Source organism: Oncorhynchus clarkii, chromosome 18 (genome assembly GCF_045791955.1).
Source record: "Oncorhynchus clarkii lewisi isolate Uvic-CL-2024 chromosome 18, UVic_Ocla_1.0, whole genome shotgun sequence".
Classification (NCBI taxonomy): domain Eukaryota; kingdom Metazoa; phylum Chordata; class Actinopteri; order Salmoniformes; family Salmonidae; genus Oncorhynchus; species Oncorhynchus clarkii.
The window spans coordinates 46,264,639-46,336,727 of NC_092164.1; the positions used below are offsets into that span (position 1 = coordinate 46,264,639).

Below are 72,089 nucleotides of genomic sequence, written 5' to 3' on the forward strand. Positions count from 1 at the left end.
AGAGAGGTGAGAGGTGTATCACTGATTCAACAGAAAATATACAATGTTACATTACAACGGGCAGAAGAGAAGAATGAGGAGGTTACGTGAGGGAGGGAGAAAAGGTACAATGTTAAGTTACAACGGCAAGGTAGAAAAGAAAGAAAGGCAGAAATGGAGGTATGACTGATTCTATTGAGCATCACTGGAGGGGAACAGGTGTGATCATACAAGCGGGGGAAAGGTGAAATAACAGCTTCTGTAGATGCTGCTGTTTTCTGCCAGTCAGCCTGAGCCTGGTGCTGTAGAACATCTTCTGATGTAAAACTGAACATGTTCTGCATTTTCACTGGACCATGCTGTGAAATGTAGAAATAATGACCTCATGAAGAAACATGTTTATTTCTAGCATCTAACCAAGAGGAAACGGAGGAAGAAAGAAATATTCAAAGACAAAAAAATAAAAGAAAGAGATAAACTTTGTTATGTTGTCAAAAGCAGCATATCTCCTGTTGTTTTCAAGCAGGGAAGATACCAAACCAAGCCAAGGGCAACCATATGGTTAGAAGAATACTTTTCTATTTTATCAAAAACCTATCTTGTTCTCCTTTAGTAGCTGTATCCAGGAGAGTGTGAGGACTCAGGGGTCTAGATAATGTGCTCCATCTGCTCTTGCCCTGTTGAAGAGGCTGTATGGTTCAAACCGTCCCATTTGGCTGCTTCAGAGGGAGATTTAATAGACTTCAAATGAGTCACTTGCCAGTCGCCTGTTACCAACTGGGCAAAGGGGGGAAGCCATTGGCATAGTCGCGTTCTACCAACTGGGCAAACGGGGAAAACGATTGGCACATCCCCGGTTACCAAATGAGCAAAGAAGAAAGCAACTGTTATGAATTGGTTGAAGGGGGTAAGCCATTGGCACAGGTGTCACACCCTGGTCATAGAGAGGTTTTTATTCTCTATTTTGGGTAGGCCAGGGTGTGACTAGGGGGCATTCTAGTTTCTTTATTTCTATGTTTTCTTTTTCTATGTTTTGGCCGGGTATGGTTCTCAATCAGAGACAGCTGTCTACCGTTGTCTCTGATTGAAAATCATACTTAGGCAGCCTGTTTTTCCACCTTAGTTGTGGGTAGTTGTCTTTGTTAGTGGCCTGTATAGCCCCTGTAAGCATCACAATCGTTTCTTTGTTTCTTGTTTTGTTGGCGACATTTACATAAATAAAGGAAAATGTACGCTCACTGCACCTTGGTCCGGTCATTTCCACGACGACGTCTGTGACAACAGGAACAATATGAACGAAAGGAACACTTATACAGTGCCTTGCGAAAGTATTCGGCCCCCTTGAACTTTGCGACCTTTTGCCACATTTCAGGCTTCAGCATCTACATCCTACCTGCACTGTTTCTAATGTATTCTGTTGTAGGTTATCCTACCTGCACTGTTTCTGATGTAAGTTATCCTACCTGCACTGTTTCTGATGTAAGTTATCCTACCTGCACTGTTTCTGATGTAGGTTATCCTACCTGCACTGTTTCTGATGTAGGTTATCCTACCTGCACTGTTTCTGATGTAGGTTATCCTACCTGCACTGTTTCTGATATAGGTTATCCTACCTTCACTGTTTCTGATGTAGGTTATCGTACCTACACTGTTTCTCCGTGCAGTTGGATAGATTACACCGCCAAGACCAGAGTTGGCACATTTGCAGTATAACGCAACATATTGTTTTGAAAATGGATGGAAACCCATTTAACTTGAATTCATTATTTGGTACATGGGAATTTAACCGCAAAAGTTATTTTTATGTGCACTACGTCTTTTTTTCTTTTTTTTTTATGTGGTTTGACTGATTTCATGGTCAATGCTAATATGGGTTAAATTCGATAGCTAGCTAACCAACAACTGAGATGACCAGCAACAGCTAGCAGCAGTAGCTAGCTAGTAGCAGGCTAGCAGCTTTAACTAGCTAGTAGCAGGCCAGCAGCTTTAACTAGCTAGTAGCAGGCTAGCAGCTTTAACTAGCTAGTAGCAGGCTAGCAGCAGTAGCTAGCTAGTAGCAGGCTAGCAACTGTAACTAGCTAGTAGCAGGCTAGCAGCAGTAGCTAGCTAGTAGCAGGCTAGCAACTGTACTAGCTAGTAGCAGGCTAGCAGCTTTAACTAGCTAGTAGCAGGCTAGCAGCTTTAACTAGCTAGTAGCAGGCTAGCAACTGTAACTAGCTAGTAGCAGGCTAGCAGCTTTAACTAGCTAGTAGCAGGCTAGCAGCTTTAACTAGCTAATAGTAGGCTAACAGCTGTAACTAGCTAATAGCAGGCTAGCAGATTTAACTAGCTAGCTAACACAAGTTGAATGAGAAGCAAGCAACAAGCAAATTAAGCTAGATAAGCTTTATTTAGCTATGGAATGTTTTTCATATGACTGAAGTCGTCTGTGCAAAACTACATTGAACAAAAATATAAATGCAAACATGCAAAAATTTCAAAGAGTTTACTGAGTTACAGTTCATATAATGAAAATAGTCAATTGAAATCAATTCATTAGGCACTAATCTATAGATTTCACATTACTTGGAATACAGATATAAAACTGTTGGTCACCAATACTTAAAAAAAAAAAAAAAGTAGGGGCATGAATCAGAAAACCAGTCAGTATCTGCTGTGATCATGGTGGCAGGGTAGCCTAGTGTTTAAAGTGTTGGACTAGTAACCAAAAGGTTGTAAGATTGAATACCTGAGCCGACAGGGTAAAAACCTGAACAAGGCAGTTAACCCACTGTTCCTAGGCTGTTATCGAAAATAAGAATTTGTTCTTAACTGACTTGCCTAGTTAAATCAAATAAATAAAAATCATGGCCTACATACTCACCAGACTGTAACATCTGCATCCAACTCACACTCTCAAACACATAGATCCCCAGAATGCAGCTCACTCTCCAGATCCCAATCACCTGAATTCTGATCACCTGTCCACACACCTGCATGTCATCATCCCACACTATTTAGTTCAGTTATTGCACCCCATCACTGTGAGGTATTGTTTTGAGACACTTTTTCGGAGTTCTGTTTTTCCCCATCCTTCTCGCCTCCCGTGTATGATCGTTTTTGCCTACCTGCGTGTACTGTTTCTGCCTGCCACTGGACCCAGCTACCTGCCTCCTCCTATGGTCCTTTACATTAAACCCCTGCTGCGCTCTGTGCTTGAAACCAGCTCTCTGTCTCCTACCGTGTTTCTTACACAGACATGTCACCCATTGAGCATGTTTGGCATGTTCTGGATCAATGTGTACGACGGCTTGTTCGCATTTTGCACAGCCCCCCATGGACAAGGAGTGGGACAATATTCCACAGGCCACAATCAACAGCCCAGTCAACTCTATGTGAAGAAGATATGTCGCGATGCATGAGGCAAATGGTGGTCACACCAAAATACGGACTGGATTTCTGATCCACACCACTACTTTCAAAAAAAAATTGTTGTAGCATGAGTGGAAGTAGGGAAAACGTGCATTTTACGGCTTATAAAAGTGTTGACAGTTCTGAATAACAACTTCAACATGAACATACTTGGGGCGGCAGAGTAGGCTAGTCAAGATTAGAAAAATAATTGAAAGGTTTGCTAGCTAGCTAGCTAATGTTAGCTAGCTAGCCAACACAAGGCTAGCTAGCTGGAAAACGCTGGCTAGTTAACTAACTATCTATGCTAAATTGTCTAGCAGAATTCATGTATCCAAAAAAGCTAAACAAATTGCATGTAAAACTTACTTTCTCTCTCCTGTGTTGACGTTTTTGTCAAGTTCACAACAGTGTTTTTTAATTTTGCAATCTCAATTTTGCATACCGACCTTCTTCTCGACACCGTTCTTTGCTCACTGTCACATGAAGTCAGTGTCAACACATGTGGGCACGTTCAAGGTCGTCGTGTGGCACACAGATGGGCAGATCTTGACATGATGTCTTAATTCCTGGGATAAAGAAATAATTGCACCAATGCATCCCTTCCAAAAGTAAGAATGTTCCTCAACAGTAAAACTCTTGCAAGGTTACATGATGAAATTAAGAGTCTGTCGTACGACCATTTAAGTACATTTATAAACCATTATTCAACCAAGCTTAATAGGCTTACAATTTGGCAAGCACGAATGACGATCTCGCAATTTGAACCATAACTGTTTATTAATGTGTCTAATATCTAAATGTTTAATTGATAGTTAAGTCATTTTTTATGTGATCCGTTTGTAAACCCATTGGGCCTGGGCAGACTCCATAGCCCTTTATTGCACAGATGTATCAATGAGATGGTCAGTAATTACATATGTAATTACACTGTAATTAGGATCCCTTAAAATGAAGAGTTATTAAAAGGATGTAAAATAAAGGGTGTGACAAAAGGGATCTACGCTGTCATGCTGTATTATGGTGAGGAGGAAGCTTACTTCTCTGATTGTGGCCTGCATCTCCAACTCTCTCTCTAATTGGTAGAAGGATGTCATTAGAACCAGTTTACAACGAGAACTGCTGCTGGGCTTACTGTGGTTTACTGTCTGTCAATACCTCACTCAACGATTGGCCTGCCTAGTTGTGGCCCCTCTACCTGTGGTGGGCCTGTCTCCCTTTCTCTTTAACAGGGAAGCCTTTCCCCTCCTCTCAGCCAGGCCCAGATGAAAGCTGCTCTGAAGTAGCCCATCCCATCAAATCAAATCAAATCAAATCAAATTTTATTTGTCACATACACATGGTTAGCAGATGTTAATGCGAGTGTAGCGAAATGCTTGTGCTTCTAGTTCCGACAATGCAGTAATAACAAGTAATCTAACTAACAATTCCAAAACTACTGTCTTGTACACAGTGTAAGGGGATAAAGAATATGTACATAAGGATATATGAATGAGTGATGGTACAGAGCAGCATAGGCAAGATACAGTAGATAGTATCGGGTACAGTATGTACAAATGAGATGAGTATGTAAACAAAGTGGCATAGTATAGTATAAAGTGGCTAGTGATACATGTATTACATAAGGATACCGTCGATGATATAGAGTACAGTATATACGTATGCGTATGAGATGAATAATGTAGGGTAAGTAACATTTATATAAGGTAGCATTGTTTAAAGTGGCTAGTGATATATTTACATCATTTCCCATCAATTCCCATTATTAAAGTGGCTGGAGTTGAGTCAGTGTCAGTGTGTTGGCAGCAGCCACTCAGTGTTAGTGGTGGCTGTTTAACAGTCTGATGGCCTTGAGATAGAAGCTGTTTTTCAGTCTCTCGGTCCCAGCTTTGATGCACCTGTACTGACCTCGCCTTCTGGATGATAGCGGGGTGAACAGGCAGTGGCTCGGGTGGTTGATGTCCTTGATGATCTTTATGGCCTTCCTGTGACATCGGGTGGTGTAGGTGTCCTGGAGGGCAGGTAGTTTGCCCCCGGTGATGCGTTGTGCAGACCTCACTACCCTCTGGAGAGCCTTACGGTTGAGGGCGGTGCAGTTGCCATACCAGGCGGTGATACAGCCCGCCAGGATGCTCTCGATTGTGCATCTGTAGAAGTTTGTGAGTGCTTTTGGTGACAAGCCGAATTTCTTCAGCCTCCTGAGGTTGAAGAGGCGCTGCTGCGCCTTCTTCACGATGCTGTCTGTGTGAGTGGACCAATTCAGTTTGTCTGTGATGTGTATGCCGAGGAACTTAAAACTTGCTACCCTCTCCACTACTGTTCCATCGATGTGGATAGGGGGGTGTTCCCTCTGCTGTTTCCTGAAGTCCACAATCATCTCCTTAGTTTTGTTGACGTTGAGTGTGAGGTTGTTTTCCTGACACCACACTCCGAGGGCCCTCACCTCCTCCCTGTAGGCCGTCTCATCGTTGTTGGTAATCAAGCCTACCACTGTTGTGTCGTCCGCAAACTTGATGATTGAGTTGGAGGCGTGCGTGGCCACGCAGTCGTGGGTGAACAGGGAGTACAGGAGAGGGCTCAGAACGCAACCTTGTGGGGCCCCAGTGTTGAGGATCAGCGGGGAGGAGATGTTGTTGCCTACCCTCACCACCTGGGGGCGGCCCGTCAGGAAGTCCAGTACCCAGTTGCACAGGGCGGGGTCGAGACCCAGGGTCTCGAGCTTGATGACGAGCTTGGAGGGTACTATGGTGTTGAATGCCGAGCTGTAGTCGATGAACAGCATTCTCACATAGGTATTCCTCTTGTCCAGATGGGTTAGGGCAGTGTGCAGTGTGGTTGAGATTGCATCGTCTGTGGACCTATTTGGGCGGTAAGCAAATTGGAGTGGGTCTAGGGTGTCAGGTAGGGTGGAGGTGATATGGTCCTTGACTAGTCTCTCAAAGCACTTCATGATGACGGATGTGAGTGCTACGGGGCGGTAGTCATTTAGCTCAGTTACCTTAGCTTTCTTGGGAACAGGAACAATGGTGGCCCTCTTGAAGCATGTGGGAACAGCAGACTGGTATAGGGATTGATTGAATATGTCCGTAAACACAACGGCCAGCTGGTCTGCGCATGCTCTGAGGGCGCGGCTGGGGATGCCATCTGGGCCTGCAGCCTTGCGAGGGTTAACACGTTTAAATGTCTTACTCACCTCGGCTGCAGTGAAGGAGAGACCGCATGTTTTCGTTGCAGGCCGTGTCAGTGGCACTGTATTGTCCTCAAAGCGGGCAAAAAAGTTATTTAGTCTGCCTGGGAGCAAGACATCCTGGTCCGTGACTGGGCTGGGTTTCTTCCTGTAGTCCGTGATTGACTGTAGACCCTGCCACATGCCTCTTGTGTCTGAGCCGTTGAATTGAGATTCTACTTGTCTCTGTACTGGCGCTTAGCTTGTTTGATAGCCTTGCGGAGGGAATAGCTGCACTGTTTGTATTCGGTCATGTTACCAGACACCTTGCCCTGATTAAAAGCAGTGGTTCGCGCTTTCAGTTTCACACGAATGCTGCCATCAATCCACGGTTTCTGGTTAGGGAATGTTTTAATCGTTGCTATGGGAACGACATCTTCAACGCACGTTCTAATGAACTCGCACACCGAATCAGCGTATTCGTCAATGTTGTTATCTGACGCAATACGAAACATCTCCCAGTCCACGTGATGGAAGCAGTCTTGGAGTGTGGAGTCAGCTTGGTCGGACCAGCGTTGGACAGACCTCAGCGTGGGAGCCTCTTGTTTTAGTTTCTGTCTGTAGGCAGGGATCAACAAAATGGAGTCGTGGTCAGCTTTTCCGAAAGGGGGGCGGGGCAGGGCCTTATATGCGTCGCGGAAGTTAGAGTAACAATGGTCCAAGGTCTTTCCTCCCCTGGTTGCGCAATCGATATGCTGATAAAATTTGGGGAGTCTTGTTTTCAGATTAGCCTTGTTAAAATCCCCAGCTATAATGAATGCAGCCTCCGGATAAATTGTTTCCAGTTTGCAGAGAGTTAAATAAAGTTCGTTCAGAGCCATCGATGTGTCTGCTTGGGGGGGGATATATACGGCTGTGATTATAATCGAAGAGAATTCTCTTGGTAGATAATGCGGTCTACATTTGATTGTGAGGAATTCTAAATCAGGTGAACAGAAGGATTTGAGTTCCTGTATGTTTCTTTCATCGCACCATGTCACGTTAGTCATAAGGCATACGCCCCCGCCCCTCTTTTTACCAGAAAGATGTTTTTTCCTGTCTGCGCGATGCGTGGAGAAACCTGTTGGCTGCACCGCTTCGGATTGCGTCTCTCCAGTAAGCCACGTTTCCGTGAAGCAAAGAACGTTACAGTCTCTGATGTCCCTCTGGAATGCTACCCTTGCTCGGATTTCATCAACCTTGTTGTCAAGAGACTGGACATTGGCAAGAAGAATGCTAGGGAGTGGTGTGCGCTGTGCCCGTCTCCGGAGTCTGACCAGAAGACCGCCTCGTTTCCCTCTCTTTCGGAGTCGTTTTTTTGGGTCGCTGCATAGGATCCACTCCGTTGTCCTGTTTGTAAGGCAGAACACAGGATCCGCGTCGCGAAAAACATATTCTTGGTCGTACTGATGGTGAGTTGATGCTGATCTTATATTCAGTAGTTCTTCTCGACTGTATGTAATGAAACCTAAGATGACCTGGGGTACTAATGTAAGAAATAACACGTAAAAAAACAAAAAACTGCATAGTTTCCTAGGAACGCGAAGCGAGGCGGCCATCTCTGTCGGCGCCGGAAGTACTTAGGCCTCCGAAGTTCAGCAAGATGTGTTTGTTTGTCTGTCTCTCTGTCACCATGAGATGTGAAGGAACAAACCTTCCTAACATAATGTGTTCTGCTCTGTGTTTTAATGAGAATACATTTCTATTTGGATATGTGGATGTGGAGGTGGTTGTCAGACAGACACAGAGAGATAGGGAAGAGATATGAGATTTAAATTGTGAATACAGGGTGTTATTTACATGTATGGGAAGCGGCAAGACAATAGAGATTATAGAGACCATAGCATTTATGACTATAAACTATTGATACTATGGATGCTGAGGGACTGTAAATGCTGAGGGACTATAGATTCTGTAGGGGCCATAGATGCTGTAACTATTGGGACTATGGATGCTATTAGGACTATCGATGCTCAGGGACTACAGATGCTCAGGGACCATGGATACTGTAGAGACTATAGAGGAACTGCAGAAGATACATATAATGTGGAAGAAGGCTAGAGCTAGTCTTAGAGAGAAGACTAGAGCGAGGGTAAGTATTGGTACCATGCCCCGCTGACAGCTGTCTGTAGGCATTTACCACAGAAATGTCTACATAGCCTGCAGCCACATTCCAAGATACAGTGGCTTCACCCCCTTGGCATTTTTCATATTTTGTTGCCTGGAATAAAAATGCATTTTTTGGGGGATTGTATCATTTGATTTACACAACATGCCTACCACTTTGAAGATGCAAAATATATATTTTTTGAGAAAGACAAGAAATAAGACATAAAGACAGAAAACTTGAGCATGCATAACTATTCATCCCACCAAAGTCAATACTTTGCAGAGCCACATTTTGCAGCAACTACAGCTGCAAGTCTCTTGGTGTATGTCTCTATAAGCTTGGAACATCTAGACACTGGGATTTTTTTCCCATTCTTCAAGGCAAAACAGCTCCAGCTCCTTCAAGTTGGATGGGTTCCGCTTGTGTACAGCAATCTTTAATTCATACCACAGATTCTCAATTGGATTGAGGTCTGGGCATTGACTAGGCCATTCCAAGACATTTAAATGTTTCCCTTAATCCACTCGAGAGTTGCTTTAGCAGTATGCTTAGGGTCATTGTCTTGCTGGAAGTTGAACCTTCATCTCAGTCTCAAATCTCTGGAAGACTGAAACAGGTTTCCCTCAAGAATTTCCCAGTATTTGGCGCCATTCATCATTCCTTCTGACCAGTTTACCAGTCCCTACCAATGAAAAACATCTCCACGGCATGATGCTGCCACCTCCATGCTTCACTGTGGGGATGGTGAGGTGTTGGGATTTGAGCCAGACATAGTGTTTCCTTGATGGCAAAATAGCTCAATTTTAGTCTCATCTGACCAGAGTACCTTCTTCCCTCTTTTTCTTTAAGCAATGGCTTTTTTCTAGCCACTCTTCCGTAAAACCCAGCTCTGTGGAGTGCACGGCTTAAAGTGGTCCTATGGACAGATACTCCAATCTCTGCTGTGGAGCTTTGCAGCTCCTTCAGGGTTATCTTTGGTCTCTTTGTTGAATCTCTGATTAATGCGCTCCTCGCCTGGTCTGTGAGTTTTGGTGGGCAGCCCTCTCTTGGCAGGTTTGTTGTGGTGCCATAATCCTTCCATTTTTTGATGATGAATTTCATGGTGCTCCGTGGGATGTTCAAAGTTTCTTTTTTTTAACCCAACCCTGATCTGTACTTCTCCACAACTTTGTCCCTGACCTGTTTGGAGAGCTCCTTGGTCTTCATGGTGCTGCTTGCTTTGTGTTGCCTCTTGCTTAGTGGTGTTGCAGACTCTGGTGCCTTTCAGAACAGATGTATATATATACTAAGATCATGTGACAGATCATGTGACACTTAGATTGCACACAGGGGGACTTCATTGAACTATGAATACTTTTTCATATGGTGTACATATGTACATATGGAGGTACGACATAGAATTGTTGAAGATGCACATGGGTAATAAGGGAGATTACTGAGTGTGTTTGGGAATAGTACTAAGTGAATGTGTATGTAAAAGTTGTGTATGGTTGTTAGAAAGGACCTGTTAAGCTGATTAAAATTTGGATAATAAGCTGATTGATAAACATGTGGGTGTTAAACTCATTGGAATTTGGATAATAAAATGATTGATTGACATTTGGATGTTAAGAGATTGAAATGTGGATATTAAGCTGACTGTACAGAGTGAATGAGAGCTGTGTGAAAGAGGATTACTGAGTGCGTGAAAGAATTGATACTCCAACCATTCTGAGCTGAGTTTTTAGATCGATAACGTTATCTAGGGGTTCTGTCCACCACCGCCCATCGATCTACAGGTAGTGAGCAGGAGGACAGCAGGACAGGAGAAGCCATTGAAAGATATGTGTACCACTCGGGCTGCTGTGCTGTGATTGTTGCTGCGTTGTGGAGGTGAAAACCTTAATATTTATAATGTTTGTAAAGGGACTCTGTATGGAGATTTGAAAGGAGAAAGTACTATTTCTGAGGATACTGTTAAATAGAACACTAGAGTGAATATTCAAACTCCTGTATGAATAGAACACTTGTGTAGAGCTATTTGTGATGTAGAACAAATGTATAATGGGTTACTAGAGCTAAAGTAACATAATATTTGTGTAATGGATTATTATGATGATCTGAAAAATAATAATAATATACAGGCTGCACATATATGTGTGAGTGTGCAGGCTGTATATTATTATTATTTTTCAGATCATCATCCAGTATTCTGAGGAATGTTCAGAGTGGTCCCTTTATGGATCACTTGAAAATGGTAAGGTTAATAACTGTGCACTCTCCTCAAACAATAGCATGGATTTCTTTCACTGTAATAGCTACTGTAAATTGGACAGTGCAGTTAGATTAACAACAATTTAAGCTTTCTGCCCATATCAGTTATGTCTATGTCCTGGGAAATGTTATTGTTACTTATAACCTCATGCTAATCACATTAGTCTATGTTAGCTCAATCGTCCCGCGGGGTGGGACACCGATCCAGTAGAGGTTTTAACAGCTGGATCTGGGCACTTTTAATTAATAATATCCTCTTAAGTCTACCCCCTCCTTTTTCGAACATTCTGTTAAAAATCGCACAACTTTTCAGCGTCCTGCTACTCATGCCAGGAATATAGTATATGCATATGATTAGTATGTGTGGATAGAAAACACTCTGAAGTTTCTAAAACTGGTTAAATCACGGCTGTGACTATAACAGATCGTGTGTTTCATCGAAAAGCGCAAGAAAAACTGCACTCTGAAAGCTAAAAATAATTTCCATGCGTCACTTTCAAGGGGTTGTTAAAAGGGCACAAAATTAATTATGGACCTGCATGCAATTCCTACAGATTCCACACGATTTTCCAGGGACTTTTTTGTTGGTAAATCCAACTAACTGGATTCAATTTCTTCCGGTCTCCGCCAGGATGTTGTGAGGTGCACATTTTCAGCCATTGATTTGAAGACGAGGAGCTATTGAATATACATCGCCCTGTAATCATTTTGATAGATTATAAACGTTTACTAATACCTAAAGTTGGATTACAAAAGTATTTCGAAGTGTTTTGTGAAAGTTTATCGTCGACTTTTTTAATTTTAAAAAATGACGCTGCGTTTTAAAACAATGTTTTTTTCTGAATTACACAGCTTCCATAGAAAGCTATTTTGTGTATATATGGACCGATTTAAACGAAAAAAAGACCCAATAGTGATGTTTATGGGGCATATAGGAGTGCCAAGAAAGAAGCTTGTCAAAGGTAATGAATGTTTTATATTTTATTTCTGCGTTTTGTGTAGTGCCGGCTACGCTAAATCTTTGTTTACGTCGCATTCAGGCATTTTGGGGTGTTGCATGCTATCAGATAATACCTTCTCATGCTTTCGCCGAAAAGCATTTTAAAAATCTGACTTGTTGGCTAGGTTCACAACGAGTGTAGCTTTAATTCAATAACCTGCATGTGCATTTTGATGAACGTTTGAGTTTTAACGAGTACATTTAGCATTTAGCGTAGCGCATTTGCATTTCCAGGTGTCTACTTGAGACATCTGCGTCTCAAGTAGGAGCAAGAAGTTTTAACTGCACTCCTAAGACACCTGCCTCAGGAAGCCTTCCAAAGGGAGAGATACAGAATCATTGATAAACATGAAAAAAAAAGACAGCAGACATAGCAGACATTCCATCAGTCCTTGAAGAAAGACAATAAACATGTACTTAGTTTTCGCTATGCTACATTTGAATCAGTCCTAAAAATTGTTAATCAAGTTTACTGCATCATGGGCAGGAAGTCTCAATAAACCAATGCGTATACAGAATTATTTATACGTCAGACACATCAGATGATATGGTGTCCCGTGAAACTGAAGTGGGCACCTTTTAAAGTAAACAACTCTCTTGTAATCATAATCTCTTTTACCTGCGGCATTGATATACAATTATGTACAAACTATCCCTCATTTCCCCACTGTGTCTCTCACAGCCTGTTTGAGCTCAGTATGTACTGGCGGTACATTCTATTGTTCCACAGGAAGGCTATCTCTAACCCAAACAAAATCAAATCAAATGTATTTATGTAGCCCTTCTTACATCAGCTGATATCTCAAAGTGCTGTACAGAAACCCAGCCTAAAACCCCAAACAGCAAGCAATGCAGATGTAGAAGCACAGTGGCTAGGAAAAACTCCCTAGAAAGGCCAAAACCTAGGAAGAAACCTAGAGAGGAACCAGGCTATGAGGGGTGGCCAGTCCTCTTCTGGCTGTGCCGGGTGGAGATTATAACAGAACATGGCCAAGATGTTCAAATGTTCATAAATGACCAGCATGGTCAAATAATAATAATCACAGTAGTTGTCGAGGGTGCAGCAAGTCTGCACCTCAGGAGTAAATGTCAGTTGGCTTTTCATAGCCGATCATTAAGAGTAACTCTACCGCTCCTGCTGTCTCTAGAGAGTTGAAAACAGCAGGTCTGGGACAGGTAGCACGTCCGGTGAACAGGTCAGGGTTCCATAGCCGCAGGCAGAACAGTTGAAACTAGAGCAGCAGCACAACAACAGATGACTTAATCACGAGAGCAGTGGAACAGGCCTTGAAAAGTGAGCAGCCTCTAATTTAATATCAGCCCCAATGCTCAATCCCTCTGTTTTATTCCTTCAAATTACTAAAATATTGCATTATTGGATTGCCATCTGAAAGCCAATTACCATTCACTTTGTTACTTTCACTAATTTCCATAATCTGTTTCCTTCCACTAGTAAGTACTCCTTTCTTCCCAACAGGAAGACCTTCTCAATCTATTACTTATACAAACGGATCACTCTCAAACAACATTCCGCTTTTCCCCCCACTGCAAATTTTTTAAACAAAACAAAACAAACATGATAAATTTACGTTGCCATTGTTTTCATTTTAGTATACCTTCAAAAAGTTACTCTATATTTTTATTGCCAATCACTGTTGGATATTCATTTCTTCTTCAATATTTAATAAATTTATATTATTTTAAGATTCATATGTAATGCTTTGAAGGGATCAATATGTATTAACTTGAAAATGTATCACTAAACCAGTTAGGCACATTTGGGCAGACTTTATACATTTTGAACAGAAGTGCACTGATTCATTGGATCAGTCTAAAACTTTGCACATACACTGCTGCCATCTAGTGGCCAAAATCGAAATTGTGCCTAACCTGAAATAATACATTGTGAACTTTCTCTTGCATTTCAAAAATGATGAAAAAAAATAATAATCTTTGTATTATCTTTTACCAGATCTAATGTGTTGTTCTCCTACATTAATTTTACATTTCCACATACTTCAAAGTGTTTCCTTTCAAATGGTTTCAAGAATATGCATATTCAGGCTTCAGGTCCTGAGCTACAGGCAGTTAGATTTGGGTATGTCATTTTAGGCAAGAATTGGGGGGAAAAAAAGGGTCCGATCCTTAAGCGGTTGGGACCTCCCAAATTAAGCAAGGCCTGGTCATTTTGTTTGTGTTTACCCTACGATTTTTGCTACACACATGCCAGCACCCACACAGAACCCACCTGTTAATGAATATTTGTTGGTGGTTAATACTACGTTTGATTTAGAAGTGAGGGGTCTTTTTATTTGGTTTTAGTGTGTTTATCACAAGTTAGAAAGGATGCTGTACACCAATGAAAGTTTCTATTGTCAGTTTTGGTTGCACAAATTCTCTTGATTAGAAGAAATGTACTGAAAAACCCAATGTAAACCCAATACACAAAATGTTTGAAATGTTTGAAATATCTTGAAATAATGTCTGAAGTACAGGAAAACAAAAACTTCTTAACCTCTCTAGGGTAGGGGGCAGCATTCGGAATTTTGGATGAAAAGCATGCCCAAATTGAACGGCCTGCTACTCGCGCCCAGAAGATATGATATGCATATAACTGGATAGAAAACACTCTAAAGTTTCTCAAACTGTTAAAATAGTGTCTGTGAGTATAACAAAACTGATTTAGCAGGTGAAAACCTGAGAAAAATCCATTCAGGAAGTAGTTATTTTTTTGGTTTTGTTGTTTTCTATTCAATGCCATTACAGTATCCATTGACATAGGACTCCCTTTTCAGTTCCTATGCCTTCCACTAGATGTCAATAGTCTTTAGAAATCGTTTCAGGCTTGTATTCTTATAAATGAGAGAGTAAGACCAGTCTGAACGAGTGGACCCTAAAGTGACGCAGAGTTTTTTCAGGCGCATGTGCATTTCTTGTTTACCTTTTATATTGACGACGTCATTGTCCAGTTGAAATATTATAGATAATTTAGGCTAAAAAACAACCTGAGGATTGAATATAAACATCGTTTGACATGTTTCTATGAACTTTACGGATACAATTATGATTTTCTGTCTGATTATTTTGACTGAGTTTGAGCCTGTGGATTACTGAAGAAAACACGCTAACAAAATTGAGGTTTTTGGATATAAAGAGACTTCATCGAACAAAAGGAACATTTATTGAGTAAATTAATGTCTTCTGATTAACACCATATGAAGATCATCAACGGTAAGGGATTCATTTTATCTCTATTTCTGAGTTTTGTAACGCTTATGCTTGGGTGGTTACTGTTCGTAATAATTTGTCAACTGGGCTATGTTCTGGGCTAGGTATGCTTTTGCCAAAAAGGATTTTATAAATATGACACTGCGGTTGGTTTAACAAGAAGTTAATTTTTAAACCTATGTAAAATATGTTTTGTTTTCTGAATTTTTATAATGAGCATTTCTGTAATTGAATTTGGCGCTCTGCAACCTCACTGGATGTTGGCCAGATGGGACGCTAGCGTCCCACATACCCTAGAGAGGTTAATAGGGCTGACCTCTGTTTTGACTTCCTAATGAGGCCTGATCACTCTCACTAGTAATACAGCAAACATTGTTTATTTGTAATTTTTTTATGGGCTATGTAAAAACAAAAAAATAGGAAGTAATTTATAATTTATCAACAGTCCTATGTGTGATTCGAACCACGAGAAGGACATAGAGAGAGCTGTATCACGTCTATTTTACCATTACATTATGGGATAGTTATTTCCTTATGGAGTTATCAAGAGATCATTTGATTTGTTATTCTAATTTGTTTATTTTTGATTTAACAGGCAGTGTTATTCTTTTTGTGGATGCATGAATCACAATGTGAGTCATGTGTCCAAAGGGGGAATTACCAGACCCCTGGGGCCCATTGGTAAATATGCTTATTGATTTTCTTCATATGCCTGCATGTAAAAGCAAAAAGGAGATGTTGGTAATGGAGGATCAAATCAAATCAAATCAAATGTATTTATATAGCCCTTCGTACATCAGCTGATATCTCAAAGTGCTGTACAGAAACCCAGCCTAAAACCCCAAACAGCAAGCAATGCAGGTGTAGAAGCACGGACAGTTACTCCAAATGGTTTGTAGTTTTCCCCACATCAAGTGATATATGTGCATTGCTGTTGTTGTTTTCTTTTCTTGTTTTTGTCTTGCTTCAATAACAAATCTCACCAGATTGGGTCTGCTGGATATTTTGGATTTCTCCCTAAGGATTAGCCCTCTAACTCCCTGACCAGTAACTATGCAATGAAGTCACTAAGATGATAGGGGAGTATAAGCCAAATTTGGGAGGGGGGGGGGGGTGTATTCAACTGTGTGTTGTTATTGTTTTAGAAATCTGGATTTCCTGAATTACAAATGCCCTAAACTAAACTGTTGTTCTGGTCTGTCCTCTCTCAAGGTTTTGGCGAAGGTGACCACAGATGGTATCAGATGCATGGAAGATAATTTGGTCAAGCACAGTGTGAACCTCAACACCACCTCTAAGCAGCTGAAAATGGCAAAAATGGTCATCTAAACCCTTAACCCTTTTACATTATGTGGAACACTGAGCTGATGAGCAAGCACCAACCCTTTGAATTACTTGGCATAATTGTTAACTTCTTGATGCACCCATCCCATTAGCAGGATTTTCGTCAACATCCGCTGAATTGCAGAGTGCCAAATTCAAATTCAATTACTCAAAATATTTAATTTTCATGAAATCACAAGTGCAATATAGCAAAACACATCTTAGCTTGTTGTTAATCCACCTGGCGTGTCAGATTTCAATAAAGCTTTTCGTTGAAAGCATACCAAGCGTTTATGTAAGGACATCTCTCTCAGCAAACCAAACATTACAAACAGCTAGCAGCCAAGTAGATTGGTCACGAAAGTCAGAAAAGCAATAAAATGAATTGCTTACCTTTGATGATCTTCGGATGTTTGCACTCACGAGACTCCCAATTACACAATAAATGTTCCTTTTGTTCCATAAAGATTATTTTTGTCCAAAATACCTCCATTTGGTTGGCGTGTTATGTTCAAAATACCTCCATTTGGTTGGCGTGTTATGTTCAGAAATCCACAGGCTCGAGCGGTCACGACCAGGCAGACGAAATTTCCAAATAGTATCCGTAAAGTTCGTAGAAACATGTCAAAGGTTTATTTAATAATCAATCCTCAGGTTGTTTTTACAATATATAATCGATAATATTTCAACCGGACTGTACCTTCTTCAATAGGAGAGAGAGAGAAAACGTCTGCTCCAAGCGGTTGCGCATGCAAAATGCTGCTGGCACCCAGCCATCCAATGACGCGATGTGATCTTTGTCGCTCATTTTTCAAAATAAAAGCCTGAAACTATGTCTAAAGACTGTTCACAACATGTGGAAGCCATAGGAAAAGGAATCTGGTTGATATCCCTTTAAATGGAGTGAAGGCAGGCAATGGAACAGAGCTTTCAGGAAAAACAGCACTTCCGGGTTGGATTTTCGCCTGCAATATCAGTTCTGTTATACTCACAGACAATATTTTGACCGTTTTGGAAACTTTAGAGTGTTTTCTATCCTAATCTGACAATTATATGCATATTCTAGATTCTGGGCCTGAGAAATAGGCAGTTTCATTTGAGTACGTTTTTCATCCAAACATCAAAATTCTGCCCCCTACACTCAACAGGGTTATATATTTTGACTAAGTTGATGTCCCAGGGACAGTTAGTGAAAAACATCGGTCAATGCAACCCAATTGTGGTAAAATAGATATGGAAACAACGGTTAACGTTGAGATATTTATTCACCTCTGAATCTACAGAACCCTTGTGTATGTGTGTATTTTTGATATTCACTCCCATTAATAGAAGTATAACCTTTATTATGATTATAGAATTACCATACTAATTGGATTGTACAACCCAGAATGAAGGGTTTGAAATTATGAAGTGTATGTTTTTTTGTGTGTCGATTTCCCTTACTTTAACAGGAGTATAGGATATTTTGATATAGAAGCTAAAATCTAAATTCTTACATTAAAATATACAGATTATTATCACGCAAGAGATAAGAGGATGGAATGTAATGGGAATTTTAATGTTTGTGCTTTTCTTATAACTAATATCTGTGTTCTATTCATATGTTGTTCTACAAGCCAATTTCTGTGTTCATGCAAGTGGCTGACTGAATGAATCCTTACTATCAGTAGCTGCAATTTGGCAGTACGCCCATGACCTTATTTTGAGAACGAACTAAAGATATCTCAATTTCAAGGTCTCAGCTTAGAGAGAAGAAGCCTCGTGAGGTGTTGGTCTGTCGCATGTTATGAACCAGTATTGGTTGGTCACATGAATGAAATAAAACGGTAATGATGAAATAATTATGCTAAATCATGCAAATATAACGTGTCTGTATAGCCGTATATAAGACAACTGCTGGGACTGCCCAGGCAGAGCTCCTGATTGACATGCGTACAATGGTGCATTGAGTTGGTTGAAACCTCTCCAGCACAGTGACAATAAACAATGATTCATTTAAGATTGACTTTGGGTGGCCCTGTATAAGAATTTCCACGACATGTGTTCGGGTTGTTTTGATGTAATGTTTTACGATTGGGATTTATCTCTGCCCCATCAACCACTGTGGTTGTGACACTTAGGATCAGAGATGATTAAGGGGATATCTAGGCGCATCATCAACGTAGGCACATCATTACTGTGCTTGCATCCAAAAATGCCAGCCTATTACCTATATAGTGCACTACTTTTGTGCACTACCCATACGGTTCTGGTCAAAGTAGGGCCCTATATAGGGTATTGATTGCCATGTATGATTCAACCTGTGTGAACTCCAAAGGTCCATGAAGCTTATATTACTAATAATGAACTGGACCTCTAAGCCCTGCGGGCAGAAGAGTGTTGTATATTTCCTGAAGGGTTTAGCTGTGTGTGAACAAGAGCTTGTATAGCCACTTTACATAGCAAGAAATGAAGGGCCATTATGGAGCCTGGTAAAGTGGAAAGTAATGAGGAGAAGGACTCAGAGAAAAGTAATCAACACAGTAGGAGAGGAATCAATTAAATTATGAAATGAAGAAAGTGAGTGGGAGAGAGAGAGGGGGAGAGGTAAGAAGCGAGTGAGAGAAATAGAGAAAAAACTAGCGACACAGAAATGAAAAGAAAGACAAGAAAATCTGTACCTCTCTCTGATATAAAATATTAGGCTCTGAGTCATTTGCATCAATCTAGTCTCGTAGCTCTGCTAGCTCTATCAATCTCAAGCTTTGAAACACAGGTAGTACATATACAGTGCCTTCGGAAAGTATTCAGAACCCTGTAATGTAACAAAATGTGGAAAATATCAAGAGGTCTGAAACTTTCCGAAATCACTGTACGAGCCATGTTACAATTCCCACCAAGAGGGTTAACCCTATTGTCCCAATGGTAGGGTGATGGGGTAGTATTCCACAAGTGATATTCATCTGAGAAATATCAATGATTATAAAGAACATTAGCAAATGTAGGCTATCTAATGGGGGGGCATTTTCCATTAAGATTAAAATTGCCACATCAAAACCAGCTGAGGCACCATTCAATTCCTATTTAGGTTATTTTCTCCATGTGCTTGCCAAGCACCAAGCCTAGAACTACACATCTAGACAAAGGCTAATTCTATCACTAATAGGCCTAGGCCCAGTATTATTTCATTCAAAGTACTGCATTTGGTTATTTATTCAAATAAACTTGCATCATCATGTTATTGTCTGTGAACAATATGTTTATCATGGGTTCTGTCACATAGTCTACGATAAGTGTAGATATTAATTGGCTTCTTCAGTTCAGCTGAATAGGATAAAACAATTATCAGCCAACAATGCACAACTTTGATCTCGACATATAAGGTTGGTTATAAGAAATCACATGCAGGACCGGATGGGGGGTAACATAAGGCGTTTGGAGAGCGAGACAAATCACCATGTGCACCTTTTCCACTAATGGCTACCGTCAACACCACACAGACCGATCCTCCTGAGAACAGGACTCCTCTCTTTCAACTGGACACATGAAGGAACAGTTATTGGATCATCATTTTCTGTGAAATCTAAACAGTAGTGAAAACACTTTTGATTTCTTATTTTTTGGGTGGTAAAGTCTGTCATCATTCTGTTAATCAGGATCGACCGATTGGTGAGACAGACTAACCGACAAACTCGCCCTTTGGCGCGTAAGGATAAGTACACACCTTCCAACCAATAAAACGCCCAGTAGGCGAAACAAAAGCGCCAGTCGTGCCCTCCTAGCCGACCAGTAGTGCTTTGTGAAGTTTTCAGCACCACGAACCAGAGAACAGAGACAGTCACAGACGCGGGCGACAATAGTATAACCATGGAGCCATCCACTGTCCCCGGTGCTGAACCGGCTGATTTCGAGTTGTACTCGGTGATTCCATCCAATGTCACCTACCCGGACGACGAGATGGGGTTCGAGCCCAACGGAGGAAACTACACCCATCAGCTCCCGGTTCAGAGCGCCTCCAATATTATAGTAGCCATCTCCATCACGGCGCTCTACTCCGTTATCTGCGTTGTGGGATTGCTCGGGAATGTCCTTGTGATGTACGGTGTGGTGAGGTAAGGGCTTTCTACTGGAACTCTACTTAGCCTACTATCATTGGTGACAACTTACTTTTGATATTGTATGCCTATTATTGTCCGTATGAAAATGTGTGAATGCATATCCTTTTGGGGAAATGCATGATAGAAAAAGTGCTTTTCTCCCAAAAACTTTTAGGCTATAAAGGAATCGTTTATTTCGTATGGAAATTCAGTTTTTTTTTAATAGTACAATATTTTATGTGTGCCTCACCATGTTAGCTAAGCATAACGATGATTTGTCAAATGTAAGCACAGAAAATCAATCTTCGGTGACTTGACGTTGCTACACATACATTGTTTGGCAAAAAAATATATACTTTGCTTTCGTTCAACGATGATACATTTCTGCTGGTGAAACAGTGAATCAATGTTTACTCGCGCTTGAGAACCAGAGGAAAGATATGGAGTCTGGTGGAGTGTGTGTGCTTTTGTGTGTGTGTGCGCGTCTACTAGCCTACGTGCATGCTTCGGACTCGCTTTTATATTTCACATGCAGTCGTCCTCAGTTCAGGCCGATTTCACAGTGCACGCGCGCGCAGGGGCGCACACACACACACACACACACACACACACACAGACACACACACACACGCACACACAGCATATGGCTGGAGAGCTGGGCCAGGTCAAGCAGGGAGTCTCTTTTACCTCCATCTCTAGCTGGTAAATATGACGGCTTTCTTTCGTTTGATTTAGTTTGAAGTGAAAGGATTATACTTAAAATAATCCTCAAATTGGGCTAGCTTTAAAACATATTTTATTTTAAATGCTCCAACTTTACAGACATTAAGATCAACATGATTCAAATTGCAATTACTGCCATTATTATTGGCTATTCCCGATCTGCACCCTCCCTTAATTTAAATAGTATTGATGTCAGTGATGTGGTTACTGTTTACGATGACCTTACCATGCTGAGTGTACCCTTAAGGAGAATAATTATGCCCACATAACTAAACTGCTTGAACCACTGCACCACAGGCGACTCCCTCTGACATGTTTAAAGACATGGCAGGCTATGGCCAAACTTTGGGGACTAAACCCTCACAGTGTACTAAACTGAACCCTATTAGTCTACTAAACTGTCTGGCATTATAAGACAGTGAGTGTCAAGTCTAGTAAACTGGATGTCCAGTCTAATGCACTTACTTCCTCTGATGTCTACTAATAGCTTTATTGCCCACTGCAGTCAGACATTATAGAACAGTGACCAGTCTAGTAGCTCTGAATCCACTAATAGCTTTAGGGTTGTGGTCAATTCGGATTTGTTTTATTTAATTTATTTCCAACAATGAATTTGAATTGAATTGGCTAAATCCCACAGGAAGCAGAATTTGAATTGAAGGAAGTATAATTGGATTATAACCAATTAAAACAAATTCAACTAAGATGTGAAACATCAAAATATTTTATCAAAAGGTTATGCCACTTATTAAAGCAAAGAATAGACATACCATTTCAAATATTAATTAGATGATAACTCAACGATGTCAAGCAGTATTTTTCTTTGCCGTGAAATGTTAGATTCTTCCCTTCCATACTGCAGTGTTTAACCTAATGCATTCTGGCATTTTTCTTTCTTTCTAACATTTTGAACATTAAGGGAATAATGGATAATTATAGACAACCCACAACACAATTGTAGAATATTTCCATACCACTATAATTATTTACAATTATTTTACGAGAATGAGTTTTGAAAATGAAAATGTTCAACCTTATGTTATGCGGAGTGAAACAGGGGAACCCAAGAGCAGACTCAGATTAGGAAACTGAGATGAAGTAAGCAAGGTATTTATTGAAACACAGGGGGAAGATGGAGTGCAGGCCAGGGGAAGCTCGGGTGGGTTGCAAGGAACCATATGCGGAGGCTGAGGCTGTAGCGAGAGGGGTTTAGACAGGGTAAGCAGGTCCGGAGGGGAATCCAAGGGAGTAGTAGAGTGGGGAATCCAGGAGAGGATGACAAGACGTGGAACTGTGGAGAGGGACCACAGTCAGAGCGGGCGGAACTGTAGTGGAGAGGAAAACAGCACCAGGCAAAGAAAACAGGCACAACAGGCTCTAACAGTAACAAATGAATAGAAGCATAGACTGACTGAGCAGAGATTACGATCTGGCAGCGTGTAAGTGGCAGGGCTGAGTATTTGTCGAGGTCTTGATTATGGAACAGGTTACAGCTGGTGGGGATCTGCTCTGACTCCAGCACACCTGTCTCCGCCCGTACAATCACACACACACACTGAGAGAGAGAGTACTGTGGCAGCAGGTCAAGGAGACACAGAATTAGCAGTAGAGGACATTGTAAGAGCAGATGGGACACCTTATGCTAAATGGTATTGTAATCTTACATGATTTTCCATTTAAAATTTACACAGAAACCAAACCGGCTGCATGCGTGTGCCATCGTGCGCCATCGTGCTCCATCGTGCGCCATTGTGCGCCATCGTGCATAAATGTATTTTGTCTCCCCACACCAAACGCGATCACAACACGCAGGTTAAAATATCAAAACTCTGAACCAATTACATTAATTTGGGGACAGGTCGAAAAGCATTAAACATTTATGGCAATTTAGCTAGCTAGGTGTTGCTAGCTAATTTGTCCTGGGATATAAACATTGAGTTGTTTTTTATCTGAAATTCACAAGGTCCTCTACTCCGACAATTAATCCACACATAAAACGGTCAACCAAATAGTTTCTAGTCATCTCTCTTCTCTAGGCTTTTTCTTCTCTTGACTTTACATTGCGATTGGCAACTTTCATAAATTAGGTGCATTACCGCCACTGAGCTCGTTCGTCTTTCAGTCACCCACGTGGGTATAACCAATAAAGAGATGGCACGTGGGTACCTGCTTCTTTAAACCAATGAGGAGATGGGAGAGGCAAGACTTGCCGCACAATCTACATAAAAAATAGAACTGACTTCTGTTTTAGCCCTTGGCAATGCAGACGCTCGTTGGCGCGCGCGAGCAGTGAGGGTGCAATAATTGAATAATATAGATTTCTAACTTTATTTAGCAGCTCTAGCCTTTAGCTCAGTGTGAATGTTGCCTGTAATACATGGCTTCTGTTTGGGGTATGTACGTACAGTCACTGTGGGGACGACGTCATCGATGCACTTATTGATAAAGCCAGATGTGGTGTACTCCTGAATCTCATCGGAAGAATCCTGGAACATGTTCCAGTCTGTGCTAGCAAAACAGTCCTATAGTTTAGCATCTGTTTCATCTGAACACTTTTTTATAGACCTAGTCACTGGTGCTTCCTGCTTGAATTTTTGCTTGTACCACGAATCAGGAGGACATGGTCAGATTTATGGTCAGATTTGCCAAATGGAGGGCGAGGGAGAGCTTTGTATGCATCTCTGTGTGTGGAGTAAAGGTGGTCTAGAATTATTTTACCTCTGGTTGCACGTTTAACATATTGAAAGAAATTCGGTAAACCTGATTTCAGTTTCCCTGCATTAAAGTCACCGGCCACTAGGAGCGCCGTCTCTGGATGAGCATTTTCCTGTTTGCTTATGGCGGAACATTTATTTATTTTACAGCTCATTTATTGCGGTTTTAGCTCCATCCTCGCTCTGTGGTGGTATATAGACAGCTACGGGAAAAAAACAGATGAAAACTATTTGAGTAAATAGTGAGGTCTGCAGCTTATCATAAGATACTTCACCTCAGGCAAGCAAATCTTTGAGACTTCCATAAATATCGTGCACCAACTGTTGTTTACATAAATGCAATGGCCCCCGCCCCGTGTCTTACCAGAGGCTGCTGTTCTGTCTTGCTGATAGAGTGTATAACCCGCCAACTCTATGTTCTTAATGTTGTCGTTCATTCACGACTCGTGAAGCATAAAAACAGTTTTTAATGTTCCGTTGGTAGGATATACCTGCTTTCAGTTCGTCCCATTTATTTTCTAGCGATTGAACGTTAGCTAGCAGAACGGAGGGCAAGGGCAGGTAAGCCACTCGTCGCCTGGTCCTCACAAGGCACCCTGATCTTTTGCCTCAGAATAGTTTCCTTCTCCAGCGAGTCACGTGGACCAGGGCCTGGTCGGATGTCAAAAGTATATCTCTCGCGTCCGACTCATTGAAGAAAAACTCTTGTTCAGTTTGAGGTGAGCAATCCCTGTTCTGATGTTTAGGAGTTATTTTCGTCACAGGAGATGGTAGCAGCAACATTATGTACAAAACAAGTTACGAACAACGCAAAAAAAAAAATTGCATGATTGATTGAGGGCCAATAAGACGGCAGCCCTACCCTCCTGCAATGGTGACCAGGCCACTGTGGATCCTGCAGATGGACTGAGTGTCTTTAGAGTTGGGCTCAGTGACCAGAGGGTGGATACCAACCTACACTGCCAGGACGTTTTCTCTCCTCTCATCTCCTTTCTATATCAGGGCTGAGGTACAATAGTTGCAGACTTCGTTCAGAATTAAGCTGATGTCTTCCTCTCTGGGGATGGTGTAGGCAGTGACGTCAGAGGGCGTGTCAGTCGTCCGTGATGGTCATCATCTCCCAGGGCAGGAAGAACATGACACGGCCATCGCTGGTTGCCGGGTCCAGGAGACCCATCATGTCAGGACTGTAATAACCAGGGATGACTATGTGAACCCCAGCACTGGGCTGACAGATTTTAGCGTTCTTCCCGTCATCCATTTTCCTTAGAGTGTCAGTGAACAGTTCCGTGGAGTTGATGACACATTTGGCTCTGACGTCAAATACATTTCCTGTGATAACGTCCCTGCAGCGTGCCCCACAGATCTTCTCCTTGCCCATCTCAGCACTTGTCTTCTTCAGCAGGTGGACCACCTCTGTGTACTGTAGTTAACGATTGCAGCAGTGTGTCTGGCTGTTGTCAGGGCAATCTGCATTGTTATGCTGTCCATCATAGTAGACGATGGCTCCCACCAGCTTGTCTTTCTTCAGCACGGGGAAGAGTTCCAGGGCCTTGTTCTTACTGAGGACAGAGCTACTCTTCAGACACTGGCCTCCAGCCACCAGGTCTTACATCTTTATACTAGCTCAGTAGTATGGCAGCTGCCACCATTTGTAAACATGGAACATAATGGGTAGTGGGGCGATGAGCGGCGATGTCTAGCAGGTTGGAGCGCTCATGGAGAGCATCTTTCACCATCATGTATTGTTCATAATCTAATGTAATAATGGCCTTTTGGAGGTAGTATACTCTTCCGTGGCTGAGCTTGGTGCTCCGGCTGCTGGTCCCCGATGAGAAATCATTCCTCTCCACCAGGGCAGTCTTAAGGTTACGTGTGACAACACATCCGGAGCCCGCGGCCTGTCCCCTTATGACGAGGACATCAAACTCTTCAGTGTCTTGCAGGGTGGAGAGCTGAGCCTTTCTGGTTGGGAGCTCATCTTTAAATGGCTGCTGTAATTCCCCCTTCCGCTGCTACATACACCAGCCTGTGCCCATTTATTCTGTGGCTTTCTGTATTCTGACAGTTTGTGTTAGGCCCAGAAGAGCAGCGGCCGTCCCGGTCCGCATGATAGCTGTCCCTTTCAAGGCCTTCCAGAAGGCCATTGATCCTGATCCTGGAATGATTTTTAATGTTCAATTGATGATAACAACAGCAGGAGAGCCAGGGCGTCAACTGAAAACGGTGATACAATTCACAATATGATTTTTTAAATGTTTTATGGTGATGTGTAGAATAAGTAAGCCATTTGAATTTCAATGAATTTCTTTGAATTCAATTCCACTTCCTTTCATTCAAATTCTATTAAAATTCTGCGGCCTGTTGAGTGTATCCAACTCAAATTCAATTCAAATTCATGAATTGAATTGGAAATAAAGAGCAATCTGGATCTTAATTCAGAATTGACCCCAATTCTGTAATATATTATAGTTCAATGGAGCTTGACGGTAAGAGCCAGTAGGCTACCAACAGTACGAACCTTTCTCTCTGGTTGTCAGGAAAAATATACATCTAATGGCCTCTTCTGCTGTCTACTGTGAGATAATGAAAGGGGTTTTCATGACAAAGGACATTTGTTGGTTTCTCCTAGAGCCATATATTTTTAAGAGAGTTCGGCCAGGTTTTAGAACGGACTCCATGTTTATAATGCATGCCCAATACATTCCGTCTTTATTCTCAAAGTGTTGGCAATGTAACAATATGATACTGACTCCAACAGTTCCCTATGAAATAACCCGCTATAAACAAGCACAACCGAACATACCATCTAGCCACAACCACTTTAATGCCTTCTGCATTCTGCATTCTTCTTCTTCTTCTTCTTTTTTTTGCACATGGACTGCCGTTACCATGACAACCACCCCAAAATGTAAGGAGACAGAGAAAAAAAGAGAGAGAAAGATTAAAGGGAGAGATAGAACGAGGAAGATAGCAAAAAACAGAGACAGACAGACGGCGAGATAAACAGTGAGAGACAGAGAGAGAGAGAGAGAGAGAGAGAGAGAGAAAGTGGGAGAGAGAGAGAGAGAGAGAGAAACAGACAAATTTAGTATTTTATTAGGATCCCCATCAGCTGTTACTGAAGCAGCAGCTACTCTTCTTGGGGTCCACACAAAAATATAAACATGACATAATACATAACATCATTTGACAAGAACAGATCAAGGACTGAACTACACACATTTAAAATGGATAGGAAGAGTGTGGAGAAAGCTGTGACGTCGAGTTGGGTTCGATGCGTTCTAATTGTCTGGAACACAGGAAAAAAAACATTGACTAGTGGAGTAAAACGAGTGTGTTAGCCACCACAGTGAGTTGCTAATGTTCATTCACTGTGAATCGTGATTGACATTGAATATCAGTTTTAAAAGCACAGCATAGTGAGTAATTCAGCTTTTTATGAGTGTACAGTATATCCCCTCCCTCCGTTCCAGAGAGCTGTTGACTGTATCCATCTGGCTTTCCAGGTAGGCTAAATCACACACTCAAAGTATTTGAAAGAAAACCAATACTATTTGAACCCAGGTGTAGCCTGCTCCAGATTGAGAGCTAACTGGTGTGGCTGTGAAGGTTATTTTCTAGTATCCACGCTAGCATCACTTATAATGCATGCCCAATACATTACCTCATTCTGAGTGGTATTCTAGTGTTGATATTGGAACAGAGCTGAAGAAGTCCTCTGTGATTACTGACTAAGGGGACTGACGGGAGAGCTGAGAGCTGGAGCTGACACCACCACTGCTGTGGATCATTCAACTGTAACACAGCCCAGGTCTGCAGCACTCCTCCTTACCTGACAGTCAGCCATCCAAGTCACACACACACACACACACACACACACACACACACACACACACACACACACACACACACACACACACACACACACACACACACACACACACACACACACACACACACACACACACACACACACAGAAGCAGTATGAGTGTAGAGATGATTGTACCCAATGTACTATGCTATGACTTACATCTTACAACTTTTTACAATCACTAACATCCTTTTGTCCAATCTGTAGTCACATTTTCTAAACGCTAAACACAATTAGCCATCTGTTGTGGACCATACCATTAACACAATTCATGGTGTTTTCACAGAATATGCTGTCAATTCTATTTATTTTTTAATTTAAAAAATTAAGGGGAATATGCAGTTAATTAACACATTTCTAAAATGCTTACATTTTCTTTACATACAAGCTTACCCAATACCTAAGTTATGGATGTTTATTTTGTTATTTACAAATGCTTGCACACAGCATGCCAGAAATGAAGACCTAATATTCAAAACCTTAAATATAGTATAAAGTAGAGGTCGACCGATTAATCGAAATGGCCGATTAATTAGGGCCGATTTCAAGTTTTCATAACAATCGGTAATCAGCATTTTTGGACGCCGATTACATTACACTCCACGAGGAGACTGTGTGGCAGGCTGACTACCTGTTACCCGAGTGCAGCAAGGAGCCAAGGTAAGTTGCTAGCTAGCATTAAACTTATCTTATAAAAAACAATCAATCTTAACATAATCACTAGTTAACTACACATGATTGGGGATATTACTCGTTTATCTAGCTTGTCCTGCGTTGCATATAATCGATGCGGTGCCTGTTAATTTATCATCGAATCACAGCTTACTTCGCCAACCGGGTGATGATTTAACAAGCACATTCGCGAAAAAAGCACTGTCGTCGCACCAATGTGTACCTAACCATAAACATCAATGTCTTTCTTAAAATCAATACACAAGTATATATTTTAAACCTGCATATTTAGTTAATATTGCCTGCTAACATGACTTTCTTTTAACTAGGGAAATTGTGTCAGTTCTCTTGCGTTCAGTGCAAGCAGAGTCAGGGTATATGCAGCAGTTTGGGCCGCCTAGCTCGTTGCGAACTGTGTGAAGACCATTTCTTCCTAACAAAGACCGTAATTGTACATAATTATGACATAACATTGAAGGTTGTGCAATGTAACAGCAATATTTAGACTTAGGGATGCCACCCGTTAGATAAAATACGGAAAATTTCCTTATTTCACTGAAAGAATAAACATTTTGTTTTTGAAATTATAGTTTTTACCATATTAATGACCTAAGGCTCGTATTTCTGTGTGTTATTATATTATAATTAAGTCTATGATTTGATATTTGACAGAGCAGTCTGACTGAGCGGTGGTAGGCAGCAGCAGGCTCGTAAGCATTCATTCAAACAGCACTCCTGCATTTCACTCAGCATTCCTGCATTTGCCAGCAGCTCTTCGCTGTGCTTCAAGCATTGCGCTGTTTATGACTTCAATACTATAGTGCCTATAAGAACATCCAATAGTCAAAGGTATATGAAATACAAATGGTATAGAGAGAAATAGTCCTATAAATACTATAATAACTGCAACCTAAAACTTCTTACCTGGGAATATTGAAGACTCATGTTAAAAGGAACCACCAGCTTTCATATGTTCTCATGTTCTGAGCAAGGAACTTAAATGTTAGCTTTTTTACATGACAAATATTGCACTTTTACTTTTTTCTCCAACACTTTGTTTTTGCATTATTTAAACCAAATTGAACATGTTTCATTATTTATTTGAGACTAAATTGATTTTATTGATGTATTATATTAAGTTAAAATAAAAGTGTTCATTAGGTATTGTTGTAATTGTCATTATTACAGGAGTAGTTGGACCAGGGAGAGGAGTAGTTGGACCAGGGAGAGGAGTAGTTGGACCAGGGAGAGGAGTAGTTGGACCAGGGAGAGGAGTAGTTGGACCAGGGAGAGGAGTAGCTGGACCAGGGAGAGGAGTAGCTGAACCAGGGAGAGGAGTAGTTGGACCAGGGAGAGGAGTAGCTGGACCAGGCAGAGGAGTAGCTGAACCAGGGAGAGGAGTAGTTGGACCAGGGAGAGGAGTAGCTGGACCAGGCAGAGGAGTAGCTGGACCAGGGAGAGGAGTGGTTGGACCAGGGAGAGGAGTAGCTGGACCAGGGAGAGGAGTAGTTGGACCAGGCAGAGGAGGAGCTGGACTAGGCAGAGGAGTAGTTGGACCAGGACAAGGGAGAAGGAGAGGTAGGGGGAGAGGAGTAAGAATGCGTGGTGGTGTTTAAAGGAGAGTAAGAGCTGTTGTCACTGATGACGTAAGAGCCACCACCACGGACCATGTGATAAACCACGATCTATCGCTGAGAGATGCTGGTGAAAGAGTCCAGCCTAATCTCATATGGTCAACCATGGCTTCCATTATCCATAATTTTCAACAAACCAACAGGTATGTAATGCATTTCACAAGGGCTTCTCCTATCATTACTGTTGCTATGTTCCCACTGTAACTGTAGGCCACCAGACCCAATGCAAATACATATGTTGTTTTTTGTTCCTCTAAAGGACGCAACGTCTACCTCCCTCGGAGGAAGAGGAAAGCTCCTCAGTGAAGACCAAGAGCATGCCATTGTAGGATTGGTCATTGCTGACAATGCAGTAAAACCGAGAGAAATTCAGACCAGAATTGTAAAGGACAACCTGGTATTCAACAATGTGAAAGCATCATCCTGACTACCATTGCTCGGACTCTGACCAAATACAGAGTTCGAATGAAACAGTTGTACACAGTTCCTTTTGAAAGGAACAGTGAGTGGGTCAAGTAACTCCGGCACCAATACGTACCAGGTATGGTGTCTATCCAATATGTCTTGTTCTATAGTGAGATTTACACTATGGGGTCAGGGAACTCCGGCACCAATACATCCAGGTATGGTGTCTATCCAATATGTCTTGTTCTATAGTGAGATTTACACTATGCTACTCTACATGTAAACATGGGTTACAGTACATACAGTAGGACATACTGAAAAGCATTTACACATACTGTGTTTGATTCGTTTCAGAGAGTCAAGGAGTTGGAGGCTAATCAAAACTCACATGAAATAATTTATGTAGACGAGGCAGGGTTTAATTAAAAACTTCTTAGGGCTAGGCCCCTTTTTTCTCCACTTCCTGTCTGAATGACGTGCCCAAAGTAAACTGCCTGTTACTCAGGCCCAGATACCAGGATATGCATGTAATTGGTACCATTGGAAAGACAACACTTTGAAGTTTGTATAAATGTTAAAATAATGTAGGAGAATATAACAGAATAGATATGGTAGGAGAAAATCCAAATAAAAACCAACCGCAAATAGTTTTTTTGACAGCTGATGCTCTTACAATGGAAAGTATAGGGGCATACTGAATTCTAGCTCCCAGGATGCATTTCCTATGGCTCCCACAGGTGTCAGCAGTCTATGTTCAAGGTTTCAGGCTTGTAACTTCCAAAATTAATAAGAAATATCAGTTTTAGTACAGGGACACAGTCTTGGAAATGTGTGTATGTGCGAGCGATGAAGGCACCTGATAAAATCGGTTTCCTATTGAACATACTTCTTTCCGTAAGAAATATTATAGTTTGATTACATTTTAGGGTATCTGAGGAATATTTGAAACATATTTTGACTTGTTGAAACAAAGTTTAGGGGTAGATTTTCGGATTCCTTTCTCTGCCTGTTGAACGAGTGGATTACTCAAATCAATGGCGCCAACTAACCAGACTTCTTGGGATATAAAGAAGGATTTTATCTAACAAAATGACACTACATGTTATAGCTGGGATCCTTTGGATGACAAATCAGAGGAAGATTTTCAAAAAGTAAGTGAATATTTAATAGCTATTTGTGAATTTTAAAAACTGTGAGGGTGGAAAAATATTTTGATGTGGGGCGGCGTCCTCAAACAATCGCATGGCATGCTTTCGCTGTAATGGCTACTGTAAATCGGACAGTGCAGTTAAATGAACAAGAATTTAAGCTTTCAACCGATATAAGACACTTATATTTACCTAAATGTTTAATATCCATAATTTGTATGATTATTTGAATTGCACGCCCTCCAGTTGGGAAGTTGTCCCGGTAGAGGAACGTCTAGCCCTAACCTGGCAAAAGCACGTCGGCGGGGAAGAAACGTCATCGGGAAAAGGGTCACCGTTGATATGCCAGGTCAGAGAGGAGCAAATATCACAATGTGTGCTGCAATCTCGAGTGCTGGTTTGTTCCTGCAGAAATGTCAGATTGAAACCTACAACAAGCTTTTGTTCATAGATGACCTCCACCAACAACTGGTGCCAGAAGCAGAAAGGGAAAAGGTGGGGGCAGGGAACATGAGGACATTTGTGAATGTATGGGACAATGTAGCATTCCACCATACACATGCAATCACAAACAGGTTTGCAGCCCATCTAAGAATGGTTTCCCTTTTCCTCCCCCCCTACTCACCTTTCCTCAAACCCATTGAGGATTTTTTTCTGCCTGGAGGTGGAAAGTGTATGATCATCGGTCACATGACCAAATGTCCCTCCTGGATATGGATGCCGGCTGCTGACACATCTCAGCTGAAGACTGCCAGGGGTGGAAAAGGCAGGCCAAGCGTTTCTATCCAAGGTGCATAGCGAGAGACAACATAAGATGTGATGTGGATGAGAACATGTGGCCAAATGCTGAAGATGGTATAGATTAGAACACGATGGGGCATTTTAGAGTTTTTTCCCTTCTGGAACCAAAGGTCATGTATGTTGGATGTGTTGTTGATCCAAAGGTCATGTATGTTGGATGTGTTGTTGATCCAAAGGTCATGTATGTTGGATGTGTTGTTGATCCAAAGGTCATGTATGTTGGATGTGTTGTTGAACCAAAGGTCATGTATGTTGGATGTGTTGTTGAACCAAAGGCCATGTATGTTGGATGTGTTGTTGAACCAAAGGTCATGTATGTTGGATGTGTTGTTGAACCAAAGGCCTTGTATGTTGGATGTGTTGTTGAACCAAAGGCCATGTATGTTGGATGTGTTGTTGAACCAAAGGCCATGTATGTTGGATGTGTTGTTGAACCAAAGGTCATGTATGTTGGATGTGTTGTTGAACCAAAGGCCAAGTATGTTGGATGTGTTGTTGAACCAAAGGCCAAGTATGTTGGATGTGTTGTTGAACCAAAGGTCATGTATGTTGGATGTGTTGTTGAACCAAAGGTCATGTATGCTGGATGTGTTGTTGAACCAAAGGTCATGTATGTTGGATGTGTTGTTGAACCAAAGGCCAAGTATGTTGGATGTGTTGTTGAACCAAAGGCCATGTATGTTGGATGTGTTGTTGAACCAAAGGTCATGTGTGTTGGATGTGTTGTTGAACCAAAGGTCATGTATGTTGGATGTGTTGTTGAACCAAAGGTCATGTTTGTTGGATGTGTTGTTGAACCAAAGGTAATGTATGTTGGATGTGTTGTTGAACCAAAGGTCATGTATGTTGGATGTGTTGTTGAACCAAAGGTCATGTTTGTTGGATGTGTTGTTGAACCAAAGGTAATGTATGTTGGATGTGTTGTTGAACCAAAGGTCATGTATGTTGGATGTGTTGTTGAACCAAAGGCCAAGTATGTTGGATGTGTTGTTGAACCAAAGGCCATGTATGTTGGATGTGTTGTTGAACCAAAGGTCATGTGTGTTGGATGTGTTGTTGAACCAAAGGTCATGTATGTTGGATGTGTTGTTGAACCAAAGGTCATGTTTGTTGGATGTGTTGTTGAACCAAAAGTAATGTATGTTGGATGTGTTGTTGAACCAAAGGTCATGTATGTTGGATGTGTTGTTGAACCAAAGGTCATGTATGTTGGATGTGTTGTTGAACCAAAGGTCATGTATGTTGGATGTGTTGTTGATCCCTGGCAGTAATGTCATGTTGCTAATAAAGCTTTTACTGCAGCAAATCTGTCACGTACTATTTTTTCTACTGTACATTCTATAAAGTAAAGATGACTCATTCACTTTTAGATAGTATGTTGCCAAAAATGCAAACATTCGACACTCAACCAAAAAAATTGGAGTGGTTTACAGTAAAAAGAAACTGAATTATGAAAAACTATGGATTTCATATTGTCTATTGTATGCAGGCAGAACTGAAACATGAAAAGTAATGTAGTTTTTGAAATGTAATCAACTGTTAGTATTTTGAAAGCTGTTGTGCTATAATTGACTATATGTTCCTCTTGGATAGAAATCATGTGCTTTAATAGAATGTTTTGACAGAATGATTAGATATTGAGTCGGGTTTGGCGTGTTTTGATAGAATGTACGTAGAGAAAGTTTTTTTGCATTTTGAAATGTAGAGTTGGTCTTCAATGAACAAAGTGTGGTTTTGAGCAGAAATGAACTATTTGGCTAATTGTGTGATGTAGGTGTGTTGCTGTGTTAAGAGTTTAGAAAAAGTATCTTAAGTATAGGTAAACGCTTGTTAGCAATTGTTAAAAACTGTAATGGCTAATGTTACGAATGTGTGGGGGTGCAGTTGATAAAATGTCTTGCTTGAGTCGTGTAGCTGGGGAACTACAGTAGGTGGTGTGCTTGGTTTATCATTACGTAGGGAATTAGTAGAGCTGTCTCAGGGGGAAAGCTCACTCCAAAACTGTGGAGAATCATCCTATAAGTTTGAGTAAGATTACCTTCAAACTCTGGTATACACCATTAACTGCCATCGTATGGCTCTGATTAGGTTGAAATCCTTTCTTTGGAGAAGTGTTTACTCAAACACACAAAGATGATAAATTCCAGCCTGAAATATTGTACCCAGTGGAGTGGAAGCTTTATTGGGGTGTTTTTTAGGATGGGTGTGAGTTAACACCAGCTCCCGTGTCTTGCTGCATGTCTCCTCTCTTACTCGGTAGAGTGCGTGTGATCTACTTCTGTCCCGTCAGCTTGAAGAACACAGCGAGAGCTCTGGGATGAGTAGTGTGTGTTTGGTCAGGGAGGCGGTGGGAAGCGATGAGGGGTAGAGGGCACTGCCACAGAGTATGGAGAAAACAGCGGGGGAGAGATTATGACAGATCAGACTTCCTGCTGCAAAGACAAATTGTTACACCTTTCCTATATTCAAGTTATTTGAAACATATTCAAGTTATTAGCCTCATGAACATAGAAAGATGGTTGCAGTTTCTGTGCCACAACTGTTCAATCTTTTAAATACGTCTTTACTGGTAACCAGAATGTGTTTGTCATGTACTGTCATGTTGTCTTGTCTCTGTCCTTTCCCTTCACCCTGTCTCCCTCTGCTGGTCGTTGTTAGGTTACCTTTTCTCCCCCAATTTCCACCAGCTGTGCCTTGTCTCCTCCTAACCACCTCGTCACCCCGTTTCCCACCTGTTCCCTTTTTCCCTCTGATTAGGTCCCTATATCTCTCTCTGTTTTTGTTCCTGTCCTTGTCGGATTCTTGTTTGTTTGTGTCATTCATGCCTGAACCAGACTGTCGTCATGTTTGCTGTAACCTTGTCCTGTCCTGTCGGAATCTGCCGGTCCATCTGAGCCTACCTATGTTTGGTAATTAAAGAAGCTCTGTTTAAGTTGATTCGCTTTTGGGTCCTCATTCACGCACCGTGACAGAAGAATCCGACCAAGAATGGACCCAGCGACTTCGGATCCTCTCCACTCAGCCGTCGGGATCCAGGGAGCGATGCTAGGCAGACACGAGCAGGAATTGTCTGCTGCTCGACATGCCGTTGAGACCCTGGCCACCCAAGTCTCCAACCTCACAGAACAGGTTCACCATCTCCGCCTCGATCCACCGGCCACTTCCAGGGCTTTCGAATCTCCGGAGCCCAGAATCAATAACCCGCCGTGTTACTCTGGGGAGCCCACTGAATGCCGCTCGTTCCTCACCCAGTGTGATATTGTGTTTTCTCTCCAGCCCTACACTTTCTCCAGGAGCACTGCTCGTGTCGCCTACGTCATATCTCTCCTTATTGGACGGGCTCGTGAGTGGGGCACGGCAATCTGGGGGGCAAGGGCTGAGTGTACTAACCAGTATCAGGACTTTAAGGAGGAGATGATACGGGTTTTTGATCGATCTGTTTTTGGGGAGGAGGCTTCCAGGGCCCTGTCTTCCCTATGTCAAGGCAATCGATCCATAACTGACTACTCTATTGAGTTTCGCACTCTTGCTGCCTCCAGTGGCTGGAACGAGCCGGCCTTGCTCGCTCGTCTTCTGGAGGGTCTCCGCGCAGAGGTAAAGGATGAGATTCTCTCCCGGGAGGTTCCTTCCAGCGTGGATTCCTTGATTGAACTCGCTATTCGCATTGAGCGACGGGTTGATCTTCGTCACCGAGCTCGTGGAAAGGAGCTCGCGCTCTCCGATGCCCCCCTCTCCGCATCACTACCATCTTCCTCTGCCGGCTCGGGAGCTGAGCCTATGCAGCTGGGAGGTATCCGCATTTCGACTAAGGAGAGGGAACGGAGAATCACCAACCGCCTCTGTCTCTATTGCGGTTCTGCTGGTCATTTTGTCACTTCATGTCCAGTAAAAGCCAGAGCTCATCAGTAAGCGGAGGGCTACTGGTGAGCGCTACTACTCCTGTCTCTCCTTCAAGATCCTGCACTACCTTGTCGGTCCATCTACGCTGGACCGGTTCGTCAGCTTCCTGCAGTGCCTTAATAGACTCTGGGGCGGAGGGCTGTTTTATGGACGAGACCTGGGCTCGGGAACATGACATTCCTCTCAGACAGTTAAAGGAGCCCACGGCCTTGTTCGCCCTGGATGGTAGTCCTCTCCCCAGGATTCAGCGTGAGACGCTACCTTTAACCCTCACTGTTTCTGGTAATCATAGTGAAACCATTTCTTTTTTGATTTTTCGTTCACCTTTTACACCTGTTGTTTTGGGCCATCCCTGGCTAGTTTGTCATAATCCTTCCATTAATTGGTCTAGTAATTCTATCCTCTCCTGGAACGTCTCTTGTCATGTGAAATGTTTAATGTCTGCTATCCCTCCTGTTTCCTCTGTCTCTTCTTCACAGGAGGAGCCTGGTGATTTGACAGGGGTGCCGGAGGAATATCACGATCTGCGCACGGTGTTCAGTCGGTCCAGGGCCACCTCTCTTCCTCCACACCGGTCGTATGATTGTAGTATTGATCTCCTTCCGGGAACCACCCCCCCCCCGGGGTAGACTATACTCTCTGTCGGCTCCCGAACGTAAGGCTCTCGAAGATTATTTGTCTGTAGCTCTTGACGCCGGTACCATAGTCCCCTCCTCCTCTCCCGCCGGAGCGGGGTTTTTTTTTGTCAAGAAGAAGGACGGGTCTCTGCGCCCCTGCATAGATTATCGAGGGCTGAATGACATAACAGTGAAGAATCGTTATCCGCTTCCTCTTATGTCTTCAGCCTTCGAGATCCTGCAGGGAGCCAGGTTTTTCACTAAGTTGGACCTTCGTAACGCTTACCATCTCGTGCGCATCAGGGAGGGGGACGAGTGGAAGACGGCGTTTAACACTCCGTTAGGGCACTTTGAATACCGGGTTCTTCCTTTCGGCCTCGCTAACGCTCCAGCTGTCTTTCAGGCATTAGTCAATGATGTCCTGAGAGACATGCTGAACATCTTTGTTTTCGTTTACCTTGACGATATCCTGATTTTTTCACCGTCACTCCAGATTCATGTTCAGCACGTTCGACGTGTCCTCCAGCGCCTTTTAGAGAATTGTCTTTTTGTGAAGGCTGAGAAGTGCACTTTTCATGCCTCCTCCGTCACATTTCTCGGTTCAGTTATTTCCGCTGAAGGCATTAAGATGGATCCCGCTAAGGTCCAAGCTGTCATTGATTGGCCCGTCCCTAAGTCACGCGTCGAGCTGCAGCGCTTTCTCGGCTTCGCGAACTTCTATCGTCGTTTCATCCGTAATTTCGGTCAGGTGGCAGCTCCTCTCACAGCCCTTACTTCTGTCAAGACGTGCTTTAAGTGGTCCGTTTCCGCCCAGGGAGCTTTTGATCTCCTCAAGAATCGTTTTACATCCGCTCCTATCCTTGTTACACCTGACGTCTCTAGACAGTTCGTTGTCGAGGTTGACGCGTCAGAGGTGGGAGTGGGAGCCATCCTTTCTCAGCGCTCCCTCTCTGACGACAAGGTCCACCCATGCGCGTATTTTTCTCATCGCCTGTCGCCGTCGGAACGTAACTATGATGTGGGTAACCGCGAACTGCTCGCCATCCGGTTAGCCCTAGGCGAATGGCGACAGTGGTTGGAGGGGGCGACCGTTCCTTTTGTCGTTTGGACTGACCATAGGAACCTTGAGTACATCCGTTCTGCCAAACGACTTAATGCGCGTCAGGCGCGTTGGGCGCTGTTTTTCGCTCGTTTCGAGTTCGTGATTTCTTATCGTCCGGGCTCTAAGAACACCAAGCCTGATGCTTTGTCTCGTCTCTTCAGTTCTTCAGTAGCCTCCACTGACCCCGAGGGGATTCTCCCTGAGGGGCGTGTTGTCGGGTTGACTGTCTGGGGAATTGAGAGGCAGGTAAAGCAAGCACTCACTCAAACTCCGTCGCCGCGCGCTTGTCCTAGGAACCTTCTTTTCGTTCCCGTTCCTACTCGTCTGGCCGTTCTTCAGTGGGCTCACTCTGCCAAGTTAGCCGGCCACCCTGGCGTTCGGGGTACGCTTGCTTCCATTCGCCAGCGTTTCTGGTGGCCCACCCGGGAGCATGACACGCGTCGTTTCGTGGCTGCTTGTTCGGTCTGCGCGCAGACTAAGTCCGGTAACTCTCCTCCTGCCGGCCGTCTCAGGCCGCTTCCTATTCCCTCTCGACCGTGGTCTCACATCGCCTTAGATTTTGTCACCGGACTGCCTTCGTCAGCGGGGAAGACTGTTATTCTTACGGTTGTCGATAGGTTCTCTAAGGCGGCTCATTTCATTCCCCTTGCTAAGCTTCCTTCTGCTAAAGAGACGGCACAAATCATCATCGAGAATGTTTTCAGAATTCATGGCCTTCCGTCAGACGTCGTTTCGGACAGAGGTCCGCAATTCACGTCTCAATTTTGGAGGGAGTTTTGCCGTTTGATTGGGGCTTCCGTCAGTCTCTCTTCCGGCTTTCACCCCCAGTCTAACGGTCAAGCAGAACGGGCCAATCAGACTATTGGTCGCATCTTACGCAGTCTTTCTTTTCGCAACCCTGCGTCTTGGTCAGAACAGCTCCCCTGGGCAGAATACGCCCACAACTCGCTTCCTTCATCTGCGACCGGGCTATCTCCTTTTCAGAGTAGCCTCGGGTACCAGCCTCCGTTGTTCTCATCTCAGTTCGCCGAGTCCAGCGTCCCCTCCGCTCAGGCTTTTGTCCAACGTTGCGAGCGCACCTGGAAGAGGGTCAGGTCTGCACTTTGCCGTTATAGGGCGCAGACTGTGAGAGCTGCTAATAAGCGTAGAACTAAGAGCCCTAGATATTGTCGCGGTCAGAGAGTTTGGCTCTCCACTCAGAACCTTCCCCTTAAGACGGCTTCTCGCAAGTTGACCCCGCGGTTCATTGGTCCATTCCGTATCTCTCAGGTCATTAATCCTGTCGCAGTGCGACTTCTTCTTCCGCGATATCTTCGTCGCGTCCACCCGGTCTTCCATGTCTCCTGTGTTAAGCCCGTTCTTCGCGCCCCCGCTCGTCTTCCCCCCCCCCCCCCCCCCCCCATCCTTGTCGAGGGCGCACCTATCTACAGGGTCCGTAAAATCTTGGACATGCGTCCTCGGGGCCGTGGTCATCAGTACCTAGTTGACTGGGAGGGGTACGGTCCTGAGGAGAGGAGTTGGGTTCCCTCTCGGGACGTGCTGGACCGTGCGCTGATTGATGATTTCCTCCGTTGCCGCCAGGTTTCCTCCTCGAGTGCGCCAGGAGGCGCTCGGTGAGTGGGGGGGTACTGTCATGTACTGTCATGTTGTCTTGTCTCTGTCCTTTCCCTTCACCCTGTCTCCCTCTGCTGGTCGTTGTTAGGTTACCTTTTCTCCCCCAATTTCCACCAGCTGTGCCTTGTCTCCTCCTAACCACCTCGTCACCCCGTTTCCCACCTGTTCCCTTTTTCCCTCTGATTAGGTCCCTATATCTCTCTCTGTTTTTGTTCCTGTCCTTGTCGGATTCTTGTTTGTTTGTGTCATTCATGCCTGAACCAGACTGTCGTCATGTTTGCTGTAACCTTGTCCTGTCCTGTCGGAATCTGCCGGTCCATCTGAGCCTACCTATGTTTGGTAATTAAAGAAGCTCTGTTTAAGTTGATTCGCTTTTGGGTCCTCATTCACGCACCGTAACAGTGTTATGTGTTATATGGCTACAATTAGATTTTTTGAAGTGTGTTTTTTTGATTGCTTACTAAAAAGCTATTGTTTACCTTCTATATTTCTAAATACATAATGTATATTTGTTTGGCCACCACTCAGATCATATTTTGGCCCAACAATCCCCAGGTCTAAATGCTAATGTCTCCAATTCGTAGTAAACTGGCTGATTGAAACACCCTCACAACAGAGTGTGCACTCACAGAGGATGTCTACAAGCAGTGTGACTAACTCGGGTTCGAGTCTGCGTCTCCATAGAACCACACGACTCTGTTAGCCTTCTGAGCTAAACCCTCAGTAGTAAGTCATGAAGCAAACACAACTCTTCCTCAACTCATCTGGTTAGTTATCAAGCAAGAATGTGTCACTATACCACTTCCGTTACAGCAGCAAGATATATTTTCATGTTTTGCTGCCTTTTAAACTGTCTGAAAGTTACACACTGTGGACTGGAGCCCAGCGAACAAGGTCAATATTGGGACGAGTGATTAGCTAGTGGTGACAGAGTGTGATCAATGACTCTGGGTGTACGTGCCTAACATACAAATGATGCCTGTGGTCCGATGAAGCTGTGATCAATAAGGCAGTAATCAATATTCACCAGCGTCAAGAGAAGGAACCGTTCCATCTCCATCCCGTTTCTCCTGGAACCAAGGCCACTGACTGGCATTTTTTAAATGACCCTTTGTTCCCTGCAGCAGTGAATCTAACACACGCGCGCACGTGTGGGGACATAGAGGTTGCCTCTGTCCAAGGTTGGATACGCCATTCTAGGAGATACTTCCCTCGATGTTTGGCAAGAGAAAACGTATCTTGTGATGTGGACAAAGTATTGTGGCCAGACCCAGGCCGGAGAAGAGATGAAGCGTAGCTTAGCCCTGGTGACTGCCCCCCCCGGGACCCCACACACACAATTGTGTTCTTTACTGTATTCTAAAGAATATACTTTTGGTTTACATATGTTTATGGTTTTGTTGTATGCTACTGTATACAACAGTAATGTTTGGCCTAATAAATATTTTCTGTTTCTACATTGCATTGGTGTTTACAGTGTACTTGTTACCCCTCTCAGCAGATTACTTTCACTGTAGAACATTGTATTGAAATGTAGATATAAGCCTATGAAGGACCAAAGAGCTTTAGATTTAGAACAACAGTGTTTACATGGTATATCCAAAAATGTACTATTATGAAAGCAGTGTTTGCCATTTGAAAGCAGTGTTTGCCATTCTTTCTGACGTGTGTTTATGGCATTTTGAATGCAGTGTTAAATTTTTAAGGAGATGTGAGGCATTTTGCATTTTGTGTGTGCAGTTTTAGGAATTGTGTGTAGAGTTTTGAAAAAAGGAGACAGTTTTGAAAACGTGTAAAAGCATTTGGGAAAAACTGTAATACGACGTTGGAACAAATATCCCACAGTTTCTTTTCAAGCTTCCAACAGGGAGGATGGACATACAAAAACTTGTGACATTAGCTAACTACTACAGGTCCAGAACCAGTTAAAAGGATAGCATTAACAGAGTGGGCACTGTGGGCAAATATCAAAGCTCATCTTCTCCCTCCTTTTCTGTGATTAATGCACAGCTGTCATCAACATAGCACGTTGTGATGAATCCTGCCTTGATGCTGTAACCTGCTGAGAAAATGCTTCGGGTTGGCAGCTGCAACCCCCGTAAAAATATCCAAGCCAGTTCCCTGAACCGACTGTACCGTACAGTGCTGTACAGAACACCGTATCCTTTTACCATCCTGCCAGTACTGGTGTGTTTCAGCTCCTGTTTGTGTGACACCGTGCATATGACATCATGGCTCTTCCCCCACCACCCACCCACGTCTTCTCTCCTTCTCTAGCCACTTCATCAACATCCACCCACAGAGCCCAGAGGCCACCCACTCGATGTGTCTCTCGTCACATCTCCGTCTCAGTGTGCGTGTGTGCAAGAATGTGTGTGTGCATCATGTGTAAGCCCTGGCTCCTGTAACATTGGCTCAAGGCAGATGGAAGTAGGCCATGGTTTAGACAGTTAACACCAGAAGGGACTTGGTGGTGAAGGGGAGGTGTGTGTGTATGTGTGCGCGTGTGTGTGTGTGTGTGGAGGGAGTAGTGTAGGAGTGTAATCCCGATGATGATTCCACATATGCAGATAGCAAACCCATCCAAGGGGTATAACAACGGCCTCTGATTCACTGTTGTTTTATAAATATGATAAATATGAGACACTGCTGACAGTGGAGCTAGGGAGCACAGACAGATTCATAGATTAAGTTATGCTGAATCAAAGGGTTCTAACAGACGGAGAAAGAAACCTCCCGTCAAGAACAATACAAATGTCTGTATCCTGCTATATTGTGCCTCAGAACACATCTGAGCACCAGAAACTCCAGGCAATAGTTTTAATCTGGCTCTGACTCGGATTTATAGCCTACTGCTGTTTGCTAATTGGTGTTCTTATAATGTGAAGAAATAGCCTCTCTGTTGCATTAGCCTAAAAGGTTTTTTGATGCGAGTGGTTATATTCATTTGGGATCTATCGCATCCCACAACTGTCCCGGAGTATGTATGGAATATGTTTTTCTCACACAGAAGGACAAGTTGACCAATAGGTTAGGTAAACTGAATGTACTATGGGGCATTTTAGATTGAGATACCTGTAGGCTAGTGTTTTTGCTGTTCGTCAGACATACTCATCTTGTTGGCTGGCGAAAAGTACATTTAGACAGTTCTAAGATCTGCACCTCGGAATTCAGGAAGAAGGACACATGCAGTTGCGTCCCCGGTGTGTCTGTCTTCACTTGGAGCCTACTTTGGAGCTGAGATGCCTGTGAGAAGGACCCAAACACGTGACGGGCATTGGCTAATAATAATTCAGATTTATCCCATGATTGACACGTCTTTCAGCCATCTGTCATGCATATACAATCGATCGCCTTCCACCTGATCAATAGAAATATATTATTATGTCTCGGGGAACTGAGATGATATGTATGCAATAGGCCATTTTGATCGTCTCAGTTCATCTCTCCATGACATTAGGCAGAATAAGGACAGCGAAGAGACTTTTGTGAGCAAGAGAAGCACAAGGAAAGATAAATCCACCCCAGCTGAGAGCTCAGAGCTCTGTGTCTTATCATACTACATATTGATTAGTTCCTTAACTACAGGGAGAATTCAGTACAGAAAGGAGGACATTTATCTAATTCCAACTCCAAAACCAATTGTGATTAAATCGCAACCCTCCCCTGATTGAGATCGAGGACTAGAGCCTCCAGTCGTCTGGTAATTCGATGTGTGTGTCTATGTGTACATTGGCATGCGTGTCTGTGTGTCTTGATGAGATGTATTTTGACCAAAATGAATAGCAGGTCAAGTGCAGAGTCAGTAGGGTTTAACACTTCTGTGGGAGCCATAGGAGCAGAAGAGTAAACAGCAAATGACCAGCAGCTCTCAGCAGCAGGCACTCGACAGCCCTGCCCCTTCTCACCCCTAACCCACCATTAGTCTTATACGCAAATGGGATGCCTAAACATGGGATGGTCATCACAATTCTGGCTCTAGGTCTCTTTGCTGACTTCCATTATAGCCCCAGTCCCCAGAGGGAATTAGCTGGTAGTGTTTATATAGTACGAGCTGTAAGTGTCTGTTTATACATGTTATCGACCAAGGAGAGGAAAATCAACAGGCTACAATGTATTTATTACTGAGCAACAGGGAACAGTTAGGTTTGGAGCTTACAGTCACTGTCAACTACTGACCAGCGCCCAGACCTGATTTCCATATTCCAGTAAATGTTGTTTACTTCATTCTGAGTGTTGTTTGGTTTAATTTTGTTGTCATTTTGGCTTTTGAAAGGCAATAGCTTTTATGGTGAACACACACATCTGGACCATTGACTAAATGGACCTAATTTATCCACAAAGCCGTTCAGCGTGGGTGCAAATATCTAGTCGACAAGCACTGTACTCTTTTAGGCAAACAAATGACAACACTAATGTAGTCTGTACCTCTACAGCCTTTTACATACAGACCCACGGGCAATGACTAACAGAATACTGTTTTGAAGACAAAGTCAGTTAAGATAGAATATACAGTTGAAGTCGGAAGTTTACATACACCTTAACCAAATACATTTAAAATCAGTTTTTCACAATTCCTGACATTTTATCCTCGTAAACAATCCCTGTTTTAGGTCAGTCAGGATCACATGCTCTTGAGAAGGTCTAATTAATAAACACTAAAGAAAACTTATCTTTGAGGGAGTTACGGAAATTCTAAATTGGCTTATTTTAGAGGAATAGACCAAAGAAAATCAGAAGTAGTTATGATCTAATACAGACCCATAGTGGGAAATGTTATCAAGAAAATGTTCATCTTAAAACAGTGATCATGATCTGATCATGTCAATGCTTTACCAAAACCATACACTGAATTATGTGGTTAGAGCAATTTGTAGCTCACTAATGCTTTAATCTCTAATCACTCATTCAGATAGAAATAGAAATGTTTCCTGAAAACAATTAGAATAGCATGTTTTCCTGTTCCACCCATGTTCAACACACAGCAAGAGATCAATTATCTTTACTCATCTGCCTCTGTCCACAGATACACCAAGATGAAGACATCCACCAACATCTACATCTTTAACCTGGCTCTAGCGGATGCCCTAGCCACTAGCACACTGCCCTTCCAGAGCGCCAAGTACCTGATGGGGACCTGGGCGTTCGGAGAGGTCCTCTGTAAGGTGGTCATCGCCATTGACTACTACAACATGTTCACCAGCATCTTCACCCTGACCATGATGTCTGTGGACCGCTACATTGCTGTGTGCCACCCAGGTAAAGGGAGAGAAGCATTCCACATGGGACCCTATTCCCTTTATAATGCACTACTTTTAACCAGAGCCTAGGGAGGCTCTGGTTAAAAGTAGTGCACTTAATAGAGAATAGGGTGCCATTTGGAATTCATCCTGATCAACTCCTATCCTCTCGCGTAAAGAAATCAAAGGGTGCTTAGAACCAATAATCCACCACATAAAATTTAAAAAAGGCCAGCAGTCACTGTAATATATATTGCAATTGAACCGTAATTTCCTGTGTCACCCAGTGAGAGCCCTGGAGTTCAGGACGCCTGCCAAGGGTAAGATCATCAACGTTCTGATCTGGGTTCTGTCCTCTGCCATCGGAGTACCCATCATGGTCATGGCTGTGACCAAAACGACAGACAGTGGTGAGACAGCATTGTTAAACTTGCACTTTTTTTTACACTTCTTTCAAAAGGATTTCTTGTATAGCCTCACCCATGTTGGAGTTTTCATCATTTGAAACTCAACATGTTTTTGGGAATTTGTCTGTTAAATTCTTTGTTTTTTAATCCCATAAGGGGATAAATCCCTCTTACTGCAAAAATGTACAGTATATTAAATCTTTGGTCAAAATATAAATTATCTCTATAACATAAACCTACTACAGTCTCCTCTCTAGAACTGTCTGTTTTTTAATCCCATTAAATAAGGGGATTAAGTCCCTCTTCCTGCAAATTTACAGTATGTTAAATCTTTGGTCAAAACCCCTCTCTCCGCCTTTCACCACTCTCTCCGCCTCTTCACCCCTCTCTCCACCCCTTCACCCCTCTCTTCCTAGGTCAGACTATGTGCACGCTGAAGTTCCCCGACCCTGACTGGTACTGGGACACGGTCACTAAGATCTGCGTGTTCATCTTTGCCTTCATCGTCCCTGTCATGGTCATCACCATCTGCTATGGTCTGATGATACTGCGTCTGCGCAGCGTCCGCCTGCTCTCCGGCTCTAAGGAGAAGGATCGCAACATGCGCCGCATCACCCGCATGGTCCTCGTGATCGTCGCAGCCTTCATCATCTGCTGGACACCCATCCACATCTTCATCATCATCAAGACCCTGGTGGAGATCAACTCTACGTAAGAATTTATGTTTTGTGGTATTTATTTTCTTGTTAATTTTACTGTGTGCTTGTATTGCTTTTTAATTAATCTTGCTTATTTTATTAGGTCAAATTACTTGGAAAAAGGGCATAAAATAAAATGAATTATGCATCATTTATCATTGCTTATTATTAACAGGAACCCCTACGTGAAAGCCAGTTGGCACCTCTGCATTGCGCTGGGCTACATGAACAGTAGTCTCAACCCTGTTCTCTATGCTTTCCTGGACGAGAACTTCAAGAGGTGCTTCCGGGACTTCTGCCTGCCCTGCCGGACCCGCGTGGAACGCAACTCCCTCAACAGGGGTCGGAACGCCAACAGGGAGCCCGTGTCAGTCTGCACTCCGACTGTAGCTGGGAAGGAAAGGAAGCCTGTATGACTAGGCATGGACCAGATCCCTTGTGGTTCTGGTTCTCAATCCAGGAGGGCCCAGCAAGACTTGCAGTCTGAGGTCACCCAGATCTCCACAACAGAGTTCTGACAGGATAAGCATTGATTTAGTGAGACTCACAGAGTTGTCAGTAAAGAGGGGTCCAAACCACACCATTGTTTTTTTTTTTGACCACATAATTGATATTCCTCCCAGTGAGATTTAGGAATGTTCTTTATTGTTGCTCAGAAGAAGACAGATTCAATGTTTCACCATAAATCGTTTTCCGCTATCCAGAGACAATCTGTGACGGTGCCAGAGCTTTTGAGTAGCGCATTTCTGGTTTGTGACAAATGGATGTCTGGCTGCAGAGAGAATACACAGGATGTTGTCAAGGACAGTGGTCCAAAGAATGCCACTTGGTTTCATCATTTAGTCATCCTTGTTTGTGACTGATGACAAGCTGCAAAAATATGGGACTGGGGATGTTTTTAAATATAGGCAACAGGGTAAGGGAAACCACCAAATGAGTAGACAGTGCATTCTACAACTATTCAGACCCTTTTCTACATTTTGTTACGTTACTGCCTTATTCCAAAATGTATTCAATTACAGCCTCAAGTCTTCTTGGGTAGGACGCTACAAGCTTGGCACATCTGCATTTGGGGTGTTTCTCCCCTTCTTCTCTGCAGATCCTCTCAAGCTCTGTTAGGTTGGATGGGGAGCGTCACTGCACAGTTATTTTCAAGTCTCTCCAGAGATGTTTGATCGGGTTTAAGTCTGGACTCTGGCTGGGCCACTCAAGGACATTCAGAGACTTGTCCCAAAACCAGTCCTGCGTTGTCTTGGCTCTGTGGTTAGGGTCGTCCTGATGGAAGGTGAATCTTCACCGCAGTCAGGTTCTGAGCCCTCTTGAGCAGGATTTCATCAAGGATATCTCTATACTTTGCTCTGTTGATCTTTCCCTTGATCCTGACTAGTCTCCCAGTCCCTGCTGCTGAAAAACATCCCGACAGCATGATGCTGCCACCACCATATTTCACCGTAGGGATGTTGCCAGGTTTCCTCGAGACGTGACGCTTGGCATTCAGGCCAAAGAGTTCAATTTTGGTTTCATCAGACCAGAGAATCTTGTTTCTCACGGTCTGAGAGTTCTTTAGGTGTCTTTTGGAAACTCCAAGCTGGCTGTCATGTGCCTTTTACTCAGGAGTGGCTTCCGTCTGGCCACTCTACCATAAAGGCCTGATTGGTGGAGTGCTACAGAGATGGTTGTCCTTCTGGAAGGTTCTCCCATCTCCACTGAGGATGTCTGGACCTCTGCCAGAGTGACCATCGGGTTCTTGTTGACCTCCCTGACCAAGGCCCTTCTCCCCCAATTGTTCAGTTCGGCCGGGCGGCCAGCCAGCTCTAAGAATAGTCTTGATTGTTCCAAACATATTCCATTTAAGAATGATGGAGGTCACTCTGTTCTTGGGGACCTCCAATGCTGCAAACATTTTTTGGTACCCTTCCCCAGATCTTTGCCTCAACACAATCCTGTCTCGGAGCTCTACGGACAATTCCTTTGACCTCATGGCTTGGACTCTCTGACATGCACTGTCAACTGTGTCACCTTATACAGACAGGTGTGTTCCTTTCCAAATCATGTCCAATCAACTGAATTTACCACAAGTGGAATCCAATAAAGTTGTAAAAACATCTCAATGATGATCACTGGAAAGGGTCTGAGTACAAAGGGTCTGAATACTTAAGTAAATAATGTTTTTCTGTTTTTTAATTTTAATACATTTGCAAAAATATCAAAAAACCTGTTTTCACTTTGTCATTATAGGGTATTGTGTGTAGATTGATGAGGACCAAAAAAATATTTTTACACATTTTAGAAAAAGGCTTTAACAAAATGTGGAAAAGTCAAGGGGTCTGAATACTTTCCGAATGCATTGCCTTGGTTGATCTTCTTTCTATTCCCTGGGAAGCAAGCACCTGTAAACTTACATTGATGAGGAACTTTAAAGATTGCTGAGGCATATTCTAAGCATCACACTTAACTCTACTTCCATGGAGTCAAATTAAGATCTCATGGGAAAAACAGAACATTATTTTCCACTTTCTCATCTACTTCAAAACAAAAGGAAAAACAGTGACATTTCACATGTAGAAGAAGAAACTACAGATTATTTTTGACAGGTTGGATGATGGATGAAAGCATACTTTAGTGCAAAGCACTAGGGCACGAGACACAGAATCAAAATGGGAAAATGGGGCTGATAGCTATGTGATTCTGTAGCCAACATATTTTTTTTATACTATATACTGTAAATAAAAACATTGCGTAGAGAATTCCCTACTGATTGACAATACGCTCCGACACCGCCGTTGTTGTCAAAGTGAGATAATATTACAACACTCCTGATATGAATTGAATATTTTATATTTTTGACATTTGCAACGTGGAACATTTCTACATTAAAATCTACCACAGAGCTCTGTACCTGCTTGTGCCCTGTAGCTGAGAATCCAGGAGGGTTCAATCTACTGTACCATTGCATTTCCTTTCCAACGACACCTTGGCTGTCGGCTCCAATCCTACTTTCACGGGTAGGTTTTATCGGTTGGAGCAGAGAGGAACAGAGAGATGGAAGGGACCACTGAGAGGAATAACTAAATAGTTATAGACCACTGATTGAGGTTGGAGGAGCAGACGGAAGACGCTGGGGCTGCATAGTCCAATCATGATCTACACTCTTTGTGAATGCATTACTACTCTGATGAATGTGAAAATTGAACAACAACTGCAGAACACTCACTGTGTACAGCACAACGACTTTAAACTGGAAGAGTATGGCGGCTTGTGAAACCGAAACCACAAACCTCTTGAGAATCACTGAGCATTTATATAGCTGAACCAAGTGAGATTTGAATAGGACTCACTATCTGTGTCACTGTGTAATTGGAGAAAAACATTGTGTCATCTGTCAAATAAAATCTATGGCAGATTAAACTATGCTTAAATAAGGATGCATTGAAAAGGCATCCTATTCTCTATATAGTTCACTACTTTTGAACACACAGTAGGTCCATTCTGCTCTGGTCAAAAGTACACTCTTAGGAAAAAAAGGTGATATCTAAAACCTACGAAGGGTTCTTTGGCTGTCCCCAAAGTAGAACCCTTTAAATAACCATTTTCGGTACCACGTCGAACCCTTTCCATAGAGGGTTCTACATATGGAACCCAAAAGGGTTCTACATTTTTTGGACAGCCAAAGAACCCTTTTGGAACCTTTTTTTTATAAGAATGTAGTGCACTATAGGGAATAGGGAGAAATGTGGCACGCAGGCTCTATGAAACTGTGCAGTTGGAGAGAAACATTGTGTCATCTGTCTAAATAAATCTATGGCAGATTAGAGAGACTTAACTATGGCATTAAGTCATGATAAGATTCCTAAAATAGATTATCGTAGCGCTCAATTATACTTTGAGGGCATCAATCAATGATAGCCATTAAGTTGAAAATCAACCTTCGTATTTCATAGGCTATAATTTGAGTTTATTATAGGGTATACATTCTCCCGGTAACCTTGCAAAAAATCAATGCTGATGAAATATCCAGCCTGTAAATCCTGCCATAGATTGCACCCCACATGGCACCTTATTCCCTATATAGTGCACTAGATTTGACCAAGTGGTGCACTATGCAGGGATTAGGGTACCATTTCAGGCGCAGTTATAGTTTTGAATGACCTTGGACATGATGCTATGTCACAAACCACTGTGACAAACTCCAAAATGATGACGAAAGTTTTGTGAATCATTTAGCCAAACGATACTAGCTAGCACAGACTAAGAAATCAAATATAATATAATTACTGATTATGTCGACTTCATTCTTACAGGTGTAGGATCTTAATTGCTGCTGTGAATTTTCCTGCACAGTAGGAAATGGAAACTTGTACAGTATTTGAGTTTTGAAAAAGGCTTCCCGAAGTTTGTAATTTCCTATTTGAAATGTCAAACTTAACTTAAGAAAAATGTATCACCTCCTACAAGAATTACCATAAATTTTAAGCCACATAATCATTTCCCTTTCCTATTGCTGCATGATTATTTTCCTGTTGTAGCCAACTGGCTCAAATTAAGATCCTCCATCTGTAGATTACATGTAACTACTATGGTTAGATATTTCTAATGATGTGTATCTGTATGTCTGTGGACATACTGAAGTCAGAAGGATACAACAGCTGCCAAAACAAAAGTCAGTTCAAAACTAAAATCACTTAACATGACTTTGTAGTATACAAAACATTAAGAACGCCTGCTCTTTCCATGACATAGACTGCCCAGGTGAATGCTATGATCCCTTATTGTTGTCACTTGTTAAATCCACTTCAATCAGTGTAAATGAAGGGGAGGAGACAGGTTAAAGAAGGATTTTAAGCCTTGAGACAATTGAGACATGGATTGTGTATGTGTGCCATTCAGAAAGTGAATGGGCAAGACAAAAGATTTAAGTGCCTTTGAACAAGGTATGGTAGGTGCCAGGCGCACCGGTTTGAGTATGTCAAGTACTGCAACGCTGCTGAGTTTTTCACGCTCAACAGTTTCCGTGTGCATCAAGAATGTTCCACCACTCAAAGGACATCCAGCCAACGTGACAACTGTGGGAAGCAATGGAGTCAAATTGTGCCAGCATCCCAGTGGAACACTTTTGACACCTTGTAGAGACAAATTGAGGCTGTTCTGAGGTCAAAGTTCGCTGACTTTTTCAGTTATAGGTGAAACAACTGGTGTATGTGATTCTGTATGCTTTCTTTATGATAACTTTATGATATTTTCATAGTGATAATTGATCACATAGTCTACTGCTGAGGCTAGCCCTAAATGCTAAAAAAAAAATAAGAAAGGAACTGATTCAGTCCGACTTAAATTGTAAAAATGTAATTATAGACTGAGACTATTTTATACCTAGTCTTATTTGCAGTATATTTCATGGCAGTGAGTAAAAATGCTTCTGCACTAAGAACACAGACTACTGAATTATTTACAGCTGAATCAATTTCTGGTTTATGTTCTCATCGCTTTTGTCAGTATTCCTGAGACCCACCTTATATGTGATTTCTAAAATCATGTATTTACGTGGTAGCAACAAAGGAAGATAGTGTATTAAAATGTGAACAGCCTACACATCCTTATGTATTACAGATATGATATTGACATGTTGACATGCATTAGCTTTGCAAACAAGCACAAATCTACCGGGTAGAGATATTTAAGTACCTTTCTACCCTGTAACAATGTTCACACCTTCCGTAAATGAACTGTACATGGCAATATAATGGCCATCTAAGTATGGTTTTAACACCCTTTAATACACAGTGGGACCATGAAGGTAACAGTACATCACACTGGAAAAAAAGCGTGCTAATGTCACAAATTAGAAAATGGCCACATCAACAGGAACAGTTGCTAATAGCCTACTATAGCCTTCTTGCCTCTGAGTGTCTGCTATAGAATAATGGATGTTATTTAGATTAAGGCTAACTCCTGCATAATTTTTCTCGAAACCCGCTTTCAATAGCTGCAGCATTGTACCTTTCCGTACTCTCTTTATGTGAATCACTCTTTGTGTTGAATCTCCTATCTTCTTTGTTCACAATCTGTCGTTCCTGTTTTTTATACTTATATTTTGGTAACACTTTATATAAGAGTTCATCTACAGATGTTCAACAAACTATCTGTAGGCAATCAGCAGCATTTTAACAGCTTGTCTTTAGCCTACAGATTGACTATCTCATCCAAACAAAGTGTTTCCTATATTCTTTCTATCACTCTTCTGCCGTGCTTTGGATATTGCAGTTAGCTCATTTTTTCATGAATTAATATAAATTGATATGGAACTCCTTTACAAACGATAAAATATTGGAACATTTCTGTAACATTAATTTAAAAAAAGATGTATGTTTGCTTGTATTCAATGTATTGCCAGAGACTGTAAGGTATTTGTGGTCCATCATGGTTAACCTTGCAGTGGTCATGCAGTAATCATTATAGTTTATAGTTTAAGATAGATGAGCATCTATTGTAAAAATGCATTGATGAACGAACAGCAAGCCAAGATGTTTTACAAGAAGCCTGTCTCGGATTATTGATTAAAACAACACAAATCAATAAAAATGAACATGGTAGCAAATTATGTGTCCCAATTTGTAAAAAACATGGGATGATTTGTAGAGCCAATGGTGTCTCACACCCATTCACATTCTATTATGTTTTTTCTTGTGTCCCTCCATTTTATATGATATGTTACGAATGGTCTGGTGGAGGAATGTCGGTAGTACAGTATCATACGTCTTGTTGCGTTAGCGTTTGTGGCTAGCATTAGCTAGGTAAGGGGTTAGGGTCAGGGGTGTACTATGTCTAGTTTGAGGAACTGTGGATGGATAGCTAAACTGTTAGTTGCTGTTCTCACAGTACACTGTAACAGTCAAAAGCCGAAAACAGAAGAACAAAGACCGAAAGTACTTTATTTGGATAGTCCATCTGTAGATGCTCTACAACTATCAGGAACATTTCAACTAACTATCTACTATCCATAACCCTAGCTCTAACCCTAACCTTAAACCTTACTTCTAACCTTAACCCTAATCCTAACCCTAAACCTTATTCTAAACCTAACCATAACCCTAACTTTAGCAAGCAGTTGCTTATCAACAGATCATTTGTTGGTAGTATGTTGGTAGCAGAGCAAATGGATAATAAAGACCTTCCCTACATAATTCATTATGAACCAATAAGTCTATGAAATTCACTTAAATTGGCAGTGAAGTCAAAATGATTTTCCTTTATATATATATACATATTTCCACACTGTGAGGTTGAAATAACACTTTATGAAAAATATCATTTTATTGTAAGAGCTTTTTTTTTTTTTAAGCCCTGTTCAGATGAGATGGAGTTTGTGGTTCACCGCATGACATCACAACCTGATCTGATTATTCTGAACAATTATTCTGACCAGTCAGTTTTATTTGCAAATGTATCTTCCCACTTTGAAGGGGTAGGCTAGAGTGTAGACAATCCTGTTCGCCAATCAGAGCTGTGTATGTAAATATATTGAAATTTCAAATCACACATCTAATCAAATCACATCTATTTATAAGATGTCACAAAGTGTTTATACTGAAACCCAGCCTAAAACCCCAAACAGCAAGCAATGTAGACGTAGAAGCACGTTGGCTAGGAAAAACTCCCTAGAAAGGCAGAAACATAGGCTCTGAGGGGTGGCCAGTCCTCTTCTGGCTGTGCCGGTGGAGATTTAAAAAGCACATGGCCATTAAGGCCAGATTGTTCTTCAAGATGTTCAAATGTTCAGAGATGACCAGCAAGGTAAAATATTAATCACAGTGGTTGTAGAGGGTGCAACAGGTCAGCATCTCAACACCTCAGGAGTAAATGTCAGTTGGCTTTTGTAACCAAGCATTCAGAGGTCGAGACAGCAGGTGCGGTAGAGAGAGAGAGAGAGGGAGGGAGAAAGAGAGAGAGCGAAAGAGAGAGAGCGAGATAGGGTCAAAAACAGCAGATTCAAGACAAGGTAGCAAGTCCGTTGAACAGGTCAGGTTTCCATAGCCGCAGGCAAAACAGCAGAAACTGGATCAGCAGCACGACCAGGTGGACTGGGGTCAGCAACAAGTTATCAAGCCAGGTAGTCCTGAGGCAAGGTCCCAGGGCTCAGGTCCTTCGAGAGAGAGGGAGAGATGGGAGAATTAGAGGCAGCATACTTAAGTTCACACAGGACACCAAATAAAACAGGAGAATTTGACCAGATAGGACAGACTGAGCCTAGCCCCCCAGCAGATAGACTATTGCAGAATACATACTGGAGGCTGAGACAGGAGGGATCGGGGAACACTGTGGCCCTGTCCGACAATATCCCTGGACAGGGCCAACCAGGCAGGATATAACACCACCCACTTTGTCAAAGCACACTCCTACACTACTAGAGGGATATCAAAAGACCACTAACTTACTACCCTGAAACAAGGCAGGGTATAGCCCACGAAGTTCTCCTCCAATGCATGAGTGGGAGCAAAACCATACAAGAAGGTCACGTCAGTGACTCATCCCACTCAAGTCGAGTATAGCTTAAAGAAGCCTGGCACGATGTGACGCACCACTCCTAGGGACGGCATTGAAGAACATTAGGAAGTCAGTGGCAGCCCCGTAATAGGGTCAGAGGCAGAGAATCACAATGGAGAGAGGGGAGCCAGTCAGGGAGATACAGCAAGGGTGGTTTGTCACTCCAGTGCCTTGCTGTTCACCTTCACACCCCTGGGACTGACTACACTCAATCATAGGACCTACTGAAGAGATGAGTCTTCAGTAAAGACTTATTAAAGGTTGAGACCGAGTCTGCGTCTCTCACATGGATAGGCAGACCATTCCAAAGAAATGGAGCTCTATAGGAGAAATCCCTGCCTCCAGCTGTTTGCTAAGAAATTCTAGGGTCAAGAAGGGGGCCTGCGTCTTGTGACTGTAGCGTACGTGTAGGTATGTATGGCAGAACTAGAGAGATAAGTAGTAACAAGTCCCTGTAATGCTTTGTAGGTTAGCAGTAAAAATGTTAAATCAGCCCTAGCCTTCACAGGAAGGCAGTGTAAAGTGGCTAGCACTGATCAAATGTTTTGTTTCTAGTCAAGATTTTAGCACTAACTGAAGTTTATTTAGTGCTTTATCGGGTAGCCAGAGAGTAGAGCATTGTAGTAGTTTAATCTAGAAGTGACAAAATCATGGATTTGTTTTTCTGCATATTTTGGACCAAAATAATCCGATTTTTTGCAACCTTGGGGTTGCAAACAGAGGAAGATTTTCAAAGGTAAGTGATTTATTTTATCGTTATGTTTAAAATGTTTGTGGCGCGCTCCGGTGAGCGCCCTTACTGTGCACTGGCTCTTCCAACCTGTTCAGATTCCTTTCCTCTGGAAAAAGAACACCGTTAGAAGCACAAATAAACTCATAATCAAAAGTGTATGTGGACTTTTCCAATAGGAATTCAGGGTTCTCAGTGAAGAACGCTGTATACAGCCCAGGAGGCCTGTAAACAGTAGCTATAAAAAGTGATTGAGTAAGCTGCATAGATTTCATGACTAGAAGCTCAAAAGACAAAAACGCAGTCTTATTTTGTACATTGAAATTTGCTGTCGTAAATTTTGTGGGATGCGCAGGGGATATGGTCACTATTGTAACAAGGAGAAGAGGCCTCATTTAACACAGTAAATTCATCAGGCTTGGGCGGTCAATCACATCAAGGTTATGATCAGTGATTAGATCATTGACTAGTGAGTGGAATTGAGGATCTAACATTATGTAGTCCTATTTTGAGATGAGAGGTATTATCACAATCTCTGTCAATAATGACAGGATTAGATGAGGCTTTATTCCAGTGAGATTGTTAAAACGAACACCGCCATGTTTAGTTTTGCCTGACCTAGATTGAGGCGCAGAGACGGTCTCAATGGGAAAGCTGAGCTGAGTACACTGACTGTGCTGGTGGCAGACTCCACTAATCTGGCAGGCTGGCTAACCGCCTGCTGCCTGGCCTGCAACCTATCTCATTGTGGAGCTAGAGGAGTTAGAGCCATGTCTATGTTCGTAGATAAGATGAGAGCACCCCTCCAGCTAGAATGGAGTCTGTCACTCCTCAGCAGGCCAGGCTTAGTGTATGACAGCTAAGGAGATGGAGAAAATACCTGTCTCTGGATTACATCTTCAAACTAAGGGCAATCATGGCATCCGTGACAGAGGGAGAAGTGTCATTCAATGTATACAGGTAAGATAGTCTAGCTAACTACGTTTTCAGATATTACGCATTTCTAATTTTGTCATAAACTCGTTTTCATTTCAAGTTAAAGTGTACTGTTAGCTAGCTAGCTAACGTTACCTGGCTGGTTCACTAGCTAACATTATGTGTATGATCTGTGTAGTAGTATTATTCATATCTCAGAGCCATTTGCTTTGCTAGTTATAGCCTAATGTTAGCTAGCTAATATTGAACCTGGTTGGTTAGCTACCTGCAGATTCATGTTGGGTAGTAACGTTATGAGTTAGGATTATGGTTCGTTATTTAGTTAGCTAGCTCCATGTTTAACAAAATACTCCAGTATGCAAGTATCTATTTTAATAGAATGTTCAGGATGTCACTGCGAGCTGTTGGTAGACTTTCCTGGTCAATTTACTTTGGCTTATCTACTCTGATTTCAGAGCATTCTAGTCTGAGTGTGCCAGAGAGCAGAATAACTCTCAACACCCATTGAATTGGGGCGGCAGGTAGTGGTTAGAGCGTTGGACTAGTAACCGAAAGGTTGCAAGATCGAATCCCCGAGCTGACAAGGTAAACATCTGTCATTCTGCCCCTGAACAAGGCAGTTAACCCACTGAAAATAAGAATTTGTTCTTAACTGTTACTAGTTAACTGCCTAGTTAGGTAAAAAAAAAAAAAAAATGTCCGGTGTCAGTAAACGCTGGAAAAAAAACATAAATTGTTGCCAGCAGCACAGATGCAGTCACCAATGCTCTGGATAACATACAAACAGTCTAATCAGCTCTGCCAGGACGAGACAGAATGCTCGGATCAACCCTTAAAGAGATGGGCGGGGCTAAAGCTTAAGAGCTGAACGATGCTGAATGGGTGTAGACAAAGAAGTGCTCTCCAGTAGGTGTTCCACAACATTTTTAAAGGCCATTTTCTCAAAAGTGAAGTTTCAAGATTAGTAACTTTCAAAGCAGAATTATTTTGCCATTGTTCCTCAACTGTAGTGTATGTGACTTCCGGCGCCGACAGAGATGGCCGCCTCGCTTCGCGTTCCTAGGAAACTACGCAGTATTTAGTTTTTTTGTGTGTTATTTCTTACAATGCTACCCCAGAAAATCTTAGGTTTTATTACAAACAGTCGGGAGGAACTATTGGATATAAGAGCAACGTCAACTCACCAACATTACGACCAGGAATACGACTTTCCCGAAGCAGATCCTCTGTTTGGCCTACCACCCAGGACAATGGATCGGATCCCTGCCGGTGACCCAAAACAACGACGCTGTAGAAGGGGCAGACGGAGCGGTCTTCTGGTCAGGCTCCGTAGACGGGCACATCGCACACCGCTCCCGAGCATACAACTCGCCAATGTCCAGTCTCTTGACAACAAAGTAGACGAAATCTGAGCAAGAGTTGCCTTCCAGAGAGACATAAGAGAATGTAACGTAATTTGTTTCACGGAAACATGGCTCACTCGAGACACGCTATCTGAGTCGGTACAGCCACCTGGTTTCTTCACGCATCGCGCCGACAGAAACAAGCATCTCTCTGGTAAGAAGAAGGGCGGGAGTGTATGCCTTATGATTAACGAGACGTGGTGTGATCATAACAACATACAGGAACTCAAGTCCTTTTGTTCAACTGACTTAGAATTCCTCACAATTAAATGCCGACCGCATTATCTACCAAGAGAATTCTCTTCGTTCATAATCACAGTCGTGTATATTCCCCCCCAAGCAGACACATCGACGGCCCTGAAAGATCTTCATTCGACTCTATGTGAACTGGAAACCACATATCCTGAGTCTGCATTTATTGTAGCTGGGGATTTTAACAAGGCTAATCTGAAAACAAGGCTCCCCAAATTCTATCAGCATATCTATTGTGCTATCAGGGCTGGCAAAACCCTAGATCACTGTTATTCTAACATCCGCGACGTATATAAGGCCCTCCCCTGCCCTCCCTTCGGAAAACCTGACCACGACTCCATTTTGTTGCCCCCAGCCTATAGACAGAAACTAAAACAGGAAGCCCTCGCGCTCAGGTCTGTTCAACGCTGGTCCGACCAATTGGATTCCAGGCTTCAAGATTGCTTCGATCTCATGGACTGGGATATATTCCGCATAACGTAGAATAACAAAATTGACGAATACGCTGACCCGGTGAGCGAGTAAATTAGCAAGTGCATCGGTGATGTTGTACCCACAGCGTATACTGAAACATTCCCCAACCAGAAACCGTGGATTGATGGCAGCATTCGCGCAAAACTGAAAGTGCAAACTATTGCTTTTAATCAGGGCAAGGTTACCGGAAACATGACCGAATACAAACAGGGTAGCTATTCCCTCCGCAAGGCAATCAAACAAGCTAAGCGTCAGTATAGAGACAAAGTGGAGTCGCAATTCAACGGCTCAGACACTTTGTAATTAAAGATGTGGAACTCAATTCACGCTGCGCTTTGGTCCGCTCATTTCCAAAATCGTGACAGAATATCCCACCAAAAGAGGACCAAGCAGCGTATCCGCGAGGTAAAGGAGTTTTGGGCATGGGAAGAAGTGATGGGTGGATGCGAGACCTTTCCTTGGCGACAGACGGAAGTTAATAATGGAGGACAGTGACGACGCCAGGGTTCGCGTCCACAGAAAGCCCAAGGACAACCCCAATAATTTTGGTGGCACAAGGGGTGGCCGGCTGAGCCGTGGGAAGAGTCAGAGCACATGGAGGTCAGTCGACCCAAGGAGAGTGCCAGATCCCGCTTGGGAGTCGATGGAACAGTGTGAGGAAGGATACCGGAGAATAGAGTTGACTAGGAGTATGCGGCAGCGCAAGAGCTGAAGAGCGGGTCATCAGTCCGGTGCCATATGTGATGGCTCCACACACCAGATCTCCAGTGCGCCTCCTTAGCCTGGTACGTCCTGTGCCGGTTCCTCGCACTCGCCGTGAGGAGGCTGTCGTCAGTCCACTGCCAAAGAAACCCCTAGATTATTTTTTGGAGGGGGCACAAGGAGCTGGCAGTAGAGCAGCGGAGACTGTCAGAGCCTGTTTGGGAGTCGGAGGAGGAATTTGATGAAAGATTCCGGAGAGAGGTGGTACGATGAGAATGCTGCCATACAGGCGTGCTTCAGAGCATGACACCAGTCCGGTGCCATCTGCACCGGTTTCACACATCTGGCCTCCAGTGCGCCTTCCCAGTCCGGTACGTCTTGTGTCAGCTTCACGCATTCGCCCTGAAGTGCGTGTCACCAGTCTGGTGCCACCAGTGCCGGATCCACACATCAGGCCTCCAGTGAGTCTCCCCAGTCCGGTACATCCTGTGCCTTCTCCCCGCACTAGGCCTCCAGTGCGCCTCCCCGGTCCGGCACGCCCTGACCATCGAGAGCCCTCGGTTCTCTATGGTGTTTAGGTCAGAGCGTGACTGGGTGACTGGGGGGGTATCTAGTTTATAGATTTCTAGGTTGGTGGTTTGTGTGGTTCCCAATTAGAGGCAGCTGGTAATCGTTGCCTCTAATTGGGGATCATATTTAGGTAGGCTTTTTCCCCACCTGCATTTGTGGGATATTGTTTGTGTTAGTGTGTTTGAGCACTACATCGTCACGGTCTTTGTAAGTTTTGTTATTTTGTTTCTAGTTTCACTTTGTAATTAAAGATGTGGAACTCAATTCACGCTGCACCTTGGTCTTCTCATTTCCAAAGTTGTGACACTGAGCCAGCACCATCTTCAGATTAGCCTTTACGTCGGTAGCCTTTAATCGCTGGAGGATTATTTTTAAGTCTAACATTGCGGGGAATGGAGTCGCCAATGACTAGGGTTTTCATTTTGTCAGAGCTAATGGTGGGAGGCTTCAGCAGCTCAGTCCCCGTAACCGGAGGAGGAGAGACCAGAGAAGGCTAAAGTTCTGTCTCTGTCTCTGACTCTGACTCTGACGCTGTATCATCCTTTCCTACATTTAAAATTCCCTTGTCTAACGATTGTGTCTGAGAAGCTGAGCTTGCAACTAGGCTATCCTCACCGTAAGGAGATAGTTATCCTATATACTAAGAGTAGAGCAACTGCATTGAGAAGGCATAATGTTACTTAGCTATCTTTTTGGGGGGCCAGAGGAGGTTCTGCAGGTCTTTGTCCAGGTAAAGCGTCTGGGTTGAAAAAGTTGAACAATAAAAGTTGTGTGAGGACAAAACTAAGACCTTAAAAATAGTTGAGATTAAAAAGCAAAAAAGTTTGGTAGGTAGCCAAGTAGGAACAACCAGTATGGCAGAACAATATGCTCGTACGACCAGAAGTAAATACACACAGTCATTTATTAGACATACCAGTGATGATTTCAAAATGGCATTAAAAAGTGTTGTGGCTTTAATGCAAGCAAGCTTAATGTAAGCTTTCTTCATCTTCAAAAATGTAAACAACATCTGAGAAACTATTGTAGTGGAAGAATGAGAGAAAGTGATACTCTCTATTGGCTGGTGTGAGAGCACAGCGTGACAACTCAATCACGATATATATAATTGTTTGGATGGAAGACCATTGTGGGCTATCACAGGGGTCAAACACACAAACTAAATTAATGGTGTTTTCTAAAGCAAGAAATAGACCCCTGAACCTTTCACCTATTACTACCTGTCAGGGCAAGGAGATTGAGGTTGTAACCTCATTTAAATATCTTGGAATTTTAATTGATGACGGCCTCTCTTTGAAATTGCATATTCAACAATTTACAAAAAAATTGAAGCTGAAATTGGGATTTTATTTGAGGAATAAGGCCTGTTTTTCTTTTGAAGCCAGAAGGAGGCTAGTATCAGCTACATTTATGCCTTTACTAGACTATGGGGATATTTTATATATGAATGCTTCCGCTCAGTGTTTGAGATCAATTGGCACCCTTTACCATGGCACTTTGAGATTTATTTTAAACTGCAAAACCCTTATGCACCACTGCACTTTGTATACCAGGGATGGCTGGCCTTCTCTAGTCACCCGTAGGCTCAGTCACTGGTATACTTTAATTTACAAAGCCATTTTGGGTTTACTACCTTTTTATTTGGGCATTTTTATTGTTCAGAAATGTGGTGGGTACTCTCTTCGTTCGCTGGACTTTATCCTGCTACCTGTTCCAAATGTCCGAACTGAATTTGGTAAAAGGGCTTTTATGTACTCTGCGCCATAGTCTTGGAACGCCTTACAAAATACTTTTAAACTGGAAGAACTTGTCCCGATTGGTATTTTTAAATCACTGATGAATGATCTTGAGACTGATTCCCTGACCTGTCAATGTTTTTCATTTGCTGTTTTTGATTTTGTTATACTCTTGTGAATTCTATGGTTTTTACTAGATTACTTGCAGTTTTTCATGTTGTTTGTCTGTCATTTTTGTAATGACTTGGTGCTGCCTATCTTGGCCAGTGTCACGCCCTGACCTTAGAGAGCCTTTTTATTTCTCTATTTGGTTAGGTCAGGGTGTGATTTGGGTGGGCATTCTAGTTAGTCTATTTCTTTGTTGTCCGGGTACGGTTCCCAATCAGAGGCAGCTGTCTATCGTTGTCTCTGATTGGGGATCATACTTAGTCAGCCCTTTTTCCCACCTCCAGTTGTGTGATCTTGTTTGTGTGTAGTTGCTTTCTGCACTGCATATAGCTTTAGGTTCATTTTGTATTTTGTTGTTTTTTGGTGTCATTTAAAATAAAAGTATAATGTACGCCTACCACGCTGCAACTTGGTCTCCCAACAACGGACATAACGCTCTTGAAAAATAGATTTTAAATCTCAATGGGCCCTTTCTGGTTAAATAAAGGTTAAATAAAAACACACCTTCTCTGTGGCAATGTCGAGGAAGAGATGTTCCTTCAGAATCCTGGGGTCACTGATGCCAGGAGAGGTGTGAAGACTGAGACTTGAATCAACTAAATGAATGTTACTCTGTGAAACAAATTATTATGTTAGGATTATTTCCAGAGTTCATAAAGAGCCAAACAATTTTTTATGCTTTATTGTCCTGTAAGTGCTATGGATTTATTGTTGCAGGGATAATGTGTTATTTTGTTCGGCTCATGGCGGATAGTTCGAAGGGGAGCGACACAGGGGTGTGCTCCTATCCTTTTATTGATTAGAATCGGGGTGTGTTTTCCAGTCTTTTCTTTTTACTAGCAAAATGCAAAGAAATACTAGGTTGGGGTAGGATTCTGTTTGAATTTGGTTAAAAGGACAGTGAATTTTATCATACTTTGAGAACTTGTTACCAAGCTCCTGTGTGTATCACACAGTTTTTTCTCTTAGATTATTCTGAACTGAAGACACGTGTAATCATGTTAAGTGGTAGCCTATTGGTGATAGTCACTTACTCTGTGTTGTTCTATCATGTATCTCATGTATACTGTAATTGTTTGGGTGTTAATTATTTCATGACTAATCAATTATATTAGTTGCATTGGGTAAATGCATTCCTCATTTGACAGAGTCACTTATAAGCTTATAATTTAGTAGATCTATTGGTAATTGTTAATTACACTACTCAGTATAGTGCTTGCCTTAGGAAATGAATAATAGAATGCTGGTCACCAGGATTAGCTATTTGTATCTAATCTCTTAATTGCTGTGCAAGTTAGACACGTTCATTGTAGTCATACTGAAAGGTGATGTAAGGCTTGCTACCTTGACTAGATTCCTCCAGAGACGTACAGGGCTTGTTGCATTTATTCACATAATATTGTCAGATTGATGAATGTATTATTATATTCAAAATTATTTCGACATAACGATTGGATCATTTCCACCACACAACACTATCTACTGGCATTTCCAATGTCACAGAAATCATTGCCCCTTTAGAATAATACATTTTAAAGTGCTTCCGAAGTCTGTTTCAATAAAAGTAAATCACAAAATCAAATCGTGAAGGCATTTCCAATTAGACGCCTTCAATATGAATGCGTCACAAACATGGCCCGAAGGCCTCTGTCAGTGAGCTCTAGCGTGCTAGTGCCATTGCATCGAGCCATTCGCTGTCAGAAAATTAAAGTTCCTACTCTGTTTGCATCCTCTGCAGATCCAGCAAGCAACATCATTCACTGCAGTTACCATGGAGACAAGGGTAGAAACAACACTTCCCTCAGAGATGCAGAGCATTCGCTTCACTGAAGCATCTGAAGTGTTTATGGTTAATTAAGGGGAGTTTTCTTTCTACCAGCCTCATATTGATTACCCTTAGAGTTCACCTAATTTCAGTTTATGTGGCAACACAAGCAGTCGTGTAGGGAATCATTGTACCATCTAAACCACTGTGAAATATATTTTCCATAACCAGAAATATTGCATTTTCAGATGTTCAGAGCTGGCATACAAAACTGAAAGTAAATGACAAAAACAAAAGTTAAGAACGGGAAGCATAGAAATAGAGCACATAGAAGAGATCTACCACTTCTTAGGCTTGCCTTCAATGAGAATGAAAGATTTATAACTCACATTTCTATGTGAATTTGGTCAGTCCCCCCAAAAGTGACATTTGTAGCTTTAAGGATGAAAGATCAAAACAAGGAGAAAGATAATTATTCATATGAGGAATACAAAGGGGTTCAACAACTCCCATGGGCTGGATATAGCCTTATAGCTCACCATTTCACATGGCTAAAGAACCAATGGGGACATGCCACCGGCTATAGAATCTATCAACATTCTATAGATTCTGAGAATATTTGATGAGATGAAAGAAGACCTAGAATGTCCATCATTGGCTAATTGGCTTGTGTGGTAAATGAATGCACAAAAACCATATTGTTTTTCCCTTGCAAAAGAGGCAGCCATTTGGACATTTGACCTATAGCATACAGCGTCACTGTGTTATCATGCTCAATTCAATAATGAAAAAGCACATGTATTTTATCCCTCGGTTAATTCCAGATGCTGACTGTATGTCAGCCCTAAAGGAAGAATAAATTATGCAGAGACCAAACCAGCCTCAGTGTTTCACTTTTTTATTCGATCAGAGCATTGTAGTGCACTATATAGGGAATAGGGTCCTGTTTGGGACACAGCCATGCTCCATTAGGCATTTTTTTGTTCAGAGAGCTGTGCTCCCAAGGTTATAGTTCCCCTCGCATACTTTTGTTATCAGGTACAATAGGCTTTACTGTAGTAAGCTCCCTGAATGCTAAAACCATTCCACAGAAGGATGTAGTTTATCTTAAGGTTGAAGGTTATTTGCCTCATATTCATCGTAAAATAAATCATCAAATGTTTAAAGCTCGTGAAACTTTCCCTAAAGGCTATCTTAATTCTGGACTTCATGGAATGATAATGTTAGGGAAAATATAGTTTCAGATACGGTAGGAAAGGATACAGGTTTTTAACAGGTACTAGGGTTGGAAAACTATGGTAATAAAACAAAAAATCCCAGTTTTTCCATGAATCCTAGTTGTAAGAACCCTATAATCAGGAGGGAATAATCAGGATATCCTGAATCTTCCGACCAGGTTTTCTGGAAAACCAGTGAATTTTGAGAAAGGATGCATTATTCTTCCTCCATTATTCTTCTGCTCTTTCTCATCCAACCATTTTACATAAGATCATGCTACTTAAGATATTCATCACCAGACCATAATATGTCTTGGTAATCGGGTTAGACTGTCTGCGTCCAAAATGCTAACCTTTCCCCTATGTATGCTGCACTACTTTTGACTAGGCTATGGTCGAAAGCAGTGCACTGTAGGAGGGAATAGGATGCCATTTCAACCGCAGCCGCAGCACCAGTCTAACCCGATTACCATGACTGATTCAGGCTCTGGTGAGGAACATCTTCAGTAGCATGATCTTATGCAAAATGGTTGGATGAGAAAGAGCTTCAGATCACAAACCCTCCAATGACAACAATGAATGATCATATTGATCTGATCTTCAGACTGGAGCTGAGCTGACTGAGAGGAACGAATGATGTGTTCACAACAATCCTCCAGATGATATGGAACGGTCTGAAGCAAGAGGAGTCACAGTGAGGTCAGAGATAAGGCTGTGGCTGAGTCTAAAGTGACACCCAAAGCAGCAACACGATTTGAACGTTTAGACCAGAATGTTGCTTGATCGGTGGTTATTACTGACCAAAAGTAGGCTACATGAAAAGTGCAATACTGTTAGTATAATCATGTCTTAGTGTGGGCTTTCAGTGAATCACGAAGCTCAACTGCATTTCTTGGGTTGCAGGAAAATTCTCAGCAAAAAAAAAGCATGATTAAATTAAGATCTGACATCTGTATATAGGCATTAGGGTGCCATTTTGATTGTACCCTATGTGACTTTGACAATTATCCAGAAAGGAAGGATGGATGTGGGATGGAGATATGGGTCTCACTCAGGCAGACTGGATGTGTTGTTATCAGCCTCAGACAGAAAGAGAGAGAGAGCGTGCGCGCGTGTGTGTGTGGTTAGTTGAGGGAGGCCTAGGGGAGATTGTGTGTGTGTAGGCATGGAAAGGCAATGAATACCTCCCTGCATCCCTATGTGCAAACGCCCACCACTCTCACACACGCGCAAACACACCCGCAAACACACGCACAAACACACGCACATACACACGCACACACACACAGCATTGGGGATACTACGAACAACAACATTTGATTTTCAGCATCTTTCCACTTTTTCTCACACCTTCAATGAATGTGAATAGTCTGGAGCTGGCAGGACTTACAGAGTTGTTTGTCTTTAACTGTGGACCAGAGCCATGGAATGAGATTTTCAAGATGAGGACTTAGTCTGTGGCTATTCCCTATTGTCTCCTTTGCCACCAGTTTTAAGGTCATTCAAAATACATACAACAGAAACAGTCATGCAGGTTCTGATTCATTATAGCTACAATAAAAGGATTTTGGGAATTCACACAAGACTTGCTTTCCTTTAATTTCTACTACATCTCAATCCTTCTTCTCAATGGAGAGAAATGGAAAGAGAACATGTATACATACTGGTACAGTGCAAACGTTTCAAATGTCTCTAGCTAGATTGTCAGGTTCATGTTCGTGTCATGTCAACATCACACAGTACCAGTCAAATGTTTGGACACACCTACTCATTCAAGTTTTTTTTCTTTACTATTTTCTACATTGTAGAATAATAGTGTAGGTATCAAAACTATGAAATAACACATATGGGATCATGTAGTATCCAAAAAAGTGTTGAACAAATCAAAATATATTTTATATTTGAGATTCTTCAGAGTAGCCAATCTTTGCCTTGATGACAGCTTTTAACACTCTTGGCTCTTTCTCAACCAGCTTCACCTTGATTTCTTTTCCAACAGTCTTGAAGGAGTTCCCACATATGCTGAGCACTTGTTGGCTTCTTTTCCTTCACTCTGTGTTCCAACTCATCCCAAACCATCTCATTTGGGTTGAGGTCGGGTGATTGTGGAGGTCAGGCAATCTGATGCAGCACTCCATCACTCTCCTTCTTGGTCAAATAGCCCCTTCACAGCCAGGAGGTGTGTTGGGCCATTGTCCTGTTGAAAAACAAATGATAGTCCCACAAAGCACAAACTAGATGGGATGGCGTATCGCTGCAGAATGCTGCGGTAGCCATGCTGGTTAAGTGTGCCTTGAATTCTAAATGAATCACTGACAGTGTCACCATCAAAGCACCCCCACACCTCCTCCTACATGCTTGTAGGTGGGAACTACACATGCAGAGATCATCCGTTCACCTATTCTGCGTCTCACAAAGACACGCCAGTTGGAACCAAAGATCTAACATTTGGACTCATCAGACCAAAGGACAGATTTTCACTAGTCTAATGTCCATTGCTTGTATTTCATGGCCCAAGCAAGTCTCTTCTTCTTATTGGTGTCCTTTCGTAATAGTTTCTATGCAGCAATTCGACCATGAAGGCCTGATTCGCACAGTCTCCTCTGAACAGTTGATGTGTAGATGTGTCTGTTACTTTAACATTTATTTTGGCTGCAATTTCAGAGGCTGGTAACTGTAATGAACTTATCCTCTGCAGCAGAGGTAACTCTGGGTCTTCCATTCCTGTGGCAGTCCTCATGAGAGCCAGTTTCATCATTGCACTTGATGGTTTTTGTGACTGCACTTGAAGAAACTTTGAAAGTTCTTGACATTTTTCCTATTGACTGACCTTAATGTCTCAAAGTAATGATGGATTGTCATTTCTCTTTGCTTATTTGAACTGTTCTTGCCATAATATGGACTTTGTATTTTACCAAATAAGGGTATCTTCTGTATACCACCCCTGCCTTGTCACAACACAACTGATGGGCTCAAACGCATTAAGAAGGAAAGAAATTCTATGAATTAACTTTCAACAAGGCACACCTGTTCCTTGAAATGCATTCCAGGTAACTATTTCATGAAGCTGGTTGAGAGAATGCCAAGCGTGTGCAAAGCTGTCAAGGCAAAGGGTGGCTACTTTGAAGAATCCGAAATATAAAATATATTTTGATTGTTTAACACTTTTTTGATTACTACATGATTCCATATGTGTTATTTCATTGTTTTGATGTCTTCACTATTATTCTACAAATGATCAAATAGTAAAAATCATGTCTTCACTTGTTTTCTACAATGTAGAAAATAGTCCAAATAAAGAGAAGTCCTTCAATGAGTAGGTGTGTCAACTTTTGACTGGTACTGTACGTAATCCATTTCTCCCTGTGTGTGTTCAAGTGTTTGAATGTCGTTTTAGGATTGTGACTATCTCTGTCTTGGTTGAATGACTGTGACTCCAAAGTAGAAAGCAATAAACAACAGCAACAAGACAGCTCTCTTTGTCCTGATATAAAAGAGAAATGTCCCCATTTGTTCTCCTGCATCACTTTTATGGCTGTTTAATCTCAGTGCAGCCATATATTTATTTATTTATTTTATTTTACCTTTATTTATATAACCAGGTAGGCAAGTTGAGAACAAGTTCTCATTTACAATTGCGACCTGGCCAAGATAAGGCAAAGCAGTTCGACAGGTGCAACAACACAGAGTTACACATGGAGTAAAACAAACATACAGTCAATAATACAGTAGAAAAATAAGTCTATATAACATGTGAGCAAATGAGGTGAGATAAGGGAGGTAAAGGCAAAAAAGGCCATGGTGGCGAAGTAAATACAATATAGCAAGTAAAACATAAATAAAAAAAATAAACACTGGAATGGAAGATTTGCAGTGGAAGAATGTGCAAAGTAGAGATAGAAATAAAGTGGGTGCAAAGGAGCAACATAAATAAATACAGTAGGGGGAGAGGTAGTTGTTTGGGCTAAATTATAGATTGGCTATGTACAGGTGCAGTGATCTGTGAGCTGCTCTGACAGCTGGTGATTAAAGCTAGTGAGGGGGATAAGTGTTTCCAGTTTCAGAGATTTTTGCAGTTCGTTCCAGTCATTGGCAGCAGAGAACTGGAAGGAGAGGCGGCCAAAGTAAGAATTGGTTTTGGGGGTGACCAGAGAGATATACCTGCTGGAGCGCGTGCTACAGGTGGGTGCTGCTATGGTGACCAGCGAGTTGAGATAAGGGTGGACTTTACTTAGCAGGGTCTTGTAGATGACCTGGAGCCAGTGGGTTTGGCGACGAGTATGAAGTGAGGGCCAGCCAAGAGAGCGTACAGGTCGCAGTGGTGGGTAGAATATGGGGCTTTGGTGACAAAACGGATTTCACTGTGATAGACTGCATCCAATTTATTGAGTAGGGTATTGGAGGCTATTTTGTAAATGACGTCGCCGAAGTCGAGGATCGGTAGGATGGTCAGTTTTACATGGGTAAGTTTGGCAGCAAGAGTGAAGGAGGCTTTGTTGCGAAATAGGAAGCCAATTCTAGATTTAACTTTGGATTGGAGATGTTTGATGTGAGTCTGGAAGGAGAGTTTACAGTCTAGCCAGACACCTAGGTATTTGTAGCTGTCCACATATTCTAAGTCAGAACCGTCCAGAGAAGTGATGTTGGACGGGCGGGCGGGTGCAGGCAGCGATCGGTTGAAGAGCATGCATTTAGTTTTGCTTGTAATTAAGAGCAATTGGAGGCCACGGAAGCTCGTCTGGAGGGTTGTTAGCACAGAGTCCAAAGAAGGGCCAGATGTATACAGAATGCTGAAATGTGTCTGGTGTTTTACTCACCTCATTTTCACACGTCTCTCTTTGAGGGTGTCCACTCTCACTAATTGACAGCTGTCAGTGTAGTGACAGTTCAGCACAAAACCATCTGTTCCACACTATTCCCTTTTATAGTGAACTATTTTGTGTACTATAAAGGATGGGGTGCCATTTGGGACACAGGCCAAGATTAGGGAAACATGAAAGAGGCCTTTGCTATATGAGACGAACTCAACCGTAGACCCAGACTAAAGAGTGCAGCGCTTTAGATAACAGTACTGTTAGATATTTCTCTCTCTCTCTCTCTCAATTCAATTTAAGGGCTTTATTGGCATGGGAAATATATGTTTACATTGCCAAAGCCAGTGAAATAGATAACAAACAAAAGTGAAATTAACAATACAAAATCAACAGTAAACATTACACTTACAAAAGTTCCAAAATAATAAAGACATTTAAAATGTAATTATGTATATATATACAGTGTTGTAATGATGTTCAAATAGTTAAGGTACAAAAGGGAAAATAAACATAGATATAAATTGAATTTATAATGGTGTTTGTTCTTGACTGGTTGCCCTTTTTTTGCGGCAACAGGTCACAAATCTTGCTGCTGTGATGACACACTGTGGTATTTCACCCAGTAGATATGGGATTTTATCCAAATGTGTGTCTGTGTAATCTGGGGGAAATATGTGTCTCTAATATGGTCATACATTTGGCAGAAGGTTAGGAAGTGCAGCTCAGTTTCCACATTTTTTGGGCAGTGTGCACATGGCCTGTCTTCTCTTGAGAGCCAGGTCTGCCTTTGGCGGCCTTTCTCAATAGCAAGGCTATGCTCACTGAGTCTGTACATTGTCAAAGATTTCCTTCATTTTGGATCAATTTCAGTGGTCAGGTATTCTGCCACTGTATACTCTCTGTTTAGGGACAAATAACATTCTAAGTTGCTTAGTTGTTTTGTAAATTCTTTCCAATGTGTCAAGTAATTGTCTTTTTGTTTTCTCATGATTTTGTTGGGTCTGTTTTGCTTTCCTGGGGCTATTTGGGGTCAATTTGTGTTTGTGAACAGAGCCTCAGGACCAGCTTGCTTAGGGGGCTCTTCTCTGTAGGTGAAGGCTTTTTATGGAAGGTTTGGGAATTGCTTCATTTTAGGTGGTTGCAGAATTTAGCAGCACTTTTCTGTGTTTTGATAAATAGTGGGAGGATATTTTTCCAGAATTCTGCATGCAGCGTCGTCTCAATTTGGTGTTTATCCAATTTTGTGAATTCTTGGTTGGTGAGTGGACCCCATACCTCACACCCATGAAGGTCAATGGGTTCTATAACTGGTTCAACTATTTTAGCCAAATCCTAACTGGTATGTTAAATTGTATGTTCCTTTTGATGGCATAGAATGCCCCTCTTGCCTTGTCTCTCAGATCGTTCACAGCTTTGTGGAAGTCAACTGTGGCGCTGAAGTTTAGGTCGAGGTATTTATATTTATTTGTGTGCTCTCGGGCAACAGTGTCTAGATGGAATTTGTATTCATGGTCCTGGGAACTGGACATTTTTTGGAAAACCATTATTTTTGTTTTACTGAGATTTACTGTCAGGGCCCAGGTCTGACAGAATCTGTGCGGAAGATCTATGTACTGCTGTAGGCCCTCCTTGGTTGGTGACAGAAGCACCAGATCATCAGCAAACAGCAGACATTTGACTTCAGATTCTAGTAGGGTGAGGCCGGGTGCTGCAGATTGTTCTAGGTCCCTCGCCAATTCGTTGATATATATGTTGAAGCGGGTGGGGCTTAAGCTGCGTCCCTGTCTCACCCCCTGGTCCTGTGGAAAGAAATGTGTGTATTTTTTGCCATTTTTGACTGCACACTTGTTGTTTGTGTACATGGATTTTATAATGTCATGTGTTTTTCCACCAACACCACTTTCCATCAATTTGTATAGCAGGCCCTCATGCCAAATTGAGTTGAAAGCTTTTTTGAAATTAACAAAGCATGAGAAGACTTTGCCTTTCTTTTGGTTTGTTTGATTGTCAATTAGGGTGTGCAGGGTGAATACACGGTCTGTCGTACAGTCATTTGATAAAAAGCCAATTTGACATTTGCTCAAATCAAATGTTAATGGTCACATACACGTGTTTAGCAGATGTTATTGCGGGTGTAAGGAAATGCTTGTTTTTCTAGCTCTAACAGTGCAGTAATATCTAACAGTGATATTTAACAATTTCACAATAATACACACACATCTAAAGTAAAGGAATGGAATTAAGAATATAAAAATATTGGGCAATGTCAGAGCGGCATAGACTTTGATACAGTAGAATTGGATAGAATACAGTATATAGATATGAGATGAGTAATGCAAGACATGTAAACATTATTAAAGTGACTAGCGTTCCATTATTAAAGTAGCCAGTGATTCCAAGTCTATGTACAGTACATAGGGCAGCAACCTTTAATGTGCTAGTGATGGCTATTTAAAATAATTGAATATTCTTATGTTAGAAGCTGTTTTTCAGTCTCAAGCCAAAATTCTTCAGCCTCCCGACGTTGAAGAGGCGCTGTTTTCCTGGCACTTCACTTCCAGGGACATCACCTTCTCCCTGTTGGCTGTCTCATCATTTTTGGCAATCAGGTCTACTACAGTTGTGTTGTCTGTAAACTTGATGATTGACTTGGAGGTGTGCGAGGCC

The 72,089-nt window shown here is 42.3% G+C and overlaps 1 protein-coding gene and 1 pseudogene across 1 annotated transcript; one reads left to right on the forward strand and one right to left on the reverse strand.

Moving 5' to 3' along the window:
* Positions 1 to 20,334: 20,334 nt before the first annotated feature.
* Positions 20,335 to 46,627, forward strand: LOC139372673 (delta-type opioid receptor-like). Its single transcript, XM_071112458.1, has 5 exons — positions 20,335 to 20,579; positions 44,796 to 45,028; positions 45,297 to 45,419; positions 45,833 to 46,127; positions 46,290 to 46,627. The coding sequence occupies exons 1-5, from the start codon at positions 20,335 to 20,337 to the stop codon at positions 46,528 to 46,530; spliced, it is 1,137 nt and encodes a 378-aa protein (XP_070968559.1). The 3' UTR covers positions 46,531 to 46,627.
* On the reverse strand, positions 24,860 to 26,148 carry LOC139373903 (glycerol-3-phosphate dehydrogenase, mitochondrial pseudogene; annotated as a pseudogene).
* Positions 46,628 to 72,089: the final 25,462 nt, after the last annotated feature.

Excerpts from the sequence above, each read along its gene's own strand:
- LOC139372673 (XM_071112458.1), top strand. The coding sequence starts at position 20,335 with ATGGAGCCATCCACTGTCCCCGGTGCTGAACCGGCTGATTTCGAGTTG. Across the intron at positions 20,580-44,795 it reads GTGATGTACGGTGTGGTGAG|ATACACCAAGATGAAGACAT; the intron begins GTAAGGGCTTTC and ends CTCTGTCCACAG. Across the intron at positions 45,420-45,832 it reads GACCAAAACGACAGACAGTG|GTCAGACTATGTGCACGCTG; the intron begins GTGAGACAGCAT and ends CTCTCTTCCTAG.